Source organism: Lynx rufus, unplaced genomic scaffold (genome assembly GCF_022079265.1).
Source record: "Lynx rufus isolate CCGP_SWC_20201006 ecotype Redwood Valley unplaced genomic scaffold, mLynRuf1.p SCAF_9, whole genome shotgun sequence".
Lineage (NCBI taxonomy): Eukaryota > Metazoa > Chordata > Mammalia > Carnivora > Felidae > Lynx > Lynx rufus.
Genome location: NW_025814897.1, coordinates 39,589,154 through 39,650,101, shown reverse-complemented (window position 1 = coordinate 39,650,101; position 60,948 = coordinate 39,589,154). Strand labels below are relative to the sequence as shown.

The window sequence follows — 60,948 nt, the reverse complement described above, 5'->3', positions numbered from 1 at the left end:
TACCAGTAGTGCCAGCATAACAAGAATATACAACAAAGGGCCTAATTCAGTTTATTTACTCAGGGAAGACTTTCCTAAGGCAATGACATCCAGCTGAGGTGAGGAGGGTGCGTTAGGCCAAGCAAAGAGGCTACAATGGCAGTGTCTGGGGCAGGGAAAGGCTTGGAGGAGGCCAGGGGCTTGGCCAACTTGGAAAACTTTAGGGGAAAGTGTGAAGTTTGGTGAGGCAGGCAATGGCCATGCTAAGAAACAGGGATTTTATCCTAAACCCATTGTACACTTTAAGCAGGGGGGTGGGGGGACGTGATCAGATTGGGTCTTTTAAAAGTTCCCTCTGGCAGCTGTGGGAGCAAAGTGGGCCCACACCTAGGGGATATACTCCTGTATGTGGTAAGGAGACAGGATGGTGGCCTGGATTCCAGTGTTGGAAATGCAGGTGGAGAAAAACCATCAGATTTTCTATATTTAGGAGAGAAGCGCCCGGTGAATTCGGAAATTGGTTATGGCAGCTGGAGAAATGGAAACGTGAGAGGTGGTGCTCGAGGTTTCTGGCTCGGTGGTAGGGGTGGATGGTGGGGCATTCCGCCAGATGGGGAATGGGGAAGACGGGAGTTCCGGTTGAGAGGAAGGGGGGTGGACTGCACTCCTGGCCGTGAGGAGTCTGAGGTCCTGTGAGCCATCCAAGTGCAGAGTTGCGCAAACTGTTGGATGAGCGCTCAGAGGACAGGCCAGGGTGGAGATCTGCTGGAGGGACCTGAGGGCACACGGAGGAGGCCTGCACGGACCTGCCCAGTAACAAAGGGCAGAGAAGGCAGCCCAGGCTAGCCCAGCCCAGCCCGAGGAGCCCTCTCGCTTAAAGGTCCTGTCAGCTCCTAATGTTGCCCGCTAGAGCATCTCCTCGTGTCTACTTCTGCTCCCGCTTACTTCCCGTAAGCGGTTCAGGAGCAGCCGTCCCCAGCCCCACACCCGTTCATTTGCGGACAGCCCGAAGCTGGCTCCCATCCCGAGGCTCTGACTGGGAAGGCTGGAGGCAAAGCGCGGACCGGGCAGCAATAAGGGAAGCGGGAGGCTCCAGCTCACCACGGACCTCGCGCCTCCCCTCGCGCCCAGCCCCTGGAAGGGTCCAGAGTCCCCTCTTCTCTACACCTCTTATGGAAGCCGTTGCTCTTTGAAGCCTTTGCGGCTCCTTTTAACCCGATTCCACCGTGTAGGAGTGTTGCGAGTGGGGCGTCAAGGGGGACCATCCTGTCTCCAGGGTGAGGGGTCGCTTACAGAAATGATTTCAAAACTCCCGGTCCGGGAAGAGGGGAAGGACGAGGCCGAGAGGGGCCGAGCATTTCCCGAGGTCCCGCCCCGGGGGAAGACCCCTCGGCAGAGGTGCGTCCCGGGGTCGCGCGCCGGCTGCCCGCGTCACCGCGGTTTCCGGCAACTCCACGTCCCCGGCATCTCCGGCTCCCCGGTAGTTCCGGAAGAGCGCGGCGCAGCGAGCGAGCGAGCGCGCGAGCCGGCCGGGGGCGGCTTCTGCCTCCGGAGCGGGGCGGAGGGGTCGCGGGAACGAGGAGAGAGGTTCTCGGGCCTGCGGAGGCGGGGCGGCGCGGGGCGCAGGCGGCGCGCGCATCCCGGGGGCCTGCGCGGGCCGAGCGCTCGGGGGCGGGCCTGCGCCCGAGCGAGCGCGAGAGCTCCTGCGCCCGGGCGCACGGCGCGAGCTGAAGCGGCGGCGCTGTGGCTCGCTGGGAGCCGGGCGTCTGCAGACACAAAGGCTGGTGGGTTGTATGAGCAACCGGGGAGCCGGCAAAGGGAAAGCGAAAGCCGGGGGCGCGGCAGGTGACGGAGAAGGCGCCGCGCAGTCCTCCGAACCCTCCAGACGTCGGCGGTACCGGCGCCTGCACTCCTGCGCCAGTGGGGCCGAACCCGCGCGCCTCAGCCATGGCTATCGCCCACCTGGCCACCGAGTACGTGTTCTCGGACTTCTTGCTGAAGGAGCCCTCGGAGCCCAAGTTCAAGGGGCTGCGGCTGGAGCTGGCAGTGGATAAAATGGTCACGTGCATCGCGGTGGGGCTGCCCCTGCTGCTCATTTCGCTGGCCTTCGCGCAGGAAATCTCGATCGGTAAGGCCAGAGGGGCGGGGAGGGGCGGGTCGGCCTGGCCGGCGCTCTCCGAGGTGCCGGGGTCTGGTGGGAAGTGATTTTACTGCGCGCCCCTGTCAGTCCTGGAGGCTGCGATGGATTGAGCGTTGGGAAGAAAGGTAGCCCCAGTTTTATTCTTTGTCCACGTGGTTCATTTATACCCCTGTGGATCCTGCTTGCATCCCGACTGCTCAGTTCTTCTCTCTGCTCCCCACTGATCCCGACAGCGGCTTAGTGTTCATGTTCCACACTTAGGACCGGCGCCCTTGCCATCCGATTTGTCGAACGGCCTCCTGTCTCCTTCCCGTACCCCTACATTTGTGCAGTTACCTAAAATTTTGTAGCAGAGAAGTTCCTGAGTGGCTGAATAGAGGATAAGTACTCCATGAAAAGTGTGTGCGCTCTTCATTGCCTGACATTTAGTTGATCCTTACTGAGACTTTGGCTCTACAGGGTTGTTGTGAATCATGGGAGAGAACTGCACTTGGCAGATGTCAGAGGGATACCAGAATTCTTCATGGTTTGGGCAGGATTACATGGCCAATAAGAGTCTGGTCTTCCTCAGATGTTCTGACTTACACCATCGAAAAGGATGCTTATGAGTCAACAGGAAGTCAGTGTATGACAGCTAGAGACTGTTCAGTGAGGGAGAAGAGAGACCCGTGGGACTGGGCCTTGGGGAAAGCTTATGTGAGAAATTGTGCTGGTCCTGAGCTCTGGAGCATGGGTGGGAATTGAATAAGCAGAGGTGAGACCTTGGCCAAGATTATGAGATCGCAGAGAATGTTGCATGTTCCTGGAAGGAGAGAGGCAGGAAGGTTAGTCACAGTTCTTGGGATATGAGCATGAATATGGGTCCAGGTCAGTTAGAACAGAAGAGTACAGACTTGATTGTTTCAAAAGTGCAAAGTTACTGTTTGAGCAGAGGATGGACCCGTTGAAAACAGTCCTTAATAATAAGCCTGATGGTAACATGTAGGGTCAGTGAAGGGAGTTGGAGCTAGGGAGGCCGGATGCCAGAAGCTGGGGCATTGTTTGAGGTCTTGCGCTTGGGTGGGGGCCAGGACTTAAAGGGAAAGGATGGGAAGGGTGACTTAAAAGAGATCAAGGAGCAGTAAGCAGCACTTGGGTACCTAGTTTTTAATGGGCCATGAAGGGAAGAGACTGACCAGAGTTGTTGTAAAGGCTGCAGGCCCGAGTGATTGGAAATGGTGGTTGATTAGGAAAGGGTTGTGGTGAGCTTGATTTTGTGATCTACAGCACTAAGTCGTTAAACTTGGCAGGAAATTGCCAAATTCATTGTGGAAAATAAGTGTTCACCTTGTCTTTGGGCAGGCATAGTCATGGGGTATCCTTCCACCTTCCAGATGGCCAGGAGTTGGGGAGTTCCAATAGAAAGGAAAACCAGCAAGTAGCTTGGGTCCTGGAGATAATCTCTCCCTTCAGCAGGTGTTCCTTGAGTACCAGCTGTGGGCTGGACCAAGGACCCAGGAGTAAAGGATGCATGGTCCCTGTCATGGAGAAGCAACAGTCTTGGGCATCTATCTGATGCCAGGAGGGAGGAGTTGGTTACCCTCTGTGATCAGACTTAATGTCTACCCCCATATTAGAGGGATTCTGAAGGCAGCTGCACTGGAAGCACTCTCGACACATCCAAGTCAATGGGCTGCCTGAGAGGCATTTGGTTGGCATTGGAAGTGGGCTTACCCAGCAGGAGCCTGACCTTATGCTATGTGCAGAGCACTGCTGTGTGCTGAGTGGGACATGAAAGGACTTTGAGGCATGGTCTTCTTCCCACCCTGCAAGAGTTTACCGTCCGCCTGGGCGCTAGAACAGACATGCTGACAGGTGCCATTCAGCAGCGTGTGACTCAGTGACAAGACAGTGTCGAGCTCCGAGCACCAAGCAGGTGAAGGCTGGCAGGGACTGGGGTGAAGCTGTGGAGAGACCCCCATTCTTCTCAAGGGCTTCAGGACTTCCAGGGAGAGGACAGGCATGTGGGACGAAGCCAACAGGACTAGGGAAGACCTGTCAGTACTCATTAGATGAAGCCAGAAAGAAAGACATTAGAGAGGAGAAGAGAGGTAACATAAATTAATGCATGGAGTTGGTACAGCGGGGTCATGTCAGGCAGTATTGATTTTTGGGTAATGTCGGCTTTTGTGTAAAAGCAAAAACAAGCAGAGCAATTAAGGAGAACAATAACAAAGAAAGAGAGTAGTAATTTAACATGTTTATTTATTTTTTACTGTTGAGAGAAAGCGAGCGCATGGGCAGGGGAGGGGCAGAGGGAGACGGAGAGAGAGAATCCCAAGCAGGCTCTGCTCTGTCCCACAAACCATGAAGTCATGACCTGAGCCAAAACCGAGTCAGATGCTCAAGTGACTAAGCCACCCATTCTCTCAAAGAATGAATAAATAAACTTAAAAAAATGTTTTTTAATCCTCTTTTTTTTTTTTAACATTTTATTTATTTTTGAGAGACAGAGACAGAGCGTGAGTGGGGGAGGGGCAGAGAGAGAGAGAGAGAGAGAGAGAGAGAGAGACAGAATCCAAAGCAGGCCCCAGGCTCTGAGCTAACAGCACAGAGCCTAACACGGGGCTCGAACCCACAAACCCCAAGATCATGACCTGAGCCGAAGTCGGACGCTTAACCAACTGAGCCACCCAGGTGCCCCCCCACAATCCTCTTAAGCATAAAATAAATTTTATTTTCCAGTTTCTGAAAACTAAATTTTCCATTAACTGATTTCTACAAAACAGGATGCAGGTTGTAACTGGGTGACAATTTTTACTTTAAGAAAACATTTTTACTTTAAAGAAAAGATTCTAATAAATCTGAAAATGTGCACAGACTTTTTTGAATTAAAAAAGTGTATGCATATGGAAGCAGAGTGTTGAGGACTGGAGAATGTCCTCGTGATAAAACATATTAGGCTTTGTATTAAAGGCTTCTCTTTAGTCTTTGGCCCATTTTCTCACTAGTTCAGCCCACCGGGCTCCTCTCAGAGAAAAAGGGACAGACCCTGCCCAGACCACAGGGACCCGCAGGTGGGGCAGTGAACGACCTTTATTTAGGCCCTGCTGGGTGCTGGCACAAGGGCTGCAGACAGAGTCCCCTCCACAGAGATTCTGGCCCCTTCACTTCCCATGGGCCCTGGTGAGGGGCTGCTTGCAGGGATGAGGATTGCTGCAGGGGTGGGGAGCAACAAGGGACTCCACCTTGCTATTTGCCCACAAGGTGTGGGTCATCATAGAAGCGATGAGGTGCAGACGAGCAGAGAGGGGCTGGTGCCCATGGTCAAGGTAAAGGGAACTCCGGTAGCGCCTGTAGCCGCCTGAGGCTGGGACTGCTTACTGATCCTGACTGCCCCGTGATGGAGAGAAGTACAAGCAGAAACATTCTGGAAGGAGTTGCTAGGGGACTCCTTAACCCCTGAGTTGTGGTTGGGAGCATTTTGAAGGCTTTTGGATAGTGAGCCACTGACTGTTGAACTGATGTAAGAATTAAATAACTCCTGGTCTGTTTGGGCCCGATGCTTCTACTCTGCTCTCCTGAAACACTCCAGGCCCTGCTCCCCAGAGGGTAAGTTGGGTATGGAGAAGAACAACCACTCAATTTTACATCACCTGGCACGCAGCAGAAGACGGTCTAAATGTAATTGTGACCGGACTGGGACGATCACATGGTGGGAGCCCGGCAAGGCAGATCTGACGCTCTGTTTGACCAGCCCTCACTTTTTCTCTCTCCGAGTCTGGCATCATGTCTTGTACGCCACACGCGCTCAGTCAGAATGTGGTGAAGGAAATGCTGGAGCACGTTCAAGACGCTCTGGGGTCCTCTCTTGGACTGCAGCTGGGCTGAGGGGGAGCAGGGGCATTCCGGGAAAGGGGAAGCATGGAAGAAGGGAAGCCAGGTTCACATGCCAAGGTCAGGCCAGAGGTTGCAGTTGGCAGGTCCTACCCGGTGCCTGGAATTCACCAGCTAGAAGCGTGGGGTCCCTAGTATGGAGAGGGAGATTCCCAGTCGCCGGGATTCCCAGGTCTTTTAAAAATCCAAGTCATGCCTTGTCATGGTTTCCTTCCTGACGTCTGCCCCAGATAATAGCATTGATGGATGTGGGTTATCAAGAGACAGAGCCAAGTTGCCTCACTTGACTTAGAAGTCTAGGTTATATTCCAGGTACCTCCAGTTCCCTTCTGCAGTGTTCTGGGGCATGGGGGGAGCTGTGTTTGTAATGTTGAAGGGCTCTACCTCTACTGTGTAGGGTGGATGAATGTCATTCCCTGTGGCCCAGAGAACACACACGTCACCAGTGTGGAAGCTGCAGGGAGACAAAGTTCTGGGCCACAGAAGCCCCCTCATTCTTTTTTTTTTTTTCATTTTCTTAATATAATTTATTGTCAAGTTGGCTAACATACAGAGTATACGGTGTGCTCTTGGTTTTGGGGGTAGATTCCCATGATTCTTTGCTCACATACAACACCCAGTGCTCATCCCAACAGGTGCCCTCCTCAGTGCCTAACACACCTGTTTTCAGAGAGAGTTTAGGAAACATGCGGGTGACAACTCTGTGTAGAATACAAACGTAAGTAGACTACGTGGCCTTTAAGCTCAGATTCTGAGTATGTATCCAAACTATTGAAGAAAAGTGCTACCTTTCAACGTGAATGGGATTGTGTTCTTGGAGTCTTTTGACGGGGTCTGCGGTGCCCTTGGCTTAGGGCTGTTCAGGGCTTGATGCTGAGATAACTCCTCCTCAGGGACCGCTCTGATTCTCTGGTGCCGTAATCTGGCACGTTAGGCAGCCCTGGGAGAGGAGAACTCCCGTCTGCTGCCAGGATATGCTGCTTGCCCTGAGCCCGGCTGGCTGGAGCAGATGAGCCGCGGGGACAGCCAGCAGACCCTTGGGAAGGGGTGTTTTGTCTGCCCTTCCCTCCCTGCTGCCCTCCCAGTGAACACCCACGGTTCTGGGCAAAGGGGTTTGGTCTCTCCGGGCTGGCTCCGCTCTTTGGCTGTTTTTACAGGGCACTGCTTCCAGTAAGCAGTGGGGAGGCTGCCAACGAGTACAAATTTTTCAGGGTGAATTTTGTTTTAACTGTTGTATTTTTATTGTACGAATAGTACCTAAATACATTCTCATGGTAAATAATGCGTAAACCTCCTCCATCATGTGCCGGAGGTAATCGCCATGGACACCTGGTACAGCTGTAAAGCGCTTTCTCTCATTAGTACAACAGGTGTATGCATTCTTTTGAAAACAAATTGAGTCATATGTAGTGGTTTGCTTTTCCCCACATAGTATGTTTTGGAGAGCATTCCATGTTAGTACATAGGCATTGCCTTACTATTAGTCTTTAACTCAAGTATAGTTAACTTACAGTGTTAATATTAGTCTCAGGTATACACTGTAATTACTCAACTCTTCCATATGTTACTCAGTGGTCATCACGACAAGTGTCCCCTTTTCCTCTTTACCCGTTTCACCCATTTCCCCCTCTTGAAACCATCAGTTTGTTGTCTGTATTTAAGAGTGTACTTTGGGGTACCCAGGTGGCTCAGTTGGTTAAGCATCTGGCTCTTGATTTCAGATCAGGTCATGATCTCATGCTCTATGGGATCAAGTCCTGTATCCTGCTCCGTGCTGACAGCATGGAGCCTGGTTGGGATTCTCTTCTCTCTAACCCTCCCCTGCTTGTGTAAGCACTCTCTCTCAAAATAAATAAATAAACTTTTTTTTTTAAAGTATATTTGTCTCTTTTTTTTCTTTATTTCTTAACTTCTACATATGAATGAAATCATAGGGTATTTGTCTTTGCCTCCATCCATGTTCTTACAGAACATAGTATATCCTTATCATAATTCATCTGAGCACTCTCTGAATGATGCACATCTAGGTTCTTTCAGAATTTCTTCTATTAAATTTTTTTTGTGTTTATTTGTTTTTGACAGAGAGACAGAACATGAGTGGGGGGTGGGGAGGTGGGGGGAGAGAGGGAGACACAGAATCTGAAACAGGCTCCAGGCTCTGAGCTGTCAGCACAGAGCCCGACGCGGGGCTTGAACTCACAGACCGCGAGATCATGACCTGAGCCAAAGCCAGACGCTCAACTGACTGAGCCACCCAGCCACCCCAAAATTTCTTCTATTAATTAAACACAAGGTTTGTTTGTACATAAGTCTTTGTAAATGCTCCCCTCCTCTCTACATTGAAAGAAGAAACCAGTATCAATTTCCAGGATGAAATCATTTTCCAGGATAGTTGTGCATTCCTGTGTTCTTACTGCAAGTACCAAACACACAAGAGCCTCCACCACTATCTCCCTCTAAATGTGACTCTATCAGAAGATTGGAAGAGGCATTTTGATGTGCTTCCAGCTTTAAGAAAGAAATAGCCTGTTTCAGGAGTAAAATTATAATAGTGGACTTCCTGATGTGTTCTCATAGCACCTATAAGTTTCCTTCCTAGCACTTAACCACAAGTTAGTTAGGTAATTTGTGTAAGTATTTGTTAAACACTGTCTCCCCCTAAGACTGTAAGTTCACTGAGGGCAGGAACCACCTGTCCTCTCTGGTTGACTGCTCCATCCATAGCCTCGAACATAAAACTTGATACGTAGCAGGCGTTTAACAGAGTGTGTGAAGGAATAGAATGAGCAGGGATGTCAGAAGGATTGAATCTCTGTAAATATGGAATTTTATGTATCTTGGAAGAGTCAGTGTTAAAAAATTGTCATAAAAATATTTGAAAACTGTATATTATCATTGGAACTGACTAGAATAACAATAATAGAGCAAGGAATTGAACTGAGAGATGATAAGCAAACATTTAGTAATGATGAGATTGGTTTTTAAAACAACTAGAACTTGCCCAGGCAGCATTTGTTCTGTTTTATTCTTTTTATTTATTTATTTATTTATTTTTTTTTTTGAGTATAGTTGATACACAATATTACATTAGTTTCAGGTGTACAAGCTAGTGATTCAACATCTCTATGTGTTACGTTATGCTCACCTCAAGTGTAACTCCCATCTGTCACCATACAGTGCTATCACAGTATTGTTGACTATATTGCGTATGCTGTGCCTTCTCTTCCCATGACTTACTCATTCCATAAGTGGTACCCCTATCTCCCACTCCCCTTCACCAATTTGGCCAGTCCCCCCATGCCCCCTTCTCTCTGGCAACCATCAGTTTGTTTTACATATTTGTAGGCATGGTTCTGCTTTTCATGTATTTGTTTTCACTTATTCATTTGTTTTGTTTATTAGATTCTGCACCTGAGTGAAATCATATGGTATTTGTCTTTCTCGGTCTGACTTATTTCACTTGGCATAATACCCTCTAGTTCCATCTATGGATTGTCATAAATGGCAAGATCTCATCCTTTTTTGTGGCTGCATAATATTCTTTGTGTGTGTGTGTGTGTGTGTGTGTGTGTGTGTATGTGTGTGTGTGTGTGTGTGTGTACATTTTTATACATTCATCTATTAATGTATACTTAGGTTGCTTCCATATTTTAGCTATTATAAATCATGCTGTGATAAACATAGGGTGCCTTTATCTTTTCAAATTAGTGTTTTTGTTTTCTTTGGGTAAATACCCAGTAGTGGAATTATTGAATCATATGGTATTTCTATTTTTGGTGTTTTGAAGAGCCTCCTAGTGTTTTCCACAGTGGCTATATCATTTTTGCAGTGGGAAAAAGACAGTGTCTTCAATAAATGATGCTGGGAAAACTGGACAGCTACATGCGAAAGAATGAAACTGGCCCACTTTCTAATACCATACACAAAAATAAGCTCAAATTGGATTAAAGACCTAAATGTGAGACCTGAAGCCATAAAAAACCTTGAAGAGAACATAAGTAGTGATTTTTTTGACGTCAGCCATAGCAACATTTTTCTAGACAGGCCTCCTAAGGCAAGGGAAATGAAAGCAAAAATCAACTGTTGGGATTACATCAGAGTAAAAAGCTTCTGCACAGCCAAGGAAACCACCAACAAAACAAAAGACAACCTACTGAGTTGGAGAAGATGGTTGCAAATGATATATCCAATAATGGGTTATACTACCAAAAATACATAAAGAACTCATACAACTCAACACCAAAACAAAACAAAAAGACCAATCTGATTAAAAATAGAAGACATGAAATTTTTCCAAAGAAAGACATACAGACAGCCAACAGACACATGAAAAGATGCCCGACATCACTCATCAGGGAAATGCAAATCAAAACTACAATGAGCACCTCACACCGGTCAGAATGGCTAAAATAAAAAAAATATAAAAAAAACAAGAAATAACAAGTTGGCGAGGATGCAGAGAAAAAGGAACCCTCATCTGCTTTTGGTGGGAAGGCCTTCTTTCTGTTTCTCTTTCAGTGCACAATGTTCCCTGACTTGAAGAGTCCCAGTAAATTAGATCCATATTTGATTATTTACTCCTCCCTTTCTGTGTCTCCCCATTCCTACCCCAAGAAGAAAAAGGAAGGAAAGAAAATGAAACTTGAGGTGGGGGTAGTTTATTCTTTCGAAATAGATGGAACTCCCATCCCTAGCAAAAAACTGAAAATACATCTTGGACCTTTGGCAGATTCCAAGTTTGGATTGGCAGCATCCTTTTTAAAAACCATGCAAACACCACCTTTGCACTGCAGATTGCTCCCTTGGATTGCTTTTGTCTCAAACCCCTAACTGAGGCAGTGAGTTTGGTCCAGAGTGGAGAAGGGTAGGCAGTTTGAGGCCCATACCCACTGGGCCCTGGCTGAGTGAGGAGGGCAGCGTGGGGACATAGGTGGCCAGGGGTGGGGGAGGAGGGACCTACAGAGAACCCATGTGCTACCGAGGCAAGCCTGGCTCTGTGTGGGATACAACGAGCGTGTTGGGAAAGGGGTTTTCATTCTTACGTATTTTTTATTCATCCTCTCTAAAGCTCGTATTCCTTTATATATGTGTGTGTGTCTGATTGTAAAGATAGGGCTTACTGTAGAAAATACAGGAAATGCAGAAGAGAAACTGGTAGTAATTCTACCACCAGTGTTAGCCACTGTTACATCTTGGTGTATTTTATGCCTTGGCTTTTTATATATACATAGCTGACAGCTTCTACTTAAAACAAAAAAACAAAAAAAAAAACAATCAAACACTAATTCAGAGCCCTTTTGCCATATTCTTTTTTTTTTTTTAAGTTTATTTATTTTGAGAGAGACCCAACACTTAAGCATGGGAGGGGCAGCGAGAGGGAGAGAGAGAATCCCAAGCAGGCTCTGCGCTGTCAGCACAGAGCCCAAGATGGGGCTCAAATCCATGAACTGTGAGATCAAGACCTGAGCCGGAGTTAAGAGCTAGACACTTAACCACCTGAGCCACCCAGGTGCCCCATTTTGCCATATTCTTAAACTTGATGTTTGGTGGCTGCAAAACTGGACGTTGAATAGGAGTATCAAAACTTAACCCTTGCACAACATTTTTGCTGATATAAATAGCATTGTGCAGAATACACCTGAACACAAACCTCTTCACTATAAAGATTTCAGTATTTCAACAAATTGTGTACGTCTCATTATGAGGCCAAAGTGTGTGCAGACAGTTTCAGGACTGATTGGCATGGCAGCTTGCCCTCTGGAAGGATGGTCCCTGCCGCTTCCACCAGCAGTGAGGAGAGTACCCTCCTCGTCACCACCAGCAGCATGTAGCGATGGTCCCTGGCAGTTTAGTAGACGGATAAAAGTACACCATTGTTTTAGGTCACATTTATTCAATTACTGTGTTGAACATTTTTCCATAGGTATTTTTACCATTTATATAGTTCTGTGACTCGTTCTTGTCTTTTGTTTATCTTTCAAAGTGGATTTTGGTTTCTTCTTCTTTTTTTTTTTTTTTTTGAGATTTATTTATTTTGAGAGAGAGAGCACATGTGCATGCTGGAGCAAGGGAGGTGTAGAGAGGGAGACAGAGGATCCCAAGCAGGCTCAGTGCAGAGCCTGACTCGGGGCTCAATCCCACAAACTGTGAGATCATGACCTGAGCCGAAATCAAGAGTCAGACATTTAACTGAAGGAGCCACGCAGGTGCCCCAGGATGTTGAGGTCTCAATGGATTTTATGAACTCTATGGGTAACATAGTTTCAGATATTTTTTGGCTCTCTTTTATTGCAGGTATCTTCCTTTCAGTTGTCTGTGACCTTTGAATTGTGGCTGTGGTTCATTTTGATGAGCAGCAGTTGTTTTAAGTTGTCAAACTGCCCATTTTTTTAATTTCTTTAATTCTGTTATGATGAGATTGATATAGCTCCTCCTTACAGCACTTAAATAACCATCTCCTTTTTCTTCATTATCTTCAGTGATCTTATTTATTAACCTTTACCCCTTTAGTCTGTTTTGTTCTTTTGATGGTGGCAGTCAAGACTGTAGCTAATTCCCCCATTTATTCCCCCATGTCATTTATTGAGGAACCTATTCTTTACTCATTAATCTACGGTGGTTTTCTTACTACAAACTCTTACGTAAGTGAGCCTGTTTTCGGGCTATGTGTATCGTCCCTCTGGTCTATTCTTGTAAAACACCAGACCTTTCTGTTATTGCTTTCGTACTGGCTTGTTTCTAGGTGCAAGGAGATACGTGTGTCAATTAAGTAACTGCAATCATGGAATATTAGAATCATGAGCTAAGAAACCAGTGCAAAGCTCAGCAGTTGAAGCAACGGACTTGCCTAGGGCAGATCGTTGCATCTTTAGGAGAAAAATTCTTCACACCGTATTAAATATTTAAAATGTTATTAGATTACAGGAAGAGGATCATTATCAGCTGGTCCTTATTGGGAACTTGTCAGGTTATCTCAACTATTGGACATTTTGTTTTGATAGTTGCAAGAACCAGTCTATTGCTACATTTTGGGGTGTCATCAAGGTTACTTTCCATATTTTGATCACTGCTATTCCTCTGTCTTTGGGATGACAGGAAGTTGAAACAGATTATGAATGGGCTTTGAGAAGAATTACGATTTCCAAGTTGGTTTGGAAAGTGGTGAATATTCCAGGAGGAAGTATGAATAAGCTGTACATGACCTCGGGCTTCAGCTGATGAGACAGGCTGTGGGCATGAGGCTGTCCTGAGATGCTCCCTGCCCCAGTGCCAGTAGGTCTCACCACCTGCTGCTGATAGGATAGTGGAGGGAGTTTCCCAGATATGTCATTCGAATTTGCCACATGTCTGTAAGTATGTGTGTTTGTGTGTGTCTATGTTAAAGTTCAGGCAGTAAGAGAAAATTAAAGCCCTGCCCTTGCTCACTCCCCAGAGGTAACTAACGACCATTACTGCGTACTGTTAGTGTTTTATGCTGCTCTGTGTTCCCGTGGAAAAAACATGATTTTATTTGCATTTCGTTATTATTAAATTTTTAAAGTTTTTTTGAGAGAGAGTGAGTGAGGGAGGGGCAGAGAAGAGAGAGGGAGACATAGAATCTGAAGCAGGCTCCAGGCTTCGAGCTGTCAGCACAGAGTCTGATGGGGGACTCGAACTCCCATGAGATCGTGACCTGAGCTGAAGTCAGATGCTTAACCGACTGAGCCACCCAGGCGCTGCCGTTATTATTAAATCTTTAAGAAAATGTTATGCCACGTATTAATAGTGTGCAATTTGCTCACTTATCTGCAGTGTGTCCTGGAGATATTTTCACGTTGGTGCACGTAGATGTATCTGCCTCACTCTTTTTAGATGTGGCATCATTTTCCGTAGTCTGACTACACCCCAGTTCATTTAACCATTCTGTTAAGGGACATGGAAGTTCATTCTGCATTTTCCTACTATACACAGTGGCTCAGTGAACATCCTTGGATGTGCTTCCGCATGCAAAATGTGTTTCTCTAGATCAGTGGTTAGTGGTTCTCAAACTTTTTGGTCTCATGACATTTCATACTCTTAAGTCTTATTGAAGATTTCAAAGAACTTTTGTTTATGGGTTGTGTCTGTCAGTATTTAGCATGTTAAAAATTAAAACAAATTGTGAAAACATGAACTTAAAATAATAAGAAGCCCATTGTATGTCATATTGTCATATATTTTTTTTTTAATTTTTTTTTCAACGTTTTTATTTTTTATTTTTGGGACAGTCAGAGACAGAGCATGAACGGGGGAGGGGCAGAGAGAGAGGGAGACACAGAATGGGAAACAGGCTCCAGGCTCCGAGCCATCAGCCCAGAGCCTGACGCGGGGCTCGAACTCACGGACTGCGAGATCGTGACCTGGCCAAAGTCGGATGCTCAACCGACTGCGCCACCCAGGCGCCCCTTGTCATATATTTTCATTAAAATGTGTCATTTTTCACATATGTGTGAAACATATATATTTTCATTTAAAAAACTTCAAAAACAAAAATCTTATAAGAAGAGTAGCGTTTTCCATTTTTGCCAGATCTCCTTAATGTCTAGCTTAATGGAAGACCGCTGCATTCTCACATCTGCTTTTCATTCATTATGTGGCAATATCCCATGTCCGTAGCCTCTGGAAACTCACTATCTAAACTCATAAAAGAATGAGAGTAAGAAGGCAAATAAAGCTGATTGTGAAAGCAGGCTTAACATCACAATCTTCTTGAAAGATTCTCAGGTTCCAGACCACACTTTGAGAACCATTGCTCCAGGGTCAGACTTGAGGGTGGAGTTGGAAGTTCAAGGGTCACAAGGTATGCACATTCCAAATATAAAAGCTACTTCCGGTCGCTCTCAGAAATGTTAACGCACACACATCAGGGATGTAGGGGAGCAGCCCCCTTCCCCACTTCTTTACTGATACTTAATATTTTCAGAGTTTTATATTTGCCATTCTCTTGGAAACGGCATCTCACTGTTTCAGTTAGTAGTTCCCTGTTTGTACTGGGATTTCACAGGACGTGGCTCTGGGGTCTGGCTATGACACTTAGAGGTGTGCTAGGGGCTGCTCATTGTTTCCAGCCACTTACTGTTGCGTTTTGGCCTCAGGTATTTGATCCTAGAGAGACCATCAGGTCTCAGCTCTTTATCATTGCTTTATGAAATCTCCTCCAACCCCAGTCTATCTTGACTATTTTTTTTTTTTTTTAAGCGAAAGGTTCCCTGCTTAATCTTAGTCAATGAGCAAAACTAGCACATGCCTACTAGGAAATGTAAGGATGTCTTTTATTTTATTTTATTTTATTTTATTTTATTTTATTTTATTATTTTTTTAAATTTTTATTTTTTATTTTTTTTAATTTTTTTAAAATTTTTTATTTTTAACGTTTATTTATTTTTGAGACAGAGAGAGACACAGCATGAACGGGGGAGGGTCAGAGAGAGAGGGAGACACAGAATCTGAAACAGGCTCCGGGCTCTGAACTGTCAGCACAGAGCCCGACGCGGGGCTCGAACTCACGGACCGCGAGATCATGACCTGAGCTGAAGTCTAACGCTTAACCGACTGAGCCACCCAGGCGCCCCAAATTTTTATTTTTTTAAATATAATGTCAATTTGGCTAACATGCAGTGTGTACAGTGTGCTCTTGGTTTTGGGGGTAGATTACTACGATTCATCACTTACATGCAACACCCAGTGCTCCTTCCAACAGGTGCCTCCTCAATACCCATCACCCATTTTCCCCTCTCCCCGTCCTCCCCCCCCCCCCCCCCCCCGCCGCATCAACCCTCAGTTTGTTCTCAGTATCCAAGAGTCTCTTATGGTTTGCCTCCCTCCCTCTCAGTTTGTAACTATTTTTTCCCCTTCCCTTCCCCCATGGTCTTCTGTTAAGTTGCTCAAGTTCCACATGGGTGAAAACATATAATATCTGTCTTTCTCTGACTTATTTCACTTAGCATAATACCCTCCAGTTCCATCCACAGTGCTGCAAATGGCAGGATTTCATTCTTTCTCATTGCCAAGTAGTATTCCATTGTATATATAAACCACATCTTCTTTATCCATTCATCAGTTGATGGACATTTGGGCTCTTTCCATACTTTGGCTATTGTTGAAAGTGCTGCTATGAATTGGGGTACATGTGCCCCTATGAATCAGCACTCCTGAATCCTTTGGATAAATTCCTAACAGCGCTATTGCTGGGTCATAGAGTAGTTCCATTTTTAATTTTTTGAGGAACCTCCACACTGTTTTCCAGAGCAGCTGCACCAGTTTGCATTCCTACCAACAGTGCAAGAGGGTTCCCGTTTCTCCACATCCTCACAAGTGTCTGTTGTTTCCTGAGTTGTTAATTTTAGCCATTCTGACAGGTGTGAAGTGTTATCTCAGTGTGGTTTTGATTTGTATTTCCCTGATGATGAATGACATTGAGCATTTTTTCATGTGTGTCTGTTGGCCATCTGGATGTCTTCTTTGGAAAAGTGTCTCTTCATGTCTTTTGCCCATTTCTTCACTGGATTATTTGTTTTTCGGGTGTTGAGTTTGGTAAGTTCTTTATAGATTGTGGATACTAACCCTTTATCTGATATGTCATTTGCAAATTTCTTTTCCCATTCCGTCAGTTGACTTTTAGTTTTGTTGATTGTTTCCTTTGCAGTGCAGAAGCTTTTTATCTTGATGAGGTCCACTAGTTCATTTTTACTTTTAATTTTCATGCCTTTGGAGATGTGTGCAGCAAGAAATCGCTGCAGTTGAGGTCAAAGAGGTTGTTGCCTGCTTTCTCCTCTAGGGTTTTGATGGTTTCCTGTCTCACATTTAGGTCTTTCATTGTAAGGATGTCTTTTTAAAAAGTCTTTTGGGGGCACCTGGGTGGCTCAGTCAGTTGAGCGTCCAACTTCGGCTCAGGTCATGATCTCATGGTTTGTGGGTTCGAGCCTCGCGTCGGGCTCTGTGCTGACAGCTCAGAGCCTGGAACCTGCTTCCGATTCTGTGTCTCCTTTTCTCTCTCTGCCCCTCCCCTGCTCATGCTCTATCTCTTTCTGTCTCTCAAAAATAAATAAATGTTAATAAATAAATAAGTCTTTTGCATCTCCTGGGTGGCTCAGTTGGTTGAGCATATGACTCTTAATTTTGGCTTAGGTCATGATCCCAGAGTCATGAGATCAAGCCTGTGTTGGGCTCCACACTGGGCATGGAGCCTGCTTGAGATTCTGTCTCTCCCACTCTGTCCCTCTCCCCTGCTCACGCCCTCTCTCTCACACTCTCTTAAAACAAAAAACAAAAAACAACAAAGCTCTTTCTTTTAAGTGTTAACATCTGCTGCACATTTGATGATCATGCATAAGGATTCTTAAAATTTCAAAAAGCACAGAGAGAGACGTTCTGTACCCTTTCTTGGTGAGGTTCCCCTCTTCTTTGACCAGGTTGTGTTTGCAAAACAGAAAATGATATCTATCAAATGAGAGAATAGATGGAAAGAGGCCTGAAGCATGGTTTGTATTCAGTACATGCTGGTTGATGCTGAAGCTAGTGTATGTTAAGCTTTTGCAACCTGGGCGTGCTTTGCAGTATTGTGATGAGCCAATACAGCTGAGATGAGAGGCTTTGCTTCTTCCCAGCTCTCCCTCATACTCAGGCACCACTCAGGTGCTGGAGGCTCAACTCCGGCTGAGTCTGGGTGACAGTAACTTGCCTCCTTTCCCTTCGCCAGTGTCCCTTACAGGAAGGAGAGTCTGATGATTGTGAAAATCTTCTTCCTAATAAGGCTTCGTTCCTTTTAAGTCTCTGTAAACTCTCTAAGCCTTTATGCTTTCAGTTTTCTCTGCTGCACACACCAAAGTGAATAGTGGGACAGAAAACGGATGCTCTGGGGCTGTCTGGGCGGCTCAGTCGGTTAAGTGTCCGACTTCAGCTCAGGTCACGATCTCATGATTTGTGGGTTCGAGCCCTGCATTGGGCTCTGTGCTGATGGCTCAGAGCCTGGAGCCTGCTTCAGATTCTGTGTCTCAGTCTCTCTACCCCTCACTCGCACTCTGTCTCTCTCTCTCAAAAATAAACAAACATGAAAAAAAAAAAGGATGTGCTGTAAAGAACAGAAGAAACACTCTTGTGACACTTAATGCTTCCCAGTGAGGAACAGCTGTGTGGGGCATGTGGGCACAAAAGGCATCTCGCCTTAGAATCTGTTTCAACCCTTGTAACGTGAGGACATTGGCTAAAATTAGTTACTGGATGCACACCAGTCCCCTTCTGATTCTGGCCTGCGGTTCCCTCTGTGCCTTACTGTTCTTTTCCACCCCTCATCTCCATTTGTTCATGTTCTTATTCATTTGGCCCTTCACTGAGCACCGCACTGTGCACTAGGACCTACCCGTGAAGAAGGCCGGGAGCTTGCAGCCTGGTGGGGGAGACAGCTCCCCGGGAATTGCCGTGAGAAGTGTTTTGGAGCAAGGGCCCTGGTGGGGAGCCTCAACCCATCCGGGACACTGGAGATGGCTTTAGGAGGAGCGGTCCGTCAGCCTGTGTGAAGCCTCTTAGGGGAGAGCGGACATGGTTTCTTGAAAGAAGCAGAAGAGGGTCAGTGTTACTGGGCCCTATTGAACAGGGGGAAGAGGTGGGGGGCAAGACCTGGGAGGGGTGGGCAGGGGCCCCATCAAGGAGCGCCTGTGGCATTCGGATTTTAGCTTATCCAGCGCAGTCAGAGAGCTCTTAGCTAAACGGGACATAATCACAGCCACATTTTAAAACCTCACCCGGGTGCGCTGCAAGAATGGATTGCAGTTGTGGAGAGACTAATTAGGGGCTCCTGCAGTGCAGTTCGGGCTGACGATCTCTGTGCACTTTGAGGACGGGGACTGTTACAGGTGTCTTGGAGTCCGCCACGATATTCTGTGTGGGGCGGATACCTTATCACAGTTTCCCAGGAGCCATCGTGGGGAACTCCGTGAGCACATGGGAGCTCTCCTGGGGTGTTGGAGCTGACCTGGGAAGGACCCAAGCCAGTCCCATTGGGCAGCTCTGCTCTGGGGTTTCGTGGTCACTTCCGCAGCCTGGCCTGGCACTGGACGGTGAGGAAGGAGTGGGCCGGGCCTGGTGTGGAAGCCTGATGTCCTGGGTGGGGCTGGCGGTTGGCACTCAGCACCAGGCCGAGCAGGCGGCCCTGTTGTGGGCCTGTGAGAAGCCGCAGCTCTGGGAGGGCCCTGGAGGGGGGCAGCTGAAGGGGCTGGGGTCCTGCAGGGAAATGCCACTTCCCTCTGCACCTGGACAGTTGCTCCCAATGCCTGCCTTCCTCTGCTGTCTTTAGGACCAGTATTAACAGCTACTGAGGTGCATGTATACACACACACACACACACACACACACACACACACACATTTTATGAAGGCTCTACTTTCCTAGAGCATTAAGTTCACAGCAAAACTGAGGGGAGGTACAGGGATTTGCTAAATACTCCCTGCCCCTACACAGGCATGGCCTTCCCCATTATCAACATCCCCCGCAAGAGTTGTACATTCTGTGGGCTGGGAAACCGTGTAAATGACCTGTATCCATCATTATGGTATCATACAGAATATTTTCACTGCCCTAAAAATCCTCTGTGCTCTGCTTATTCGACCCCTACCCCCACACCCCTGGCAACCACTGATCTTTTTACAGTCTTTAGAGTTTGGTCTTTTCCACAGTGTCATTGAGTTGGAACCGTATGGTATGTAGCCTTTTCAGATTGGCTTCTTTCACTTAGTCATATACACTTAACGTTTCTCCATGACTTTTTGTAGCTTACTGGCTCATTTCTCTTTAAATTTTTTTTTAAATGTTTATTTAGTTTTGAGAGAGAGACAGAGACAGAGTGTGAGCAGGCGAGGGGTAGAGAGAGAGGGAGACACAGAATCAGAAGCAGGCTCCAGGCTCCAAGCTGTCAGCACAGAGCCCGACACGGGGCTCGAACTCACGAGATCATGACCTGAGGCAAAGTCCGACACTCAACTGAGCTACCCAGGCTCCCCAGCTCATTTCTCTTTAGTGTTGAGTATCCCATTGTCTTGAGGTACCACGGTTTATCTGAAGGACATCATGGTTGCTTCCAAATCTTGGCAATTATGAGTAAAGCTGCTGTAAACCTCCATGTGCAGGTTTTTGTGTAGACATGAGTTTTCAAGTCCTTTGGGCAAATACTAAGGAGCAGGATTACTGGATCATGTGGTAAAAGCATGTTTAGTTTCTTAAGAACCTGCCCGAATGTCTTCCAAAGTGGCTCTACTATATCGCATTCCCAGTCACAATGAATGAGTGTTCCTATTGCCTCAGGTGTTGTCAGTGTTCCAGATTTTGGCCATTCTAATAGGCACGTACTGGTACCTTGTTTTCATCTGCATTTCTCTGATAACACATGACTCTCTTCATATACTCGTTTCCCATCTGCTTGTCTTCTTTAGTGAGGTGTTTGCTAAGGTCTTTGGCCATTTTTAATTGAGTTGTTTTGTTTTCTTATGTTGAGTTTTAAGAGTTCTTTGTATATTTTGAGTAACAGTTGTCTCTCACCTAAACCCAGCATATACTGACTCCACCTGTGTGTCAGGTCCTTTCAGCGCCGTGTTTTCCCGGCAGCAGTCCTTCCAGACAGTTCCATTTGTTTTTCACTTTTGAGAGACTGTGGGATGGCCATTAAGATGCGAGTTTTGGAGCCGGACCGCCTGGGTTCCGATCCCAGCAGGCGACATACCCACTGTGAGACCTGAGGCAAGTTGCATAATTTCTCTGTCCCACAGTTTCCTCATCAGTAAATTGGGTAAGAGTAGAGCCTGTCTCATGGGGTGGTGACAATGAAAGGGCCTACCACAGCGAGCACCAGATCAGGGTCTAGGACAGGGCAGGCACTCTGGAAAGACTGGCTGCCGAGCCGACAGGTGAGGAACTGAGGAGGGCAGAGGTCAGATCACCAGCCCGGGGGCACGCGGAGCGGGCCTGGTAAGCAGCTCCGTCCCGAAGCCTGTGTACTCTGCCCTCCCCCAGTCTTGTGAGCGGGGAGCAGTGCAGAGAGAGCAGGCTAGCTCGTGCCCCAGCACAGAAGCTGCTCACTTATGCTGGGGCTTGGGTCCCGCCGCTGTGGGATCACCCTCCCCACCACTTGCACTCTTGCTGGGGAGGCCACTGGCTCTGCTGCAGCCATGACCAGCCCCACCCCAGCCCTGCAGGTCACCAGGGCTGCAACTGTGGGGCTGACGGCCCCAAGGACGTTGAAACCCCCTCCCCCCACCAAGCCCTCCCTGCCAGCACTACAGGATCGAGTCTTCAGGGCTGTCCTTTATGTGATCCCCAGATGGACCCTGTGTTCCGGGTGCAGTGGTCTGCTCCCCTTCATAATGCGCCACAAACTCTAAAGGCTCCAGGTGTCTGCTTGGGCTGGTTCCCCAACTGGGTCCTCCTCCCTTCGAACAGGAACACCTGCCAGGGCTCAGCCATCACCCTGATGCACTTTGTCTTGTCTGTTATCACTGGTGTCTCTGTTCTTGGCCTCCTCTACTGGACTGTAAGCTCTTCGAGGACAGGGACCATGTCGTCTTTACCTTTGAGCCCCTTGTGTGCCCCATACACCATGTGCGCAGTAGACGCCCAGTGAATCTTTATTGGGTTGAGCTTAGCACCACTGAGTTCTGAGTACCTTCGGGAGAACATCTGTGCTGTGTTGCCCTGTGATAGACACAGGAAGAATAGAGCTCCTGGGGAGGGTAGGTGTCCTTGGCACCTTGGCTGTCTCTGATATGCTGCTGGCACAAAGCCCTGTGCCATTAAATACCTAGCTCTGATGAACTTGGATGTCTCTTTTCTTTTTTGAGGCTTCTTGAGAAAAGTGTTCGCCGTGTAATCCGCGATGTCTTAGAATGAGTGTCTTTGTATTTGCAAATGAGTCTCGTGACCGGTTATCTGAATAATGGTAACAGTTGTTGTGAGTTGTTTTCATTTTACTGGAGTCACTAACTTTGATTCATTACCAGATTTAGACACTCAAAGCCTTATCCTACACAATAGAGCTCCTTTGTTGCCAGAACTCCAAAAGCTAGCTTTTACAAGCCATCATTGAGGGGGAGATGATACAAAAGGACTTAACCAAGCTGTCTGGTCTCAGGCTGTGGCCCCATTAAATCTAAGATCCCAGTTATCCAAGGCAGGCTTTCACGGTACATATGTTCAAGAGTTGTGGGAGATAAGACAAATGTGTAAACCAGTTAATAAAGGTGAAATTCAAATAATTATAAGTGCACTGAAGAAAATAATACAGGATGTGACCGAGGAGCCCCGTATCCCCATTGCTTACCGTGGAGTCTGATGCATAGAACATAAGACTGACAGCTGCTGCTTATTGAGTTCTTACGGTATGCTGGCACTGTGGCAAGCATTTCTGTGAGGCTTTGCCAATGAGAAAAATCAGATTCTCAGAGGTTAAGTGACTTGTTAGTAAAAGAGAAAACCCAACTGCTCTTCGATATTGTGAGATCTTTACAAAAGCAATATTCAGGAATAAAGATTCCAGAACCTTTCCCCCTACCCTAAAGATTTACCTAACTTTTCCCTTCAGGCTAAAATGCCTTCCCCCTATCCAGTTGGACTTCCATATTTATTTCCACACAGGTTGGCCTCTGTGTCAGGGACGACTGGCTGGATGGTAATTTTCTTCTAACCTCTTTATACTTAAAAGTGTCTGTTGGGGCGCCTGGGTGGCTCAGTCGGTTAAGTGGCCGACTTCAGCTCAGGTCATGATCTCGCGGTCCGTGAGTTCGAGCCCCGTGTCGGGCTCTGTGCTGACAGCTCAGAGCCTGGAGCCTGTTTCAGATTCTGTGTCTCCCTCTCTCTGACCCTCCCCTGTTCATGCTCTGTCTCTCTGTGTCTCAAAAATAAATAAACGTTAAAAAAAAAAAAGTGTCTGTTAAATTGCCCCTTGGCCTTAAGTGTCTGTTCATCAGACGTTTTTTCTTAAGCTGACTTCATGCCCCTGACCTCCTTGTTTGGACAGCATCCATTTCTCGTGTTCATTTTGAAATGGTGTTTCCCTGCTGCCCTCTTACAGTGCAGAAATCCAGGCTGCATTTCCTTTAGTGGAGGTGTGGCAGGTCTGGGACTGCTAAGGAACTTATTCCTGGCTCTCACCTGTCGTATTCCTGCTGGGATGTTTTGATGACACAGTTTATTTGATCTGGCCCTTCCCTTCCATGGGTCCAGCCTCCATCCCTACTGAGTAAACTCCATGCCAGAGATAAAGACTCATATGTGCCACCGACTGAGCCAGCCAGATGCCTGGCACTGTGGGTTCTGATGACACTTTCTTATCAGCTTGGGCCCGGAGCTCAGGACTAGGCTGCTGGGGAACTGAGGCTCGCCCTTTCCTGCTTCTTCTCGTGTCATTGGCTGGCCTGGCATTGCACAGCGCCCACCCTTCTGCACTCCACCCTGCCTCCATGCCCTGCCTCCACCTTCTCTCCTCTCTGGTCACTCATTCCCAGGGTGTCATCACCCTGGGGGAAGAGCAGGGACTTGGGATCGTGTCGCATCTGCACCAAGTATTAGCTGTCTGACTTTGGAAGTTACTCTGAGCCTTATTTCTTCATCTGACAAGTAGGACCAGATGACACCTAGTCCGTAGGTTCTTTCATTGGATTGAACAAGAGCATCTAATTCCTATTTAATTGTAGTATTTAATAAATGACCCATTTTCCTTTAGTAAGTGATTCTGTGATGGGAAGTAGCTTGTATGTGATCAGTACGTGAGGGAATACCAGTATGGGGGAGTCACATTGGTTTTCATGGCTTGGCGAGTACATGGTACCCATTCACCCCATGCTCTTCCTCTGGGCTCCGTTTGGTCACGTGCCGTGTTTCAGAAGTGTTGTCGGGCAGTTCTCTCTGGTCTTTTTCCATTTTCCTTTCTCTTCTTGTGCACATAACCCAGCAACCTTCTTCACATACCCTTTCATCGCACTAGTATGTTTTTATCAGGATTATTGCTGTTTGGTTAGTGCTCTAGGTACAGATCTTGTGTGATTTTCTAGAACGGTACTATTCTTTTTTTTTAACACGTAAATGGCATTATAGCAGAGATGCTTGTGTTGATTTCTTTGTTCTGCCTCCCATCTGGCCTTTTGCACTGCGCTTCATTTCATGGAACCAATCCTTTAGCCTGGACCTGGCTAGGACCTACAGGAAATCAAAGACAGTTCAGCCAGGGGCACCTGGATGACTCAGTTGGTTAAGTGTCCGACTTCGGCTCGGGTCATGATCTCACAGCTTGTGAGTTCGAGCCCTGTGTGGGGCTCTGTGCTGATAGCCGGGAGCCTGGAGCCCGCTTCGGATTCTGGAACCCTCTCTCTCTCTCTCTCTCTCTCTGCTCCTCCTCCACTCCCGCTCTGTGTCTCTCGCTCTCAAAAATAAATAAACATTAAAAAAAATTTTTTTAAACAAAGACAATGCAGGCAGTTGTGTACTGTGACTGTTTTTTGTTTTTGTTTTGTTTTATTTTGTTTTTTCTTTAGAGAGAGAGAGAGAGCTTGAGCAGGGGAGGGGCAGAGAGAGAGGGGGACAGAGAATCCAAAGTGGGCTCTGCGCTGACAGCAGCAAGCCCGATGAGGGACTTGAACCCACCAATTGTGAGATCATGACCTGAGCTGAAGTCAGATACTCAACCAGCTGAGCCCCCGTGTCTTTTCATGTGTGCCCCTGTGACTGTTTTTTCGTGTTGTTTTCACCTGCATTGTTGTGGCACATTCCTGACTGGTGTCCGCTTCTATTCTTGACCCTGGATGCGCAGTTGTTGACATCGCATCTAGAGTAACCCTTTAAAATGAAAATCAGAATATATGTTTGCGTTAAAAATTCTGAAAGTTATTCTGTGTGAATTTTAGGATTGAGGAAATGAATATGTGGATATATTTGGGATCTAGGGTTCTCACTGTAAGAGAGAATACAGATGTGGACTGGGGGAAGGGCAGTGGTGTTAAATTGGAATTTTCAGTATAAACTCTGTCTCTCTCACACACACATGTATAGATTGATTTCCTAGCTGTGTCTGCCGGAGGAGGCTAGGAGCAACAGCATCCCTGAGCAGTGGGCACATCTGGCTTCCATATCCTGGGTTTACAAATTCCGTTACCCACTAAAAGGAACTGGGGCTCCCTGAAGAGAGAATTCTTAAACTTATTCCCCACAGGGAGCATGGCAGAAGGACACAGGAGCTAGTTTGAAACATTTTGAGTGTCAAAATAAGTAACAGCAACCAGATCATAAACTATTGAAAAACAAAAGACCATATGAGTCTATATTGATACTAAAAAGCATAAATTGGGGGTAGGGGAAGTTCCTTGTTATTGTAAAATGCTAACTGTTACAAAAGCAGAGGGAAGGTAAAGTTGGAAAACTCCATCTGCGACCCCAGTTGAAGTGTCTGATTCACCCCTGGGTGAAAGTTTGTTGGGGACCAAATACTTACACAGTCAGAGGACACAGACGATTTGTTTCTCAGGGAAAAAAGGCACTTTTACGGCAGAGCCCTGACAACAGCTTAACCAAGTAACCGTCATATGTGACATCACTTGTTCTGGAGGAAACCGATGTCAGGTGCCTTCCCAGGGTGTCCTGCAAGGGACCCCCAACCCTTCTGTAGGAGACCTGCCTGTAATGCACAGTCTTGGTTGGAGCATGAAAAGACAAGCAGATGAACACAAATTAGGGATCATCACACAAAACAGAGGGCCTGTGGTCTTTGCCCCCGTGAGGGTCACAAATAACAGAGGAAGGCTGTGGAACCCTTCCACGACAGGGTGACTGAAGAGACGTGACATCTGGATGCATGCTGTATGGTGCAGGATTGGATCCTGATTGGAGGAGGGGAAAGTTGCTGCATAAGATAGTTTAGAAAATCCGAACATAGATAGCAGTATTGTATTTTTTAAAAAAATGGATAATTGCACTGGGTTCTATAGGAATGTCTTGTTCTTAGAATCACACACTCCTGAGAGGAAAGGGTCATGACCTCTGCAACTTACTCTCAGGTGGTTCGGGAAGAGAAATAAACGTATGTATTATATATACATGTATAGATGGAGAGAGCAAAATGTTAACAATGGTTGAATCCAAATGCCAGAGTATTTGGGATTTCACTGCAATACTCTTTTTTTTTTTATGCCGATACTGTATTTCCTGCACGTTTACAGATTTTATGTAATTTTTCCACTCGTATTGTACAGCTCTCTTCAGAGCTGTAACCGACATATAATATTGTGTAAATTTAAGGTACACAACATAATGGTTTGACATATGTATGTATTGCAAAATGATGACCACAGTAGTTTTAGTTAGCATTCATCACCCCACATAGTCTTTTTTCTTACGATGTGAACTTTTAAGATTTTATTAGCAGCTTTTGAATATATGGTACAGTGTTGTAGTTTAACTGTAGTCACTATGCCATGTATTACGTCCTCGAACTTATCTTCAAACTGGAAGTTTGTGCCCTTTGACCACCTTCACCCACTTCCTGTACCTGCCCCCATGTTCCACCTCTGGCAACTACCAAACTCTTCTCTGTTTCCGTGAGTTTGGTTTTGCTAGAGAAAACATAGAAGTAAGATCATACAGTACTTGTCTTTCTCTGACTTCTTTCACTTACCATAATGCCCTCAAGGTCCATCCATGGTGCAAATGGCAGGATTTCCTTCCTTTTTTTTTTTTTTTTTTTTAAATACTTTGTTTTTGAGAGAGAGAGAGAGAGAGAGACAGAGCAGAGTGGTGGAGGGGCAGAGAGAGGGAAGACATAGAATCTGAAGCAGGCTCCAGGCTCTGAGCTGTCAGCACAGAGCCCGACACGGGGTTCAAACCCAGGAACCGTGAGATCATAACCTGACCCGAAGTTGGAGGCTTAACCAACTGAGCCACCCAGGCACTCTGAGGACTTCCTTCCTTTATAAGACTGAACATTATAACTTCTCCGTAGGTCTGAAAAAAAAAAATCTAAATAAAATGCTTAATTAAAAAAAAAAAAAAAAGATGAGGTAAATGCAACAAAATGTCAATATTGTTTTAAACTCCTGGGTGTCTGTTATATTATTTTCTGTAATTTTATGTATGTTTACGTTAATTTCTGATGGTAAAAAATTTTTAAAATAAAATATTTAGGTACATTGAGTACTACTTGCCTCTTTACTAGAACGCTGAGTTCTTTTTATGCCTTTTTTGCCCTGGTACCCAGGTTATGGGAATTTTTTTACTCACTGGACAATCGTCAGGTTTATACAAGCTCTTCTTCCCTGTGGTGTAGACTTTCGGGGTTCCCCACCACAGGAAGGAAACCCTTCTCGTTACTCCCACCCTTCTGTCCCAGCTTGGCTCCTACTGTTCCCTGACTCTTGACTTCCTGTATTTCTCATTTCTGGCCTGGGAATACCCTTCGGGGCTCGATGTGTTTCTTTTCCTGGATTTGTCTTGACCCTTCCCAGAAAGCTCTGCCCCTCTGGTCACTCAGAAGAACCACTTGGCCCAAGTCGCTCCCATTCCAACAGAGCCCTGGCTCCTGGGACCCCTCTAGCATGGCCTCGTTGGAGTGACTGGCCCAGAGAGGAGTGTTTTAAGAGACTGAGAGATTAAAGTTCTGGTGTTACCAGTTACTAGCTTGGATAGAGATTATTTTGAGCTTTTGGTTTTATCTAGGGTAAAATGAAGATAAGATACCGTTTTCTCCCTCCCTCTCTCTTTCTCTCCGATTTGGTCGTGAGGTTTAAATGAGGCAAGGGTTTAAGGACCGCCTGTATCCTGTGAATGTGGGTTGTCTGTTGTCTTTTCTTCTGACCTTCCATTCCAGATGAAAAACATTTTGAGCTCAGCACATCCTCAATTTCCGTCTCTCTAGACTCAGTTATATTTTCTTTCTTCCTCTTTTGCAAAAGCTTTGGTATGAAAAGTTTACTTATTTATGCTCTGGCAGTTTCCACCAGTGCCTTGGGGGAGGTTTTTGAGGTCCCAAGACAGGACCTGAAACACATTATCCTATAGAAAGAATGTTACTACATGCTGGCTATGTGCACTGCCAGGACCATACCTAAGAAATACAAGGAAGGAGCAGACAGGTTTTCATGAAATCCTGATAGCACTGTCCTTTTACATGAGAAAGTATCTGGAGAGAGGATACCAAGCAAGCAACGCATCAGAAACCATCCATTTATAACCCGAGATCAGTAAGCCTTGGTGGGTGGGGACTTCCTAGGCAGCGTTTAGCAAAGTCATGCTAATGCAAGAGCTGTGTGACGTTATCCCTACGGCCCAGCGCTGTTCTGACCGCTCTGTTTTTATAAAATGCAAGAACTGAAGTTCAGTGGGCTATGAGAATTGAAAGCTCCTTGAAATGGGTGACCGACCCCCAACTCATACTGAAGCCATTCCTAGCTGGCAAGAACATACCCTATCGTTGGACACTCTGACGGTGTGTGACTTGTCACTGTGATGTCCTCCAAGGGCTCTTGCTGAAAAGTCCTTTCTTGATGTCTGTGGGTATAAAAATACCCAATGAAGTGGGGGTGCTCTGACCTCATTGTACCTCCTCCACCACAAGATTCTGCTCCCCGGACAACATCCCCGTCACTGCCTTCTCCTGCCACAAGAGTAAAGCCCACCCCCTCCCCAGAGGGAGGCGACGCTTTGAGGCTTTTTATGTTTCAGGGACTAGGGAAGTCCACTCCAGTATCTTCCTGCCACCCCTTTCCCCTCTTTCCAGGGTGGGCATGCCCCCACTCTTTAAAGCAACAACAGAACCTGCTAGTTACCTCATACAGAAGAATGCAATACTTCCTGAGTAACTCCTGGGAACCAGGCAGCCTACTGAGAATATAGACCTTAATGTCATCGTCCGTTTGGAGAGCCTTGGCTTTGGAAGGTGAAGTGACCTGAGGTCACCCAGCTGTGAGTGGCAGAGTTGGGTTTGAATAGAACAGCATCAGAGCCCAAGCACCTAGCACCTCTCACACCGTGCAAGGTGTGGAGGACAGTGTGCCTGCTCTTGGCTTGAGATACACGCTCCCACATGTGCCAGATGGGGGCCCGGGAGTAGGACCCAGGTTTCCTGCCACACCGCCCGACACCCATCCCTCTGTTAGCGGGTTTGCTCTCTCTTCCTTGGGCTGTACTTTTACCTGTGCCTTCTTTCTTCTTGGAGGAGCCGGAAAACTGCTGATTTGCCATCCAGTGACCTGTCACCAAAAGTTCCTTCAGCCTTCCCTTCATCAGGGTAGAAGTCCTGGCTTCTCTGTTCTAAAGGACTCCTTTTCTAGTCCAGTTTTCTTTCTTTTTAATTTTTTTTTCAACATTTTTATTTATTTTTGGGACAGAGAGAGACAGAGCATGAACGAGGGAGGGGCAGAGAGAGAGGGAGACACAGAATCGGAAACAGGCTCCAGGCTCCGAGCCATCCGCCCAGAGCCCGACGCGGGGCTCGAACTCACGGACCGAGAGATCGTGACCTGGCTGAAGTCGGACGCTTAACCGACTGCGCCACCCAGGCGCCCCTGGTTTTCTTTCTTTTTAAAAAAAATTTTTTTTAATGTTTATTTTTGAGAGAGAGACAGAGCATGAGGAGGGAGGGGCAGAGAGAGAGAGAGAGAGAGAGGGAGACACTGAAGCAGGCTTAAGGCTCTGAGCGCTCAGCACAAAGCCCAATGCGGGGCTCGAACTTATGAACTGCGAGATCATGACCTGAGCCGAAGTCAGAAGCTTAACCGGCTGAGCCACCCGGGCACCCCATCTTTTTCTTATTTTTTTTTTTAATGTTTATTTCTTTTTGAGAGAGAGTGAGAGCACATGCCTGAGCAGGAGAGGGGCAGAGAGAGAGGGAGACAGAAGAACCAAAGCAGGCTCTGTGCTGTCAGCAGTGAGCCTGACACCGGGCTCGAACTCAAGAACCGGGAGATCATGACCTAAGCCGAAGTCAGATGCTCAGTCAACTGAGCCACCCAGGCACCCTTTTGCCCAGTTTTCTGATAGACCCTCCCCCCCTCCCCTGTAACCCCTCCCCTTCACTCAAACCTCACCCAAATTCAGCCAGCCTTGCTATTCTTTTAGCCCTGGTTCTTTTCCTGCGCACTTTTTCTTTTTATGGTGGTTTCACTTTCAAGAGCTTTCTCCAGCTGAGGCCAAGCTGCCGTCATGACCAGCGTCGGCCAAAAATCTCTCAAATACTCAGCTTTAATATGAATCTGGTTTTGGTTCTGACCTTGTGGCGCATTGCTCTGTGACTGCTACCACTGAGAGACCTGAGGCTGGCTCCAGATACTGCTCACCCATTTATTTAGCGCTGTCTCTTTTTGCTTCTCAGGTACCCAGATAAGCTGTTTCTCCCCAAGTTCCTTCTCCTGGCGTCAGGCTGCCTTCGTGGATTCTTACTGTTGGGCTGCCGTTCAGCAGAAGGACTCCTTGCAGGGCGATTCCGGACACCTTCCACTGTGGCTGCATAAGGTAACTGGGGATGTTTTCTCACCCGATAGCCTTGTAGACGGGGGAACCGAGGCCCGGAGAGGCTGTGCCACGCAGTCACACAGATGCGCATGGCCAGCCAGCAGCCCTGTCACTCGGATCATACAAGCCTGGCACTTTAAATTTGGTCAGAAGAACTCAGAAACCTCAGAGATTACTTGGTTCGGCACCTTCACTAGCAGATGCAGAAACTGAGGCACTTTTTGGATTTTCGCGCCATAACGGCGGGCACCTATTGTGTCATGTTTCTACCCTTACTGCCCAGTGGCGTCTGATGCAGAGTAGGCTCTCGGTGCCTTTTGAATTGCCTGGGTGAGCGATGTTGGATAGGGGCAGAGCCTGGACTCAAACCTAGCCTTGGCCCGCACCTTTTCCACTGCTACCAGGGTCCCTTGGGGAAAGTGGCGTCCAACATACCATTTGGTTTCTTCTCGCCAGTGCGTTGCTGGAGCATCAGGAAGCCTAGTGATGACTCCTTCTGGGGGTGTTGGCTGTGACAGAGCTGCTGGGATCGATTCCTTGGCGTTTTGACGGGTCCACATTCCGCAAGGAAGGGGAGACATACTACATAGGAGACTCCAGTGTCCTACAGAGAAGAGGCCCCGTCAGGAGCTCCCTGGTCAGGGAGTGATGGAGTTGGGGGGTAACATGGGGTATGGGCGGTGAGGAACCGGCGCCGGAGTCAGCGGGTTTGTGCAGAACGTTCTTTGTGTCACGACACGGCTCAAGTAGGTCTTCTCCATGCGTGTGAAAGTAGGACTGTGTATCAGCCCGTCATCATTTTCAACCACTGGTTCTGCCATCCATCATGAAAACAAAAAGAATGTTTGTGTTTCTTCTGGTGTTCTCCTCCACTGAGGAAAGAGTGCTGCTTTAGTTTCTGAAAAGCCAAAGGCTGAAAAGTTTGACTCTGGCCTTGACCTATTGCTGAACACGCCGCATCCTTTGTAAAAAAAGAACAATTTAAGTCCTTTGCTATGACTCAGGCCCTCGTGTTAATTTATTGTGTGCCACCAGGCAGAGTGATGCCTACAATGGCTGCTTTTTCTTTGGGGTTGGGCTTTTCTCTTTGACTTTTAGCCTTAGCGCTAGCTGGGTCCTTGTCAACACTGTAGGTCTTAGTAGCCAGGCCAGCAAATAATAAAGATATTCGATAGGAATGGACACAGTTCCAGAAGCTGAACAGCCTTGTCTGCACGTCAGAATCCATGCTGTTTTAACATGGGTCTCTGTGTTGTGATGCTCTTAGGGGAAGGGAGGGTGTGCCAGGCTGGGCACTGACAGAGCCGTAGAAGAAGAATGTATCATCTGGCGTGTCCAGCATATGTTAGGGATGTTAGAGACGTGAAACTTTGAAAGTAGGAAGAAACAAGGGTTTTGATGCAGTATAAGGTGAAGGACACCTAGAGAGATAAGCTGAGGACTCAGGACTAGTTGCTGACCACAGTCAGGTGCCTGGCCATCCACTGCCCCTGCCGTGTAGGAGGAGAAGCCCTGTAGAGTGGTGTGGGCAGCCAAGCCCCCGGTGTCCAGTGTTAGTGAGACACTAAGGAGCTTTCTGGTGGTAGTAGGCTAGCTTGTTTGGATGGAAGTTTGGCTGAGAGATTTTTCCAGATCCATAGGGCTTGGGGCAAAAATTAAGAGTTGACACAGCCAAGTTGAAAGGAGCTTGGTCAACACACCCCAGGCTCAAGAGCCCATTGCTAGGGAGTAAGGGGTGATCCTAAATTAGACCAGCCCTCATGGGGACCAGCGTCCTGGTTTGAATCACTTTCAGTACTGACTGAATGAGGAGATACGGGGACTGTCAGCATCTCGAGTCTGCCCACCAGCCAGCAGCAAAAATAAATCTTTTCCAGAAGTAGGTAACTTCATCCAGAGCCTCAAACTCTTGTCTGGTTTTTCACGTGTAGTTTCAGCAGCTGATACACAGGAAAACCAAGAGAAAAATCAGAACTAGAAACAGACCCACAGGATATCCAGTTGATAAATTGATCAGATACCGTATTTATTTATTTGTAATTTTTTTATTATGAAATTTATTGTCAAATTGGTTTCCATACAACACCCAGTGCTCATCCCAACAGGTGCCCTCCTCAATGTCCATCACCCACCCTCCCCCCTACGCACCCCATCAACCCTCAGTTTATTCTCAGTTTTTAAGAGTCTCTTATGGTTTGGCTCCCTCCCTAACTTTTTTCTTTCCTTCCCCTCCTCCATGGTCTTCTGTTAAGTTTCTCAGGATCCACATAAGAGCAGATACCCCATTTGAATAATCACTAATACTATAGTATTAGTATTAACACTGATGATATGGAGAATTTCAAGAGAGTGGAAATTCTTTTTTTTTTAATATGAAATTTATTGTCAAATTCGTTTCCATACAACACCCAGTGCTCATCCCAAAAGGTGCCCCCCTCAATACCCATCACCCCCCCTCCCTCCCATCCCCCATCAACCCTCAGTTTGTTCTCAGTTTTAAGAGTCTCTTATGCTTTGGCTCCCTCCCTCTCTAACCTGTTTTTTTTTTTCTTCCCCTTCCCCATGGACTTCTGTTAAGTTTCTCAGGATCCACATAAGAGTGAAAACATACGGTATCTGCTTCTCTCTGTATGACTTATTTCACTTAGCATCACACTCTCCAGTTCCATCCACTTTGCTACAAAAGGCCATATTTCGTTCTTTCTCATTGCCAAGTAGTATTCCATTGTATATATAAACCACAACTTCTTTATCCATTCATCAGTTGATGGACATTTAGGCTCTTTCCATAATTTGGCTATTGTTGAAAGTGCTGCTATAAACATTGGGTACAAGTGCCCCTATGCGTCAGCACTCCTGTATCCCTTGGGTAAATTCCTAACAGTGCTATTGCTGAGTCATAGGGTAGATCTATTTTTAACTTTTTGAGGAACCTCCACACTGTTTTCCAGAGCGGCTGCACCAGTTTGCATTCCCACCAACAGTGCAAGAGGGTTCCCATTTCTCCACATCCTCGCCAGCATCTCTAGTCTCCTGATTTGTTCCTTTTAGCCAGAGAGTGAAAATTCTTGAACTGAAAACAGTAAATGACAATTGATTTTAGCTGACATTCACTGACGTCCTGCCTACCGTATACTAGAATGTATGTGTGGCATCAGAGAGCCACACATGACGCGGCCCCTTCCTCAGGAAGCTCCCTGTTTGGTGGGGAAGACAGATATGTAAGGAAGACGCTGAGAAGGAGTATTCCAGAAGCGAGACGGGAAGAGAAGAGTGTGGTTATCACGGAAGGCTGGGGGAGAGTGTTCTTGGACAGAGCAGTGAACTCTGTTCAGTGCCCTTGCAGAGGGGACGGTGCAGTAGGAGTGAAACAGGCTTACTGGCGTGGGTGAAATCATTAGTGCCCCCGGCAGAGGTGATTTTAGTGAAGCAGTGGGTGAACGGTGAGGTGAGGAGGTGAGGATGATGGTGGTAGATAGTTCCTTCAGATTTTTTTCCCCCAGAAAATCTCTCTCTCTGGGAAAAGGAGAGAGCAATAAGCTGGGTGGTAGCTGGAGGGAAGGTTTGGGAGCCTCTGGGAGATTGTGTAATATGAGAGAGTTTGGCACACATTCAGATACCAACGGCAGTAAGAAAGTGGGCTGGCTGCACCAACGGTGCACTGGCTGGGGAGGGCCTGTGGCACCTTCTGGCAGAGGGGAGGGCGCCGGCTTGTCCTGTTGGGGGGCAGCGGGGCCTCGACTGACTCTACAGGGTAAGCCCAGGTTATACGGGACCTTTGAAAACTTAACAGGTGTGTGTAGGCTAAGTGCTGGAAACAGTGAGAGCCACTGCAGTTCCTTGATCGGGGAATATGGTGCTTCCAGGAGACAATCCTCAGAGATGGAGTGCGGGAGGGAAAGGAGGGAAGGAGGCAGGGAGGGAGCCGCCTGGCAGGCACAGACTGAGGCTTTTGATCAGGAGACAGAAAAGAAGGGGAGCTGTTGGCATGAGAAAGGGAAAGAACAATCTAAAAGCAACACAGGTGTTTTGTTGTTGGCTGGAGGACCACAGTGAAGGACAGTCACAGGTGACATCCGTGTTTAGACCAGGGGTCAGCGAGCTTTTCTGTGAAGGGCCACACGGTTCCATTTTCTCATCAAGGCAGGTCTGGCAGTCACTGCGGAGATGCAGATGCATCTGTGGCCGCATTGGGCTCGTGGGAGCGTTTTGCTGTCCCGCGGGCTCAGGGGATAGCAGTGGGGGTGGTGGGAAGTACAAAGATTCTGGGCATCTTGGAAGATGTGCCAGTGGGACACAGAGGACAAGGGAAAGGTCAGAGTCGTGGACACGGCACGCCCAAGGATTTAGGCAGTGGGTGAAGAAGGTGAGTTCATTCACCCCTTTGAAGAAGTCTGGGGAGGGAGAAGGTTTTGGAGGAAAGCCAAACGGTTCTGCGCACATGCAGTCAGAGCTGCTCGGTGAGCGGCATGATGTTAGGTGGGCCGTGGGCCGTGGTGTCCCAAGGTCCAAGGCGAGAGGGGTGTGGAGGCGCCCGCGACTGTGTGTCAGAGGGAGGTGGTAGTCAACGCTGGGGTTTCCCAGGGTGTGCGTGCAGACAGGGCAGTGTCTGAGGGGGAGGAGGAGGAGTTGGCCGAGGCGTCCGAGCCGCGGCTGGTGGGGAAAATGTGAAGGCTGTGCGCCGCACGAAGGAAAGCCAGGAGGTCCTGTGAGGAAGGCCTGTGTCAACATAGTACCGTGTCAGGTGCTGCCGGGGGATGGAGATGAAGTCTTCATTTGGGTGGGGGTGTGACCTGAATTGTATCCCCTAAAAGGTCTGTTGATGTCCTAACGCCTGTCCCCTCGAATGGGCCCTTTGGTGGAAATAGGCTTGTTGCAGGTGGAATCAGTCGAGGTGAGGCCCTGTAAGGTGAGCCCCTCGTCCAGTATGGCTGGTGTCTTCCTGATTGGGGGACATTTGGACGCAGACACACACAAAGGGGAGAGATACGAGACACCGGGGACAAGATGGCGTGTGACACAGAGGCCTAGAGCAGAGCTATGGTGCCGTGAGCCAAGAACCCTGATTCCACTTTCTGCAAGAGACGGGCACGGGTCGTCCCCCAGAGGCTCTGGCGGGAGCAAGACCTGCCAATACCTTGATTTCAGATGTCTGGCTACCCAGACTCTGAGAGACAACGTTGTTGTCTAAACCATCCAGCCTGTGGGACGCGGTTAGGGCAGCCATAGGGAGCTGGTGCAGGTGGTTAGAGAAATCGGGACTCCGGCCTCATTGGAGGGGAAATAAAAGCTATGTCAGATTTGAATGTCCATGGGGCTTTGTTAGCCAAGCCAGATTCTGTGATCGCAGCTGCTTTATTTTCACATTGATTTCGTCTTCGGCTTTTTTCTTTTAATTGTGGTCAAATGCACACCACGGAAAATGTACCTTCCTAACCCCTGTTAGGTGTGCAGTTGGGCAGCACGGAGTACGTTCGCCATGTTGTGCAACCATTGCCAAGATCCATCTGAACTTTCTCAGCTTCCCAAACCGGAACCCTGTGCCCCTTCGACACCGACTCCCTGCTTTTCCCTTCCGCCAGCTCCTGGCAACCACCATTCTACCTTCTGAGTCTTATCTCCTCTTCCAGGCACCTCAGATAGCCACGGTCACACAGTCTGTGCGCTTTTACATCTGGATGGTTTCAGTCAGCATGTCTCCAAAGTTCACTCATATGGTAGCATGATCAGAACTCCCTGCCTTTTTAAGGCTGCATAATATTCCATCGTGTGTGTGTGTGTGTGTGTGTGTGTGTGTGTGTGTGTGTGTGTGTATGCACCGTGCTGTGTGTGTCCACGCATCCAGCCGTGGGTGCTTACCTTTCTTGCACCTTGTGGCAATTGCGATGAATGCCGCCCTGAACATGGGGGTACAGACACCTGTCCGAGTCCCTGCTTGCAGCTCCTGTGAGTATATACCCAGATGTGGAGTTGCCAGATTCTTTCTCAAGTTTAGAACATCTTTCCTGGTGGCTTTCTCTTGGCTTCTCCACATTTAGCCGACTCCTGATTGCTAAGCCGGCAGGGACCCTGTGAGCCAGGCTCCCCATCTCCTGAAGGGCCAGAGCAGTCGATGCCGTGTGCAAGGCCCCATGGCCAGGTGGTGGCAAAGCACAGGACCGCCTTCAGACTTCAGGTGTTTCTCACATGTGAGAAGGTGAAGGTTTAATTTGTGTGGCTTCAGAGTGTGCACTCTAACCTGGGGGTGGCTACCAGTGGCTGAACTTTGGCTCGACCAGAAAGGGAGTTTCTGGCAGAAGGGCTGTCCAGCAGGGGGCCCACCCGCTGGTGGAACCAGGGAGGTCTTTGGTTCCAGGTGGGCACGAAGGTGTGTGTCTTCTCCCCATGTCTTTATTCCTTACCCCTGCTGCGCTTCCTTCATGTAAAATCCCTCCTGAGCTATTCTTGACACCTGGCTACGTCATTCCCCACCCCCCCCATTGCTGTCATCCTCTGTCACCCCCATTCGTTCACGACTGCGGTAGTGGCTCATAGACATTCCCGTCCCAGGAGAACTCTGTCCTCCCCGAAGGTGCATCCAATATCCCATCCACTGTCTGATCTCCAAGGACTCTGACCCCCTCTCCATATGTCCGCCTCATCCCGTGGCCGCCTCACTCATTACCTGGAACTAAAGAGGGGACCCCACTCCCTGCCCCTACCTCCTGCCCTCTGAGGTCCTGCCTTTCTGACTCTGTCATTTCCCCCAAACAAAACCCCCCCAGAGTCCCTACAAAATGTCTATATTTCTTTCAAAAGACAAACTACTCTGGCTTCCAAGCTTCTCTCTGCCACTGGGCCCTGTGAACCATCCCAGCCTCACTTCTGGGCCCATCCCCACCATCCCTGGGCCCCCGGGACCCTGACTTCCTGTAGCTCTCACCTTTCCTAGCTGTTTCACACACATCTTCCGTTGACCCCTCCTCCCCTCTAATCTGGCCACCTCCTGTTGTATGATTCTGCTCTCAGCTTCCACCTGGAAGTTTCCTCTGGATCTCTAGATGGAGGCTTCTTGCTTTCAGGGCCAGGCGGGTCAATGCGAAGTCTCCAGGAATAAGACCATGAGGCCACTGTGTGGACAGTAGACCGCACACCCTGCCTAAAAGCAGTCAGATCCTAAAAATGGGTGTTAACCAACAAAACATCAGCTGCACCACACACACCCTGGTCAATACTGTGCACTCCCAAGCAGTCTGTGCTTTTCCTGCAGTCACCATGGGACGCGGCAATTACTTGCCTGAAGTCTACTTAATTGATTCTTCATTTCTTTTTATTTAAAATTATTTTTAACATTTATTTATTACAGAACAGGGGGAGGTGGGTAGAGAGAGGGAGACAGAGGATGCAAAGTGGGTTCCGCGCTGTGAGCACAGAGCCTGATGTGGAACTTGAACCCATGAACTGTGCGATCAGGACCCGAGCCAAAATCAAGAGTCAGTCACTTGACTGATCCACTCAGGTGCCCCTGATCCTTTATTTCTAAGACTGCAGGTTCCATGCACGTAGAGACCATGCCCGTGTCCCTCATCAGTGCACTCTGGGACAGCATAGCCCATAATGGGTGCTCAAATCACATGTGTGGAAGGGAGGAGGAGAGTGAGGCGGTTTCTATGTGCTGTTCAGAACCTGAGTTCATTCTCCAGGAGCATTCTGAGTCCAGGGCGAGAGGCTTAGAGGCACCAGGTTTATGTGAACACTTCTCCATTCAGTTCTGATGCCAAACTTCAAACCAGGAGACCCAAATTCCCCCCAAAGAAATGAGTCAGTGTAATCTTTAAGTGTACATCAGTGTAGTGTGTGGTCCTGGTATAATTAATGCTGTACTTTCTTTCTCCCCAGCTGTTTATTCCATGTCTCCTTTCCTCTTCCTCCCCCTACTCTCTCCTACTCCATTTCTTTCCGGTAGCCTCCAGTACCTCTGAGGAAATAGATTTGTGGAAATGAGTGTGCTTTCAGGGGGGACCAGCAGGTGGTGCTGTAGGACCTCCAGGACTGTTTGATAACCGGCCTTTTCTTTTTCTTTCTTTCTGCTTTCTTGCTTTCTTTTTTTTTCTTTCTCTCTTTCTTTCAGTGCTCTTTTCTCTTTGTTCAAGTTCACAATGTAGGCAAACCGTTAGGCAAGATTTTTTCAGAAACAGGAAAGCAGGGTTTTGACTGAAAAAAAAAAAGCAACAGAACAGGAAAATAAAATTAATAGAATGGACAAATCTTTATTTCCTTTAAGTGGATTCACAGAAACTTAGTTTAGAAGGGTCCTCTGAGGCTCCCAGACCAGAGGTTTCCAAGCCTTAGCATTATCTGGGGTGGGGGGGTAGGGGGTGTGTGAAAATTTAGGATCCTGAGGGCCAGGAATATGGTTTTCATCAGCTTCCCAGGAGATTCAGATACTGCTGGCCCAACTTGGGCTCCCATGTGGGTACCCCTCATCTAGACCAGTGTTTCCCAGATTCTGTGTGTATGAAAATCACCTGCAGAACTTGTTGAAATGTTGACTCAGGTTCAGTAGATCTGACAGGGCCTGCATTTTTCCTTTCTAACAAATTCTCAGGTGACACTGACGTTGCTGGTCTGTGGGCCATTCTTTGAGAAGCAAGGATCAGGAGCAAGGGATTGACAAACAATGGCCTAAACGCTCCAGCCAAATCCAGCCCATCGATCACCTGTTTCTGCAAATAGTTTTATTGGAACACAGCCACGCCCATTCCTTTACACATTACCTATGTCTGGTTTCACGTATGCAACAGAGGTCATATAGCTCACAAACATTTACTGTCTGGCCCTTTGTCCGCCCCTAATCTAAAATTCTAAAGCCCTCCCAGATGATTCATTGAAAGGGAACTCCCTGCCTCACAGGACAGTTCATTCCATGTTCATACAGATCTTTAGGAAGGTTTTTCCTTGCTTCCTTGTGACTTGGTATTAATTCTGTTGTCAGGAGTCTCTTTCTACTTCCACGCCTAAGTGCTTTGCTCACCATCCTGTCTTCCCTAGGTCTCTCCTGTGTTAGGCCCTTCCTAGAATGTCATGAATCATGAAGCCCACTGCCTTGGGTGTCTTCCCAAGAGCGCAGAATAGAATGGCGTACCACCTCCTTCTCTGTCCTCTGTAAGCTGCTCATGGAACGCATTGCATTGGCCTTCTGGGTAGACCTTCACTCGTGACTTCCTACATTTGGGATTATCTTTAGCGTGGGTTTCTCTCTGGGGCGCCTGGGTGGCTCAGTCGGTTAAGCCTCTGACTCTTGATTTCAGCTTCAGTCATGATCACATGGTTCATGGGATCTAGCCCTGCGCTGGGCTCTGTGCTAACAGCACAGGATTGTCTCTCTTCCTCTCTCTCTGCCCCTCCCCTTGCGCGCGCGCGCGCGCGCTCTCTCTCTCTCACATTCTCTCTTTCTCAAAATAATAAACTGAAAAAAAAAGTGGGCTATTATCTGAAAAACATGCAAACAAGAGCAGACATCTTTTGTGTCTCTTTTTACATCACTTCCCCAGTGCAATTTGTTCTTGGTTTACCTGCTTCCTACTTTCTGACCATTCCTTCCCATGTCTTCCAGGGTTCTCTTTTTGCCCGACCCTAATGTTAGGATCCCATGTCCCTCTCTTATTCTCTTGTCTCCTTCTACACATTCTCCTTGGATGATCTCGGTCACTCTTGGCTTCAACCATCCATATCCTACAAAATCCTCAGTTGTAAGGTTGGCTGGAGTTTTTTCTTTTATTTCCAGTTACTTACTCTCCACTAGGATTAGAGTTCTGGGGTATGAGTAGCTTATGTTCATAATTTCTCATCTTCTTGGGTCTGCCTCCCACCTCACTCCCCTCTGCTTGGAATCTGTTCCTTCTTGCTTCTTTATTGCAACTAATGGTACTATCACCCACACCCTTGCATAAGCTAGAAATGTAGAATTAGCCTCTGTTCTTCCCTCTTGCATCCCTCACTTTCAGGTAGGCACTGAAATGTCCGTCTCTTGCTTTTGATAGCTCTTAAATGTCTTCCCCTCTCCCCACGGCTGCTGCCTCAGTTCAGTGCATATCACTTCCCGCCTCTCCGTCGCAGCAACCAACTGCCTTGTCTCTCTCCCCTCCAGTGTGTTCCCTTCTCCACGGCTGAAGCAATCTTTCCAAAATAAATTTTCCTCATGCCCCCCACCAGTGGCTTCCCATTGTGTATGATGTGGGAAGGTGAGGGCCTCGTAATTTAGTTCCTGCTTAGCCTGCATATGAGTCTCCTAGGACCACTGTAACAAATTACCACAAACTCAGTAGCTTGGAACAACGGAACTTCATTCTCTCATATTTCTGGAGACCAGGAGTTGGAAGTGAAGGTGTCAGCACGGTGGTGTCCTTCTTGGGGGCTCAGAGGGAGAGTTGTGTGCCTCTCTTCTAGTGGCTGGTGGTGGCCAGCCATCTGTGGCGTTCCTTGGCTTGTAGATGCATCACTCCAGTCTCCCCTGTGTGTCTCTGTGTCTTAAAATGGTCTTCTTAGAGGGACATCGGTTACTGGATTAGGTCCCACTCTGATATAGTACAGCCTCATTTTAACTAATTAGATCCGCAAAGTCTCTATTTCCAAACAAGGTCACATTCTGAGTTCCAAGTGGACATGAGTTTGGCAGGGAGGGACCCCATTCAACCCATTCTTCCAGCCTCAGCTCTTACTGTGTCCTCACCGTGGGCTCACTCATTTGCTTTGGTGCCCTCGACGGGTAGGAATTCACTTGGCAGAAAAAGAGAATTCCATGCAGAGGAAGGAGTGTGTCTGAAGGGCCACAAGAAGGTGAAATCTGAGCTGGGTCTTAAGATACTTATGGAATTATTTTGGGGGTTTTTGTTGTTGTTGTTATTGCCTCACAGTACTTGAAGACGTAGCTCAGATGTCACCTCTCTTATGAAGTCTTCCCTGAGCTCCCCAAGGACATTTCAAGTTGCTTGCTACTTAGTACCTGTGTATTTAGTGGCCTTCACTTTTATGTTTTGTTCCATCGTTAGCTTGTATTCCCATCTGGCCTGTGTGGTCCTGGAGCAGACTCTGTGCATTTTGTCTGTAGGGGCCAAGCTTCCAGCCCAGATGTGGTTTTCTGGAGCGGGAGGTGGTTTGCCTTTTGTTTTTAAAGATTTTATTTCTTTAAGTAATCTCTACACCCAATGTGGGGCTCGAACTCATACCCGAGATCAAGAGTCACGTGCTCCACTGACTGAGCCAGCCGGGTGCCCCCAGCCCAGATGCTTTTGAAAGAAATTACCCATCTGCATTTAATCCCGTAAGAAGCGATCACATACATTTCAGGGGAGGAGATGGTCAGTCCTAACTGGATGCTTCTTCGCCTTAGAGGAGGTCGGGGTGACTCGAATGTGGAAGGAGGCTGTACCAGAGCCTCTCCACACTTCCTTCCATCTGGAGCTTCTGTTGTTCTAACTACAACCCCTTCCAGAAACAACGCAAAGTTTTAAGGCACACGGACTGGGCATTGTGCTTCCTTTTGGTGGTTTCGAGAAGCTTCACTGTCACTGGAAGGGCTCGGTGTTAACATGAACCACATTAACGGACCCCCGTGGCCTTGAGAGATGCTCGGTGTCTCGGACCTCACTGGGAGCAGACAAAGCTTATGGACAAAGCCATTCCCACCCAGCAGATGCACTCGTAAAGCTTGGCAGTTTTTCCATGTTCCTTATGTGGACAAAAGGATTTTAAAGACTGTAATTTAATGCTGTTTTGGATTCCTGTTTCTGTTGAATCGATTTTAATACCACCTTGTTACAGAGTCACATTTTCCTTTTTGATGAAAACGAAAAAGAGGTTTCACTGTGGAGAAAACCAAGGAGTGGGCCATTCAACTACATTCCTTACAGAGGTGATCAAGGTACAGGGATATTGGAAGAGAAAGCAAACACCCTATATGTAAATACCCTTAAACATTCATTTTTTCCAATTACAATGAGCTATGTTGATCTGTTCATTGGTACTAATTCTTGTACCACCTAGGCGTGTTGGGAAAATTGCCACAGATTGTAAATAGGCACTTTTTAACTCAGAAGAACAGTTTGTGGTAAAATTCTATTAATTCAAATTGCCTAGAAACAAAAGTGACTTCTAAAACTACTCCGCAGTCCCAAATTAGAGATCGTGTTCCCTCTGTAGTTTCCAAAGAAAATGCCAGGTTCTCTTGGTCTTGGGAGCAGCACTGACTCTATATCACACGGTTACATTTTTATCCCATTTTTACCCCCCTTTGGAGTACACAAGGATTGAAGGAACAGAGCTTCTCACCGCAGCCAGCTACGAATTATGTAGCCGAAATTCATGGAATCGCAGCCTGTCACGGTTGTCATTGTGTAGCGGCCCTTTGCACATGGGTGAATCATTTTGAGAAACCCCATCCCATGCCCAGTACGGACTGAAGTGCCTGTACTGGTGAAGGGGCTTTGCAGAGTTTCAGAGGCCTTGTGCCATTGCCGTCTTTCCTGTGGGGCGGGAATTCCGAGCGTGGGCTCCAAGTGGTGGCAGGGAATCCGGGAACGAGGGTAGGAAGACACGTCACAGCTTTATTTTTTATGCATCTCTTGACCAAAACTTAACCTCAGAAAACATGTACCATGGAAGCAATGATCCATCATGGTATTTGTGGACTCTGTGATTCTGTCACAGATCTCTTCACCACTTCACAGTTGGTGGTATAGCACAGGTTAGGTCCTACTTAATGTGTTAATAAGCACACACAAATTTGTTTAATATTCTGATAACTATATCCGTATCACCCATTTCTTCTGTGAACTTCTAGGTGCTACTTTATGTGTTAGTTTTATTTTATTTTATTATTTTTTTAATTTGTTTTTTCAACGTTTATTTATTTTTGGGACAGAGAGAGACAGAGCATGAACGGGGGAGGGGCAGAGAGAGAGGGAGACACAGAATCGGAAACAGGCTCCAGGCTCTGAGCCATCAGCCCAGAGCCCGACGTGGGGCTCGAACTCACGGACCGTGAGAACGTGACCTGGCTGAAGTCGGACGCTTAACTGACTGCGCCACCCAGGCGCCCCTATGTGTTAGTTTTAAATGAAAAGCATGGAAAACATGAAAAACCAGGAACGACCTGAGAAATTGTCACAGAATCAAGGAGACGAGGGAGGCACGACGCCTCAATGTCACTGATAGACCCCGAACTGGATCTCTGAACAGAAAGAAGACAATAATGGGAACACTGGAGAAATCCAAGTGAAAGTCTGAAATTTGGTCAATGATGGTTTCTTAGTGTTGACAAGTATACCACGGAAATGTAAAGTGGTAACAGCGGGAAAACCAGATGAGCGTTCCTTGAGAACGCTCCGTACATCTGATTTTACAGTGAGAGTCACGGTGTTGTGCCAGCTGCCTGCCCCTAGAGATCTGTGGGGTGGGACTTCTGTGTCATCTCAAGGCCATCACTGTCACAACTCTGAGGCAATTGGAGACCAAGCCAAAGATCGGGAGAAATTTTCCAGAGAAATAATTTGCAGCGTATTCCAATGGGAAAGGCATGGCCGGTGGGTTCACTTTGTCCTCTGTGGCTAGGAGCTGTTCTGGGCTTCCTCTTCCCCTTTGAGAGTAAAGCCATCGATAAAGGCCTTATCAGGGTCCATGCGAGGACTAAAGATCACGTGCCCACCAGGTGGCCCTGCTGTTGGTTTTAGCTGGTGTGCTGTCGTGCATTTTACATGCCAGGCACCACGCTAAACACTTTTCATAATCTATCTAATTTAGTCTTCATAATACCTGTATCACACAACCATTTCATTCTGAGAGTGAGAGGCTCAGTGACCTCAGTACCCAAGAACGCTTAAGCTGGACTAAATCTCAGGTCCGTGCTAACTGCGGTACATGGTGTTCCTTTATCTTCTCTCAGGGCTAAGCCTTTCCTAAGGCTGGATGGACCTGGTGACTGGGTGCTCTTTGCTTTCTCTGACTCCTGAACCCCTCTGTGTTTGTTTTGCACGTACATCCACATCCAGATGCTCTCCGCATGTCTGTTGCCCGTCACGGTTGGCTTGTCTGGGCTTGAGATTACTCCACTGTAAAATGAGGGTGTTGGGTGGTCCTCAGGAGTGTCCAGCATGGAAGGCCTATTCTGCATTCTGTGAATTTTAACGGCTTATTCCAGCTGTTTAATAGGGGTGACTATTGGATCGCTGAAGCCACAATTTTTCTAATTCGTATTGGATAAGGTCTGCATTCCTGGGTCATTCTCCCAAATTCTAGAGAGAGGAGAAAGAAAAGAGCTCTAAGATTAGTGACCTCCTAACACCATGGCAATGAAAAACAACCCAAAAACCACCAGAGACCACTGTGACATTTATCCGTTCCCTAATTGGGATTTTACTGAGGGATTACTCTAAAGGCCGTGGGAGTAATTTTATTTTTTTGTTCCCTTCCGTGATTAGGGCGGAGGCACCACGCGTCACTGTGTAGTTGCCAGTTATTTCAAATTGAAGTCTTTTGGAGGGGGAAAAAAAGGTAGTTACCGCTGTTAAGTAGCTGCGCAGGTGAATTCAGCCAAAAATGGTTACGAGGTAATGAGCCCTATTTCCGAAGTTGACATGCGCGTGCACATTGTCTCAAAGTGAGAAAAGTGAGAGCAGCACTGGTACACTTTGTTTACTTAAGTGGGGCACCTGTTGAACCCATGATTTGCTCTCTTGTTTTCCAGTTTTTCCCCTACATCCTGCTCCTGGTCGCCATCCTCCTGTACCTGCCCTCCCTGTTCTGGCGTTTTGCAGCAGCTCCTCATCTTTGCTCAGATTTGAAGTTTATCATGGAAGAACTTGACAAAGTATACAACCGCTCCATTAAAGCCGCAAAGAGCATGTGTGATCAGGACATGAGAGACGGTCCCGGCCCCGTTCCAGGTGTTAATGAGAACACAGGACAAAGGTAACTCAGCCCCCGGCTCGTTTCTCGTCAGGCTTTGGGGTGTGATGTCTCAGCCCTTCTCCTGCCCCTCTGGGCTTACGGTTCGCACTGTACTAGATGGGGGGGCGGTCATCCACCTACAGACAGGCTGTGGGAGCCTGGAAGGCCCGCCCCCGCGAATCTCACCCCCACCTGCCTGCCTCCGCACCTGTCCTCACGTCAGGAGGCTTTCCCTTTTTGCGAGCAATGCCGCCGTCTCGTGGTCTGGAAGGCAGATGTAGGTAGGGTAACAGGTTAAGGTGCTACGTACTTGCTTGCTTTGACCTGCTCCTCAGTGGAGAAGCACAGAGGATTATGGGGCTGCTGAGCTTGGAGAACCGGGGTGAGAAAAATGGGCAATGAGTAGGCAGTGCATTGCCTGTTGCACAGTCTTCTCTGGTTCTTGTCATCAACAATGGTGATCATATTTATAGCTAATATTCCCGATACCACATTGAGCTCTCCTAGTACATTATCTCATTTAACCCTCAGAATGTCATTACAACTAACTGCATTTACTTACTGCCCCCCCCCCTTTTCCCCAGATAAAAACATTCTCCCATAGCTACCAGTGGGAGAGCTGGGACCTGACCCTGGTCTGTCCGTCTGGAGCCTGACCCCCCTTGCCCTAGGAGCCGGCTGCCTCCTGCCCCTTGCCTGTAGGAGGCGCACATGTTCTGGTTGGGCTGGAAAGTCTTCTTTATTCTGCACACTTGAGAAAATTGTAGGTTTTTTGTTTTTTGGGTTTTTTTTAAAGTAGTAGAATCAAACAGTCAACGTTTAGCATTTACTGAGTGCCAGGCACTTTAAGGATTTACAATTATAACTCATTTAATGAACCAGACCTTTAAAACGTTAAGGGGGAGAGCATTTTATTGTTTCTTTTCTTTTTTTTTTAAACAGGATTTTATTCCCTGATACCCCAGCGAAGTTATAGGTAAAGTAGGGAGGGAGGAAAGGTGTTTTGAGATTTTTGGTGTGATATTGCTCTGTGTGTACGTCTTTAACATTTGATCTTCATAAGGGTTGAAGTTTTTATTCTCCACCCCCCCCACCTTTAGTTTGTGGGAGATATCTGAAAGCCACTTCAAGTACCCAATTGTGGAGCAGTACTTGAAGACGAAGAAACACTGTAACAATTTGATCGTCAAGTACGTCAGCTGCCGGTTGCTGACCCTCAGCATAATACTGTTAGCGTGCATCTACCTGGGCTATTACTTCAGCCTCTCCTCCCTCTCAGATGAGTTTGTCTGCAACATCAAGTCGGGGATCCTGAGAAATGACACCACCATCCCCGAGCGGTTTCAGTGCAAGCTCATCGCCGTCGGCATCTTCCAGCTGCTCAGCTTTATCAACCTCATGGTGTACATCCTGTTGGCTCCCGTGGTTGTCTACACGCTCTGTGTTCCGTCCCGACAGAAGACGGACATTCTCAAAGTGTACGAAATCCTGCCCACTTTCGAAGTCCTGCGTTTCAAGTCTGAAGGGTACAACGACCTGAGTCTCTACAATCTTTTCCTGGAGGAGAACATAAGTGAGCTCAAGTCCTACAAGTGTCTGAAGGTGCTGGAGAACATCAAAAGCAGCAGCCAGGGTGTCGACCCAATGCTTCTCCTCACGAACCTTGGCCTGATCAAGATGGACGTTGTCGACGGCAGAGGACCCGAGACTGTGGAGATGATGGCACAGGAGGAGGAGGACCCGACAGCAGAGCTCAAAGGTAGGGTTAGCTCTCAGGGCAGAGGCTGAGGAAGCCCACGGAACACCCAGGCGGCCGGCCTCCACGAACCGTCCCGTCTTTACCCCGGCCCGGCGTCCCTAAACCATTCTCCTGTGTGGTCTTAGGTGAGACCCCTCCCCTACTGGGTGACGGAGGGAGAGAACTGGTGCTGCCTCAGACCTCCACAGGAAGGTGTGCCTCCTCCAGACTGTTCTCTCCTCCTTTTCCTCCTCACGCTGTCTCCTGCGCTGCCTCTTGCTCAGGCATTCCTGCTTGCTGTCATGCTCGCTCATGCTTGTCCCGTTCTGCTGCTTCTGTCCCTGCACCTCTGAGCCTCTTGCCTGTTGTTCTCCACCTCCTTTCAAAGAGACTGAAAGTTCATTGATTTAGTTGTGGCGCTGACCTAGCTTCACTGTGCTCTGAAATTTGGCTCAGAAGCAAAAGCCGGTAAGGCAAAGAATGCTGAGATTTCTAGAAGGGAAAGTAATTCCTGCTGTGGCTTCCTGCTGTGTGACTTCTGCCATCAATATTTGTTTTCCATTTTGACAGATTTGAATGCACCCAGTGAAACTAAAGTAAGCAATGGAGGGAAGGATGCTCGGCAGAGGCTTCTGGATTCTTCTTGCTGAAGGTTTTTTCCTTTGAACTTGAGATCTGTGACTTCTGTGAGGTGGGATTTGTAACGGCTGAAGCACTCGGTCGGGTTTCCAGCTGGTTTGCAGCCAGTGCTTCTTGGTAGAGACGCTGAGCGTGTCTTATCGAGTCCCTGATGAAAATTACGGTCAACAGAGCGGTGTGGAAGTAACGTTCATGGACTTCCAACGAGAAGCACCATGGAGATACGTGAACCACAGCAAGTGTTGATGTGTAAGTCCTCATCGAATGGAAAGTGGAAAGGCTCTCAAAGAGTCATAGCCCTTTGAGTGCCTCAGAGGGACACCTTTCTGTGGAGATAGTGCAGTGAGACTCAGAGCTACCAGCAAGGACTTTGGGAGGCCTTATTTTTAATTTGTTTTAGGAAAAAATAATAGACATGTCAGGATACAATTTTAATCTGAGTCTCCTCTGTGTTAATAACTGTTGGACAAGAGAAACATCCACCGACCCACAGGCAGTCCTGCTCCTGGTGGTGTCCTAACCTGGGGACGGTGCTGGTGTCTCTTCACACTGCTGCTTGTCACCCTGGCTAACTGAAATCGCTGACCGTGGTTTGTCGCACTCTGCTGGGAAGGGCTGCGGGCCCATGCACTGCTCTGACGGGAGACTTGGTGAACGAGATGCGTGCAAAGGATACTTCATTGTGACTTCTGCACAGGAAAAGAATGCCGCTTAAAGGGCCCCGTGGGGAAATCTGCACGTGCACAGCAACTCAGTTTTCCAAGGGGTTTTCTGCAGGTAATCCTCTGCTGTCAAAAGAATCGAAACAGGATGTTACTTAAATGAGCGGAACACAGAATGCTTAAAACGAGGGACATTTTGCTTATTATGATCAGAACATATAAATGACATCTGCCATATGGCGTGCTTGGAGCCAGAACAACTTAGCAGTTTATTTACACTGGAGCATATCTTTTAAAAATTCATTTTAATTTAGAAGTGTATGATATCAAATTTGAGGCCATTTGGGAAGGACGTTCTGGTTTTGATGGAGAATTATAGACTACATGTTAAAAACGGGTATATAACACCCAAGCATTATTTCATAAACATTTAAGTCCGATTCAGAATATGTAAAAAAAAAAAAAAAACTTTTCCCTTTCTAACCATGTAAGTGGGTCCTAACTATGTTTACATTTTATACAAAATTCTTTAAAACTGTATCTGTGGATCTCCCTGTGTTTGTTCTTAGGAAGTTAACACATTTCTAAAGTAAGTAATCCTCAGGAACCTAAAGTTTACGTTTGACTCTTAGCGATAGTTTAATATAATTACTGTTTTTTGAAAAACAAAAGTTATATAAGCTGACAATATTCTGAGAATATTCTAGTCTCTCTCCAGAGTATTCACAGAAGTGGATTTTAGCTGTGCCTCTGTGATGGTTTCTGAGATGGAAAGCTAATAATAAGTATTAAGGATGCAATCAGTGCTTTAAATTATTCTTATTACGTGATATTTATTACCATTGAATTACAGTGTGATTTAGAAATGGTAGTAACCTAAATATCCCATTTCCCCTCATTTTTATATCACTGTGTGTGTGTGTTCACTGTTCACAGTTCTCCTCACTGGTTTCTTTTTATACTCGGAAAAGATTTCTGAGAGGTATTTTTCTATCATATACTTCCCCCGCCCCCACAAAAGCTTCATCTTCTCTACAGGCTGCCCCTTATTTGTATTTTGAAGAAGTAAAAGTGGATCCATTATCTTAGGAAAACAGCAGCTCCGTAAGCCCTGGCACACGTAATCCTTTCATCAGGATTGTGGTTGGAGTCCTTGACCTCTGTTCCTTTTTTGCTGTTCCTACCTGCTGAGCTCCAGTGGGGTCTGCGATGTCCCAGGCTAGTCCTGCTAGTCACTGATTGTGTGGCTGTGATGAATAAGGCACAGCTTTGAGGAGTTCACAGTCTAGTCAAAGGCCGCAAAGGCAGAGGCAGGTACAAAAAAAGAGCAGCCACAATAAAGGCCCTTCCAGAAAACTTCCAGCAAACGCTCCGTGTTCTGGGTGGATGCCATATTGTTTTCCTCTCTGCCGTAGCCTCTGTAGCCGGTGGTTTTAAGAATCTGGTCGCAGTTTTTCCCAGAGCTTCTTTAGCCACAAGTACTCCAGTCTGAAGCTTGGACAAAACGATACGATAGCGATTTTGAGTAGTAGGAGCTCCACTGGCCTTTTGCACCTGACCTTGGGGGGGAGGGCAAGCCTGTGGCGGACATGGAGTTGCCCGTGAACGACAGTCGTGGAGCTAAGGGGCTGATGTGGATGCCTAGTCATACATTCTGGCTTGGGAAAGTGTTATCAAGAAAGTTAACTCATTCATCTCCTGTGAGTTGCCGGCTTACAGGACTACTTTTGAGGGTCCCATTTTCTGAGGGTAAGAGTCATTTAAAAGGGGACAGACCGATCCTAAATGAGTACCCCAGGGTCACTGACTTTGTTTCCGGCTCACGTCTTCCTAGTAAAGCACCAGCTGGGCCTCGAACGGATCATTCTGAAAGCAGTATCCAGCCACGTGTTCGCTTTTACCACACGGAAGGCAGAGACTTCCCATCTTAAGATGGGAATGTAGACATTCTTAAGCCTCCAGGAAGTTACAGACCCCTTGCCAATACTTTTAAAGCTATGAACCCTTTCCTCTGGGATGCACACAACACTAAATACACCTTCAGGGGCCATCGTCGTCCACGAAGCTGTGCTCTTGTGGCTGGAGACCAAGGCGCACGGCACAGAACGGAGGCCCCTTTGCCCACGTGGAAAGCTGCTGCGTGTTTACTTCGTGAAATCGTGTCTGCGCACTCTTGAGCGTGCTCTACCTTTTGAGGAATGGATTTCATTTTGTAGAGTCAGGCTGAAAAAGTCAGCTAAGAGAGTGCGTGTGGCTGGCAGTGGCCCAGAGCGACCCCTGTCCGGCTTCTCTAGAGTGCGGGTGAGGGGGAGCACAGCCCTTGTCAAATGCTTTGTCCTCCTTTGTAGCTGTGCTGTGAAAATGCGAGAACTTCCAGCTGTGCGGCAGGGCTTGCTGCACGTCTGTGTTTCGCTCGTAGAAGCTCCCTGTTCACTGAGCATCCTCTCCTATCCAACACTGAGCGGAGGTGGGCTGGGGGCGCTGCCGGCCTCCGTCCTGTGACAGGGAGTTCTGCTCCTGGGGGTGGATTGCCGCATGCGTTTTAAACTGTGCTCGCGTTGGTTTATTTTGCTTATTGTCAGTCCCAGTTGACAGAATATCTACAGTGATGGGAGTTGTTATCTAGTGCTGTACCGCAGGCTCCTAACACAGCGACTGGCTGGAGTGTAACGGACATTGTGTAAATATTTGGTGAACACATGAACACACTGTTAGGAGAAGTCCTAGTTTGTTGGCAACTAACTGTGTTGATTTAAAAGGCAAACCGTCCTCGGCAGGAGACGAGAGGGGAGACTCAGCCTCACGGTGGAGAGAGGAATATTTCTGTAAATGACTAGGTCTCTACATGTAAGTAATGACAGTCCTTGGCTTTTTACTGTGAAGTTGTGACCACTTTCCAAGTTCAGTACAAGTTCAGTGTTGCCTTGCAGTGATGAAAAAAATTTTTTTTGAAATTGATGTTTTAAAGCCCCTGATCTCCGTTATTTCCCAGAACGACCTCTTGAAAAGGAACGTTGATTGAAATGCGCAATTGCCAGTAATTGGGGGTTCTTCTGAGGGCGTGGAGATGAAGTGGCTCCTTCTGGGCGATCGTTGGCCTTTTGGTCCTGTTTTTCATAAGTGATGTGAAACCTTTAAAACAGATTGGCAAAGATGATATTGTGTCATTTGTGGAACATAATAGATGTTAATTCGTGATTGCTTTGTTCGACCTGCTGGAAATGAAATGTATTGTTTCAGCGTTCTCTCTTTAGCCGTAAAAATACTGTGTCACTGAAAGCATGTGTTTGATCCGTGATTGTTCTTCAAGTTCTTGAAAGTGACAAGAGTTTCTAATGCCTTGAGTGCTCTCCCCTGCCCACCAGAGGAGGAAAGTCCTTGTAGAATTCGACAGTGTCACCAGTGTTCCCTACAAAGGATGAAGCCATCAATTCCTGTTTACAAGTCGGAGTTTTTTAAAAGCACCGTAATTACAGCCTAATGGGGTTCTGTAAAGCGGTGCTCTAGGTGTAATTCACATTCTTTTCAACGACCAAACATCTCCAGAACTTTTAAAGAGAGACACGCATGCTCTTTTTGCTGTATCATTTGGTAAGAACGATCACTTTCTGTTCCACAAGGATCAAAGGATGACAGCGTATCATGGTTAGAAAACGGTCCTTAAAAAAAGCACAAGAACCTTGAAACTCTCCAGTTTGGTGGCTATCACTGTTACATTTTTGTATTTCCACGTAAGCTGCCTGTCCAAGTTCTGTGTTCTGATCCAGCCGGCCTCCCTTTAGGGAGGGATGAAAGGTGGATCCCTCCCTAAATCAAGGCTGCTGTGTCGGGAAGGGTGAAGCACTGTTTTGGTTCTGCACTGTTATGCCCACCTAAATAAAACTTCTCTCAGCAGTGAAAAATGTGTCTTCCTGCTTCTTGCCTTCTCTTCAAGGAAGATGGGCCCTGAAATGCGTGGGGAGGCCCATATTCCTCTCTGCTGGACACATGAGATTCACTAGGTACTCTCCACAAGCCGGCTGGCAGCAACCAAAGAAGAAAGTCCTCGATTAAGGGCCCACGGATCCTGCAATTTCCACAACAGAAATAACACGCGCTCTGTTGCCTAGAATCGAGTCCCAGGTCCTGCCCACTAAGGGGGAGGAGATTGTACAGGCGTAACCACGGGGGAGAATCATAGGGCCATCTTGGGAGGTTCTCCTAAATCCCAGCCCCTCTGTCTCTGAGCTTGCTGTACAACCTCGACATCTGTCTGAGGCCTCCCTCCATTCCCAGAGCTGTCTTCGAGCCTCTGACCCCCTCTTTCCTGAATTTCTCTTATAGTCTTTCCCTGTCTAAGCATCTTCTACATTCCTCTCAAGACTGTTGAGAATACAAATCCGGTCATGCCAGCCCTCCCCACCTCACCCCCACCATTTTAAATCCCTTGAGAGTCTTCACGGATTTGGGGATAAAGGACACACTTCTGCTTCTTCAGGCTCATCTCTACCACCGTCCCTCCAGTCTCGGATGCAGCCTCATGTCCTGCTCCTTAAAGGACCCTCTTCTTCCTCAGGCGCTCTTCCCTGTCCCCACCCCCTCTTCCCTTCTGTTCAAGTCAGCTCTTGAACAGTGGGAACGTCAAATGGTGCAGTCACTATGGAAAACAGTATGTCAGGTCCTCAAAAAATTAAGCATAGAATTACCATCTGATCCAGCCAGCAACCCCACTTCTGGACCTGTAGTAGCTCAGGCTGCCATAACAGAACCCCAGAGGCTGGTGGCTTCCACAACAGAATTACTTTCTTATGAGAAGGGACCCTCTTTCTGGAGGCTAGACATCCAAGGTGGGGTTCCAGCCAATTCAGTGTCTGGTGAGAACTCTTCCTGGCTCGCACACAGCTGCCTTCTTGCCACGTCCTCACGTGCCTTTCCTTGGTGTATGTGGTGATTGGGGTGGGGCTGGGGTGAGGGTGGGGACATATGTCTCTTTTCCTCTTCTAAGGCTACTAGTCCTATGGTGTTAGGACCCCACCCTTATGAGCTCATAATTATCTCCTCAAGACCTTATCTCCAAATACAGTAGCACTGGGGGGCTAGGGTTTCAACATATGAATGGGTGGGGGCGGGGGCAGAGGGAGAAGAACTGTCCAGTCTGTGCACTAACATGTTAAGGTGACAAAAGGGTCTTTGTCATGTCTGTGTGGAAATTAGGAAACCTTGATTTTTGTAACCACACTAGATCTTGTGACATGCAATTATACCTTTAGAGAGCTTCCTGTAGGCAGGTATATTCCTTCCCCTTTCTGCACATGATCCCCTGTGAGCTAACAAGCTTTGGAGTTCTTCAGAGCAATCTGGAAAACTGCCTGCTGGGCTACATAGTCCTCGGTAAGACAGGGAACAAAGCCTTTACTAACCTACTTTGAGGTTGACTTTTTTTTTTCAGTCAGCAAGTCCAAAGCAGGGTATGTAACTCAGAGAACTGAAATTCGGGTCTTTTTTGAGAGAGAGTGAGAGCACAAACAGTAGAGGGAGTAGGGAGAGAGAATCTTACACAGGCGCCAGATTCAGCACACAGCCCAACTCAGAGCTTGATCTCATGACCCTGAGATGATGATCTGAACCCAAGTCAAGAGACGCTTGACTGAGCCACCAAGGTGCCCCTGAAATTGGGCTCTTGAAGAACTATTTGTACATCTATGTTACAGCACCATTATTCACAATAGCCAAAATGTGGAAGCAACCAAAGTGTCCATCGGTGGATGAACCGATAATGGAATCATTTATATACAGACCCTCCTTAAAAAAGGAAGCAATTTCTGATACATGGTGCAACATGGATGAACCTTGAAGACATCATAGTCAGTGAAACGAGTCAATCACAAAAAGACAACCTCACAGGATTCTACTTCTATGCATTACCTAGAGCAGTGAGATTCACAGAAAGAGAGTAGAATGGGGTTTTCCAGGGGCTGGGGAGAGGGGACAAGAGAGTGTTGTTTAAAGGCTACAGAGTTCAGTTTTGCAAAATGGAAAGAGTTCCACAGATTGGAGAGTGGTTATACAACAATGGGAATGTACTTATCACTACTGAAATGTACACTTAAGAGTGGTTAAGGTGTTAAATGTTACGTTACGTGCGTTTTGCCACAGTAAGAAAAATGCTCCAGCATCCACTGCAGGCATCCCTCTGTTACCCCCCACTCCTCTTAAACCGCACCGCTCCCCCTGCTGAGCTCAGATCACACATTTTGGCTCAGTGCAAGGCAGGACTGCCTGTCTCCCACTGTTGGAACAGTGCCTTCCTGTCCCTGATTCCTGGCACCTGGCCCGCAGCCTAGGAATTTTTCATACCTTCATATCCCCCATGATGTCTCCTGGGAATGCCCAGTGCAGACAGACGAAAGCATCAAATGAGAAGGGACGCTCCCCTGGCCGATCATTGGTCTCGGCACTGCTCCCTCCAGTTTGCCCAATTCAAGGTGTCCAAGGACAAGGCATCTTCTGTTTCCTTCTCCCACTTCAGTGACTGAGGGCTTAACTGGGGCCTTTCTGAAACACTTTTTTTTTTTTTGACATTTACTTTTGAGAGAGAGAGAGACAGAGAGAGAACAAGCAGGGGAGAGACAGAGAAAAAGAATCCTAAGCAGGCTCTGCACTGTCAGTGCAGAACATGACTTGAGCTGAAACCAGGAGTCGGATGCTTAACTGAGCCACCCAGGAGCCCCTCTAAGGCACTTTTAAGGAGCTTTCCTGGTTGGTGATTTCACCATCTGCACCCATGCCCATTTATGTCATTTCATTTTCCAGGGGTTCTAACATACTTCGCAGGTAAAATTAAATTTCCTTCCAAACTGCAGCCCATTGACACATACTTGAGGTAAACACAGAGTGTAACGTTTCTCCAGGAACTCCCTGCTGTCTTAACGTGAAAGCTTTGTTGGAGGGAAAAACCACCTTAGCTCCACAATAGCTCTGCCTCCAGTTTCCCCGTGAATCTTCTTTAGCATATGAAAATCTCTTTGGAAACTTCCTTTTTGCCTTTACCTCCCCAAGTCCACAGTATATAACCAGCCATTCTTCACAACCCCAGTGCAGCTCTTTCTGCCCATGGGTCCTGTCCCCAGGCTTTAATAAAATCACCTCTTTGCACCAAAGACATCTTCAAGAATTCCTTCTTGACCATCAGCTCTAAACCCCACCATCACCCCGAAACCTCATCACCACCACTCCCACCACCCGGGGATGAGGGCAGGGGGATGGGAGACAGGTTGCCGACTTGAGTCAGCAGCTCTGTGCCCTTCCTGCTAAAACTGAATTACAGTGAACAGCAGAACGGACAATTTGTTGATTCAAATCCCACCCCTTCCCCCTTCAAATAACATCAGTGTCCTAGGTTCCCCTTCTTGCAAATGAGATGAGAAAATGAGAAGGAACACGTAAATGCTCCTTTGTGGTCTAGCGACTGCAGACCCCTCAGGGAAAGGAGATGCAAGTCAAATCCAGTGAATGAAAGGACTCTCGCAAGAGTCCTGTTTGATTGTTTCAACGTGGCTTTTCAGATGCGAGGGAAAGGAAAATCAGAGAAACTAAAATGTTGTCAAAAATCATTTCTAAATCCCCAGAACTGTGATTCACATTACCCTCAGGAAGCAGAGTCCCTCAGAACCAGAGCTTCCATGGAAACTTCGGGAATGTAAAACGGACTGTTCTGATGGTGATTTCAGAGGTAAAGATTTTAACATTCATCTCTTTTGCTCATTTTGAATATGAAAACTGCTACCAAGGAAGCACTGTTAAGCAGAGAGGCCCTGGAGGCTCTTTACCATCTTTTAAAGTACTCTATAAATAATAATATCACCTCTTGAGATAAGGAAGATCATTTAAGAGAAATTACCCAAAACTACGGCTGCTACAAAAGGGAGCAGAAAAGAGAGTCAGCATTAGAATCAGCATGGGCTAGATAGGCTGTCCAATAGAATATGAGAGCCACATAATTTAGAATTTTCTAGTAGCCACATAAAAAAGTAAAAGGAGGGGTGCCTGGGTGGCTCAGTCAGTGAAGTGTCCGACTTCCCTTAGGTCACAGTCTCACGGGTCGTGGGTTCGAGCCCCACATTGGGCTCTGTGCTGACAGCTCAGAGTCTGGGGCCTGTTTTGGATTCTGTGTCTCCCTCTCTCTCTGTCCCTCCCCTGCTCACGCTCTGTCTGTGTCTCAAAAAAAAAACACCAAAAAAAAAAAAAAAACTAAAAGGAGACTGGTGAAATTAATGTTAATAATTATTTTAACCCAATATACCAAAAATATAATTTCAATATATAACCAATATAAAACATAGACATACATTTTTTTGTACTAAGTCTTAGAAATACCAGCCATGTATTTTACACTTACAGCATATGTCATGTCAGACTAGCCTCATTTAAAGTGCTCAGTGGTCACACGTGGCCAGTGGCTACCATATTGGACAGGGTAGGTCAAAACAGAATGCTGTGCCCACATCTTTGCTCCTACATAAAGGCTTGTACTTTAAATTTAATTGTGCCTTTGCCAGTGTCTTTCTTCTGGCCTGGGGTTCTCTCTTCTTGAAGCCTAGCTCCTTTCTGAAAGATTATCTGACCTTCTCAGAAGGGCGCGTGTCCTCTGCTTGAAACTCAACAAGTCAGTGAGTACTCACACCACCTGCTTGCGAAGAGTTGTGCATCAGATACCTCCCTCTGAAGCAGCTTTCATCTGGAGTGAGAGTTGGTGGCTGCTTCCCCAACCGCTCTCGCTCTCTCTTGCCTTGTTTTGTTTGTTGCGACTTGTCCTCGTTCTCCTCAAATGAGCCATAGACCTGTTAAATTCAGGCATCTGGTCTCAGTGTCTCCACGGTACGCCTCCCCACGCCAACCTCCGCGTAGCAAATGCCAAGCACAGCTAGAAGAAACGAAATGGGGAAAGTCAAGTCTGTGGGTGAAGAAGTGTTCTGTTCCTCTGAGAGCAAACTGCGGGTGCTCAGGGTCATTCCTTCTCCTTCAACCAAAGCTTTGATGAACCTGGGCCAAGAGATGTAATAAAAGTGCACAGCAGAGGCCCTCCAAAAATGTCTGCCCACCAGTGAGCTAAGGCATAGACTTTCACCACCCAGGTGGAAAAAAAACAAATACTGCATGTGTTCCCTTGGCAGGATCAGGCACTGAAACTCTGAAGAGAGAACTTCGAAGTCAGCGAGTAGAGAACAACTTGGGACTATAATGGGCTGGCTTATGGCGGCTCCCTTTCCACACCCAAAGCCCTCGGTAGACAGAGAAGCTCACAGTTCCGAGGTCAGAGTGTTGTTGAAAACCAGCTCTCATATTTTGCAGCCAAAATGGAACTCCAAGAGAGGATGTGGAATAAAGAGGAGCATTAGCTCTCTTGCTTTGCTGGGCAAAAGAGGCTGCCACCCGCTGAGGCCTTTAAAAATTGCAAGCTGGGTGGGAGGAAGGGGCTGGTGGGTTTTATAGGGAAATAACGGGATCTTGCCACTTTCAACAGGAATTGTGTACCTCCTGCCAGCCTCTTTCGTTACATTTTCCAGGTGGTACCGGGTTCCTGAAGGAAAAGGCTAAGAAGGGAGGAGGGGAGTTTTGCAGAAGAGAGGAAAAGATTACTCAGTTGCAGCTTCGTGAAGCATTAGTGCAGCCATATTGATTTTTGTTCAACTCTATGCTTTTAAGCGGTTTCAAGAGAAGTGAATCAAATTTTTACTCTCCTACTAAGAGCTATCTATATGACCTCCAGGAGCTTCAGGTTTCTCTTCTGTAGAATGGGATAATAATATCTCATAGGCTTTCTGAACTTTTATTTGGAAGTACTTATAGACCCACAGGAAACTGTAAAATTAGAACAGAAAGGTCTCCTTTACCCTTCACCCAGCCTTCCCCAATGGTAACATCTTACAAATTATCGTATGATATCAAAACCAGGAAATGGACATTGGTACAATCTACATGCTTTATTCAGATTTCATCAGTTTTACATGCACTCATTTGTGTGTGTGTGTGTGTGTGTGTGTGTATGTGTGTGTGCCTAGTTGGTACAATTTCTCACCTGCATAGATCTGTGTGACCACAATCAATCAAGATACAGACTGGTTTTTTAAAGTTTATTTATTTTATTTTGAGAGTGAGTGAGAGACAGCAAGTGCATGCAAACAGGGGAGGGGCAGAGAGAGAAGAGGGAGAGAGAATCCCAAGAAGGTTCCTCAATTCAGCACAGAGCTGACTCCATCTCACAGACCATGAGATCAAGACGCAGACCATGAGATCACAGACGCAAGGCTCCATCTCACAGACCATGAGATCAAGAGTCAGACACTTAACCAACTGAGCCACCCAGGCACCCCAGAACTGTTTTATATCTACAAAAGGATTCCACGCTTCTCCTTTATAGTCAGGCCCCCACCCACACTTCCCCAATCCCTAGCAACCACTAATCTATTCTCTACCTCTATAATTTTGTCATTTCTAGAATGCTTATATAAGTAGAATCATACAGAATATAACCCTTGGAAATGGCGTTTTTTTTTTTTTTTTTTCACTCAGCATCATGCCCTGGAGATCCATTCATGTGGCTGCATGTATCAATAGCTCTTTCCTTTTTTACTGTTGAAGAGTTTTCCATACAAGCTACTTTTGAGGATCCCACAGAACAGCACAAAGGCAAGTCACGAGCACAGTGCTCAGCAAACATTAGGTCTTTCCTGGAAGCTGATTCTGAGCTCTTGCTGAAGATCAACACCAGCCTGGGGCAGTGATTCACCCTGCCCATGAATTTACACTCTCCCTCAGTGTGTTTCCCCATTGTATGCAGCCTTGTGGTCAGAGCTCGTCTGGTCCACTCCTTCCTTGTAGGGTGGAGGGTAGTACGGCGCAGAGAGAGAGGAGGCCAAGTACGAGACGCCAGGTCATGCATTCAGGGTTCCTTCCACTGTACTGTGCCTGCTCCCCAGCCCACAGCCTATGGCAGGTGGTTAATCCCGCACTTGGCCGGGGGCAGTCTGTGTACAGCGCGTCAGCTGGGAAACTGGGCTCCTCACCAAGTCAATGAGTCACCCCTGAGCACTGATTGAGTTGGGGCAGGGAGCCAAAGATTGTCAGTTTTCCCCTAGATACGAAGCTCCGGGGTGGGGGGGGGGGAGCCTTCAAAACTTCAAACGCAACTTAACTACAAGATGAGGTTGGCATTCATTCATTCAACAAAGGCTTTTCAAACTCCTACTGTAACAGATGACGGATATAAAGTTGAGCAAACCAGTAGGCTTTGGTCTTCATGGAGTCTCCTGGGAATTTGGGCGGCGGGGGGGGGGGTGCTGGGGGAGGCTGACAAAGACGAAGTCTTTGTTTCCATCCATCATTTCACTTCTCCTAGCTGTCTGCTCGGTGTGGGGCTCAGACTAAATAGCCTCTGAAGTCTAACATCTTTGCTTCTGGGATCAATACTGTCACGCTCTAGATCCTTGGAACCCGGACAGAAGAAGAAAGGAATCAGTATTTGTTGAGTACCTGTATGCCAGGCATTTAAAAATATACATTATCTTCACAATCTAGTGAGAATGTTCCCTTAGTTTGGGGATGATAGATGTAATCAAGTGATTTAAGGGAACGGCTGCTTAAGGCAAGCTGCCTGAGTCCTGTCTGACCTCTGTATGACCTTGGCCCCTGACTCCTCTAGTCCTTGGTCTCCTCATCTATAATATCTATATCATCATGGGGTTTCGATGAGGATCAAAGGCATCTAAATAAAGGCACTCAACATTGTGCCGGCACATGGAAAACATTTAATTCTTGTTTAAAAAAAAAAAAAGCCAAGTTCACAAAGTAAACCATATTTGAAAACTAGAAAACCCCTAACTCATGAAAAGGCAGGCAGCCTGGCACACTGCAAAAGTTCAATTTGAGTTTTGATCAGAAAATCTGGTTCAGTGCCTTAGCTCTAAAATTACAAGAGGTGTCTGGGAAAGTCATTTAAAATGTTCTTCCTTGTGCCAAAGTTCACCTTTCAGGACTGTTGTGAAAATTCAAGGATATGCACCTGGCACTGAATAGAGCTCAGAAATAATGGCTATTTGTCTTACCTCAAATAGAAACCCACTAATGACAGCTCAGGACAAGGGAAGCCCCTTGAATGTTTTCATAGAACCCAATGGCGGGGCACTTGGCTGGGAAAGTATCTGGAAAGGTCGTTGCTAAGACAGGAAAACCTTCACTCTTTCCAAGAGCAGCTGGATACTTAATCCCGGGGTTTCGTGCCTGGGCCCCACACGAGTGGCAGCAGAGAGATGGGACTGTGAGGGTGGCTTGGGGATTTTCGGAACTACTCGGGAGTGTCCCTGAGTCAGCGAGCCAGATGGGCCCTGTGGGTGTGAACCTGCCAGCATTTGGAGCAGATGCTGGAGAAGCTTCCCCGGGGACCCCCCCAGCCCCCCCGCCTATGTGCTGACAGGCCAGCGTGGGTGTCAGCGCCCCTGTTCCCACGGGAGGGCACCGCG

General features: G+C 47.3%; 1 protein-coding gene across 1 annotated transcript; it reads left to right on the top strand.

Annotated features, from left to right (window-relative positions):
- The first annotated feature begins 1,755 nt into the window (after positions 1-1,755).
- On the top strand, positions 1,756-52,353 carry PANX1 (pannexin 1). The gene is made up of 5 exons (XM_047070654.1): positions 1,756-2,107; positions 30,348-30,487; positions 45,210-45,433; positions 46,513-47,171; positions 47,721-52,353. The coding sequence occupies exons 1-5, from the start codon at positions 1,927-1,929 to the stop codon at positions 47,798-47,800; spliced, it is 1,284 nt and encodes a 427-aa protein (XP_046926610.1). The 5' UTR covers positions 1,756-1,926; the 3' UTR covers positions 47,801-52,353.
- The last annotated feature ends 8,595 nt before the right edge of the window (positions 52,354-60,948 follow it).

Bases quoted from the DNA above. Each gene is read 5' to 3' on its own strand.
- PANX1 (XM_047070654.1), top strand. From the start codon at position 1,927: ATGGCTATCGCCCACCTGGCCACCGAGTACGTGTTCTCGGACTTCTTG. The intron at 2,108-30,347 runs GTAAGGCCAGAG...TTTGCTTCTCAG, and splicing joins CGCGCAGGAAATCTCGATCG to GTACCCAGATAAGCTGTTTC. The intron at 30,488-45,209 runs GTAACTGGGGAT...CTTGTTTTCCAG, and splicing joins TTCCACTGTGGCTGCATAAG to TTTTTCCCCTACATCCTGCT.